The following is a 72,089-nucleotide window of genomic DNA, read 5'->3' as shown; positions in this document are numbered from 1 at the left end:
CAATACTTAATATAAAGAGCTTAAAACAGTGCTTCTTAATAAAATGCTCAATAATGGCCATATTTTATACTTAGTTTCTACTTTTCTCTCTTTATGGTTATGTGTTCTCAAGGGCATGACCGTCTCTAGCTCATCTTTGAGCCAGCACAGTACATACCAGTGCCTACTCATGGTAGTTCCTCAACAAAGATTTGTTCAGCAATGTAAATAGTGCCATTTGCTACTCACTGGCAATTGCTTCTAGATTTTCTTCAATGGAACAAATTGAAAAATATTTACCAGAGAGCTATCTGTTCATCGAATACATAGATAGATATGACACTGCTATTGGGAACTAAGATTGTCCTTTGGTACCAATTCATTATATTGGCTGAGTCAAAATAACCCCTTTATTTTTATTTTTTTTGGCTCTGTTATTTATATCTTATTTAACTTTTGATTTCTTTAGTATCAACTATGTTCTCTTTGTATTCTTGTCTCATTCCTTGTATTTGATGCCAGTACGTTTTTCCCCAAGAATGGCCTTGGTTCCTCCTAACTAGAATTTGGTGGAACAGCTCTTTTTTTTTGTCATATTTCCCTTAGTCCCAACACTCTACATCCTCTCAAATCCCTCAATCCTTGTTTTCCCAGTGAATTAACAAACTTGGGAGAGCCTTACCTTTCCATATCTCTCAAGGAGGGATACCCCAGCTTTGTTTATTTCCTAGAACTATCAGGGGAAACAAATGAATCAACATCTAAGAAAATGTACAGACTCTAAATTCAGAGTTATACCACTCCAGGGTATTATTTTAAAATTATGCTATTAAACATATTCCTTGGTGACATATCTTCTGCAGCACCTGACAATGCAGGCTATCCTTAGCAAGAAAAACACTTAAAAAGAAATGTAATTTTTTATCTTGCAATGAAATTCTCTGTTTAGTTTTGTCTCCTTTGTATGGGCAGACCTAGGCTTTAAAATTGGCATTAGTCAAGGCAGTAATGACAATTACAGAAACTGAGAAAAAAAATGGGATTAGATTAATAGGAGAGAGCTTAAACCTCTGAAGGAAAAACTTTGAAAGTGTACATGAAAATCCATCTTACTGGGTCACCATTACTCAAAGAAGGGCCTGTTGAAAATAAATTCACAGCTGTCCTGCTGACGTGGAGAGAAAGAAACCTTCAAAGTAAACCTTGAAGAAATGATTTTTAAAGTAGTAGAGTTGAGGCTTGACCCAGTAATAGATTTTGAAAGGGTGTTTGGTATCTCTGTGGTAAGTCGGGTTGTCCAACAGACAAGGCTCCACACCTGAATACAACCAGGCTAGAGGCACCTTAATAGTGATATTGATTGACTATAAACAAAGACAGGAGAAAGTAACCAGGATAGCAGAGAAAAATGTATTTGGGGGGAAAAGGTTATTATCCTCTTTCAGGATGACTAATACTAGAGCCATAGAAATTCATTTTACAACAAATATTTTTTGAGATCCTACAACATGCCAGGCACTGGATAAAAGACACATTTCTAACCCTCAAGGCATTTTCAGGCTTGTTTATGTGTTTTAGGGAGGTGGGTGGAAGGAGGGAAGAATCCATGGCTTATACACAAAAATCAAACCTGCCACTTTAGCATTATCAGTAACCCACACTCTACTGAATTGCTCTGAAAAAAAAAAATAACAAAAAACTTTGCCACACAGAATGTCTCTCATTTTGTTTCTGTCACAAAATAGCTGGGTAATTTAGAGCAGTCACTTCATTTTCCTGAGTCTTAATTTCTTCTTGGCCAAATACAGGGGACAATAGGGGGAGGAGAAAGACAGTCAACAAAAACTACTTTTAACTCTCCTTCTAATTCTAGAGTTTAAATTTGGTCAGCAATTGATATGCATCTGAAGGTTAGGATGTGATCTCTAATGATCTCTGTGAACAGAATACAAGCTCTCACTCCTTGTAAGAAACGATTTGTAGCAAACCTGTTGGTGGACTTACTGAGGACAGGTGGGGATTTTGCCGCAGGGCCATTTCCATGTCATCAGCACACCTACCACTAGTTTCAGGCTTCCTGTCTCTGAGACAGGCAGAAGCAGCTCAGCATCAGCCAGGGGGAATCGTGGTGCCGAGTGAACCCCTTTTCCTTTGCTCCCCTTGAAGGATGAAGATTTTCCAAAGACTAGGATCTAATTGATTATTTTGGAGTCATCCAAGGTGGAGTAACTCTACAGAATAGGATACTTACTGGTGGCTGAGGTTTCTTTTGATCCGTGTATAGAATTACCTTCCAGCCCTTGCAATGGTCTTTGGTCAATCTGCTAAAGCTAGACTAGCACCCCTTGTGCTCCCAAGCAGCACAAGGGGTGAACCGCAGCAATAAAAGTAGGGAAAAAACAAAAAACCTAGTTGGGTGGGACCACTGTCTTTAAAAGGCACCCTTGTACATCGCAGGTATTTAGGACTTCACAGTCACTCCAATTTAAAAATGTTTAAGCGCTTAATGTGAGGCAAGTAGCGTTCTAGGGCTGAAGTGATGGACAGGAAAATAAAGACAATTTGATCTTGCCACCTAAAGGGTGAGAGAGGCAGTACACACATGTGAAATCCAATAAAAAAAATAACTTTGGATAGCAGCAAGTACTCTTACAAATCACAGCTCCACACGTGACTCTGGCTTTGCTATGGCAATGACTTCTATGCGAGCTTCAACCACCTTCCTACAAGCACAGCTTGCTGGTGTCTCTCCTTGGGCCTGGTGCTTGCTCTAGAGCTCCTCAGCATGGCTGCCCCTGGTAGCCTGCCAGGCACTCACTCACAGAATCGCCACCCGGAACAATGGGTGATGGATGATAAATGTGCTTCCTATTTCATCTCCATAGGGGAAAGTTCTGAGCTGCATTTCATTAGGTACCTCAAGAGCTTCGACCAAATTGAAAAGTGCATTCTCATATGTGCTTTCCTTCCCTGTTTCACTCTCCTGTCCCTCACTCCTGCTTCTTGAGGTCATTCCCGAATAAACTGCCTTCATGCAAGCTTCTGTCTCATGTTCTGCTTTACGATGATAGCTCGGTTACTGTATTATACAAAATACTTGTGCTTCTTTTCTGCAGCTTTGTCTACTGGTGAACTCCTTAAAGCAGAGCAGAATATACTTGGGGTAGGGGTGGTACAGGGTGGAGGGTCCGGGTGGAAGAGAGGGGAGGTGTGGTGAGGGGTTGGAGGGAGAGATTTGAGGATTGTGCTGCAAGAATGAAATTTCTTTGAAGTCAGGTGGTTTATGTTAAAAATTCATGTGACTTTTGCCCTCTTCACAATATTTCCATGTATGTTTTAATGTAAAAATATTAACTTTACAACACATCCATAATAACTAAAGTCCTGCAACAGCTTATTGGTTGGCCTCACTGTTTCCAGCATTGCCACATCCAAACCGTGCTTCAAACACCCTAAAGTGCAAATTTGATCAAGTCATTCCTTGGCTTACAACTTTGAAAGGGAGAGACCATTTGATGAAGTCCTAATGAAGTTCAAACTCCTTAACATGATTTATAAGGTCTTGCATAATTTGGCCCATGCTTCCCTCCCCAGCCATTTGCTATCCTCTCCTTGACATTTATCATCCAGCCATAATGAATTTCGTTTAATCCCTTAAGCTCTCCATGCTCTCTTGCCTCCAGGCATTTGCTCATTCTGTTAAATCAGTCTGTAGTCCTCCCCAATGCTCTTCAACCTGCCCTTCCACCAGTTCTTCATTCCTCAGCTTCCTCCTAGAGAAAAGAGTCACCATCTTTGTTTGAGTTAGATGCTTGCCCTGCACTCCTGTTACATCCTAATCTTCCCCATCACAGCTCATGTTTCACCCTTTTGTTCTTGCCTATTAGTCTGGATCTCCCATGGAACAGAAGCCTAGAGCAAAGGTCACTTCATTTGTCCCCGTTGCCTAGTGCCTTGCACAGTCCTGGGAACAAAGCTAATGACTGTCAAGATAGGGTCCTTACAGTCACTGAGTTCAAATATTGTTCTTTATACCTGCTAGCTGTAGGACTGGGCAACTCTTATAAGCTCTTTTAGTCTTAGTTTCTTCATCTGTAAATTGTGGAAAATAATAATACCCTGATTATAGGATCATTAAGAATAAATGAGATAATTCATGCAATTTTGTACAATGACCCATAGAAAGCACTTAAATGACAGCTACTATTATTCTAATAATAATAATTACTATAATTATCAAGTATTCAATATATAAGTGTGAAATTACTGAATGAATGCAAAATAAAAGAGAAATATTTCATACCTTTCTCATTTGTTAATGAGCAATTTAGGTTTCATTGTCTATCGATTTCTTAGAAAACACAGCTCAACTGAAGAAGCTAATAAAGCATGTAAGAGTCAGCATCCAGGAAGTATTCCTTCACTGCTCCATTGTCACAAATGCACATACACGTGTGGATATGACTGGCATTAGTTTTTTCAGCCTTTTTATTACTAGGTAATCAGGAAAACAAAGAAGGGTGTGGTCAGCTAAATAATGCTCCGCTCCCCCAAAGTTTCCATGTCCTAATCCCTGGAATCTCTGACTACGTTATCTTACATGGTAAAAGGAACTTTACAGACGCGATTAAATTAGAAATCTTGAAATGGGGAGATTATCCTGTATTACAGTGGTCCCCAATCTTTTTGGCCTCAGGGACCAGTTTCGTGGAAGACAATTTTTCCATAGACTGGGCGGGTGGTGAGGTGCGGAGGGGGTGTGGGGGGGAATGGTTTCAGCATGACACAAGTGCATTACATTTCTTGTGCACTTTATTTCTATTATTATTACATTGTAATATATAATGCAATAATTATACAACTCACCATAATGCAGAATAAGTGGGAGCCCTGAGCTTGTCTTCACTTGCCACTCACTGATAGGGTTTTGATATGAGTCTGCAAGCAATTGATTTATTATGGTCTCTGTGCAGTCAAACCTCTCTGCTAATGAAAACCTGCATTTGCAGCCGCTCCCCAGGGCTAGCATCACCACCTCAGCTCTACCTCAGATCACCAGGCATTAGATTCTCATAAGGAGCACACAACCTAGATCACAGTAGGGTTCGTGCTCCTATGAGCACGAGAATCTAATGCCACCGCTGATCTGACAGGAGGCGGAGCTCAGGCGGTAATGTGAGCAATGGGGAGCGGCTGTAAATACAGATGGAGCTTCACTTGCTCACCCGCCACTCACCTCCTGCTGTGCGGCCCGGTTCCTAATGGGCCATGGACCGGTACCGGTCCAATGGCCCAGGGGTTGGGGAGCCCTGCTGTATTACATAGGTGGGCGGAATATAATCACAAGGGTCTGTTTAAGAGTCAGGCAGGAGGATCAAAGTCACGGAGAGAAGGTGATGTGATGATAGAAGCAGAGGGCAAAAAATTCACAAGAATGTGGGGCCAGAAGCTGGAAGAGGCAAGGAATAGATTTTCCCTTGGAGTCTCCAGAAGGAATCAGCGCTGCTGACACCTTGATTTTACCTCCATAAGATTTATTTTAGATTCTAAACACCAGAACTCTAAGAGAATAAATGTGTATTGCTTTAATCTACTAACGTTGTGGTGATTTGTTGTAGTAGCAACTGGAAGCAAATACAGATTTGAGATATACAGTATATTGACTACAAAGTGGTCTAGCACAGTATTTTTGGACTTCTGAGGATAGAGAGATTGACAAGCATAAATTTATACTGAAGGGATAATCTCTTATTATGTAAAGAGAACAGAAGACACTCTGGAAATATAATTCCATCTTTTGCTGGCTATATAAATCAGTGGGAAGTGTTACCCTTTTCTTATTCTAAACTCCAATATACATTTACATATAGTTGGATCTGTAATCATGCTGTTTTAAATACTGTGGTTTTAAAATATATTTTATTATAATGGTAGAACTAGTCTTAAATCATTATCTTTCTTCCGAAACTTTCCAGCTATTGTACATTTATGCTTCCAGGTTAATTTGGAAATACTCTTACCATCTTAAAATAATAGTGTTTTAATTTTCTTTTGGTTTTATTTGACTTTGGAGGATTTTTAGGAAGTATAAGCATTTTAATTTTATTGAGTCTTTTATTAACAACTAAAGTATATTTATACATTTATCCATTTTTTTTCCCCCAGCCACTGACGTCCTTCCTAGATTTCCCCCTGCTGTCCTTCCCTTTCCCAGATTACTATTATTAGTCACATGTGGATATTTTGAAAGCCCACATGTGCCCAATGTTATATTAAGTAGCTCTGTGGAGGTCTCAGAAGCATAAACCTAACAAAGTTGTGAATTTTACTCAATTTCTTATAAGGCTTACAAACGTTTCTTTTAAAACCATGTGGAAACACTGATTCATATTATTTATGTCATCAAATTTGCATGTGCATGGTATGATAAAAATAACTAGTGAAATCATGACTCATCAGGAATTAGGCAGTAAATTTTTCTGTATAGCAAGCTGTCTGGAAAGTGGAAAGGTTACCTCAATGGCGCTCAAAAATTTTTGGCACTGAACACACACATACCATACTCCCTTCAGCCATGTCTTAGTACATACAGTAACTGTGAACCACACATACTCAAAATTTTTATTGAGTTGTCTTTCTATTTAAAATGGATTTATGCTTATTGTGTGAAATGCTGAAAATAAGAAGGGAGGAAACATGAGACTCCCACTAATGAATAATTTTTCCTCTGTGTGCCTCAATAGAGCAATATCTTTTCTTCAAAATGGGTCTGCATATTTAACATTTGATTTATTTTCTAGGTATTTTCCTGTTGTTCTTATCAACAGTAAGATTTTCTTCTCTTGTCATTGCTATAGACTGAAATGTGTGTGTCCTCCCAAAATTCATATGTTGAAGTGCTACCTTCCAAGGTGATGGTGCTGGGGGTGGGGCCTTTGGGAGGTGATTAGGTTATGAGGGTGGGGCCCTCATGGATGAGATTAGTGCTCTTGAAAAAGAGATCCCAGAGAGCTCTCTCTGTTCCTTCTACCATGTGAACACACAGTGAGAAGATAGCCACTGGCTATGAATTAGGAAGTTGTTTCTTATCAGACACCAAATCTGCTGGCTCCCTGATCTTGGACTTCCCAGCCTCCAGAACTGTAAGAAACGAATTTCTGTTGTTTATAAGCCACCCAGTCTATGGTATGCTGTTATAGCTCCCCAAATGGACTAAGTCACATTGTCTTTTTCTGAGCTCTCCCAGTTTTCTTTTCATTTCATTTTGTTGTCAGAGGAGCTCATGTTTGATCTCTTCCTTTTCTACTTCGGTCTACTCGCAGAGTCTGTTCTCTTTCATTTCCATGAGGAATGCATTTGTTTGTCCATAATTTTCTTTTGCTCTCTGGGATAAATATTCTGCTAGAGTAAATTCCTCATTTTTCTCTTGTGTGCTGTATTCCTTTCTTTTTTGTCTTTTTTATTTCTAAGGAAATTTTGTCCTCAGTGGTTTCTTCCATTAAAAATGTAAGCTTATTAATTGATGATGGATTCAATTCAGAGCATTCTAATAACTCTCTTGATAGTGTATGGTTTTCCTCTTGACCCTTCCCTTAGGTTTCATGCTCCACTGCTATCCTTCCCTTAGAACAAATTTAAGAGATGGCCTGGGCCTTTTTTCCCCCAAATCTCTTGAGAACAGGAAGGTAGGGCAGAATAGCAGATCCTGGCAGCTAGAACTGGTAAAACAGATCCCCCCCACCCCCCGCAGAAGAGTAACTTAGTATAAAAACCCTTGTTCTGTGAGATCAGATTTTGGAAGGCACGTGGAGGTTTATTTTCACAGTTCCAACTACTGAGGCTATCATTATGCACACACCATTAGTGGGATCATGTTATCAACCCAACCAATTACAGAAGACCCTTGGCTCCTGCCTATTACCACATATCCTCTTATTGACAAAGTAATGATATTTTCAACTTTTATTAAAGATTTGTTTTTTCACCTGACCTACATTGTTTTTTCTCAAAAAATGTATCTGTGTTTATCACATATATGAAATTGAGTGAAGAACACAAAATTCTGCTGAGATGCAGATGCTGTGTGATAGCTGCTTTCACTAGTAAAGTGACTTTTATACAAACCAACATCTCCGTCTATGCCAATTTAATTTCTTGCCACAGCAAAATTATCAGTTGCTCTAGATCATGGACCTTGAGTATTCTACAAGGATAATCAAAGTTGTGAATCTGAATGCTGAAGTTCTACTATATTCACTGTAAATTTCCGGACTTTGAAATTGCATAAGCAGGTAAGGTGTTTCATGATAAGTCCTGTAATGAAAAGTTCAGACCATTTTGTAGATAGAAAAGAGTTCTGAAAGCAAATTGTATCATTTAAGGTAAAAAATCATCAGGTATGCAGAGATAGCTATCATATAAATATAACTTAGCCCTTCTGAGAAGCTCCTGGTCATGAAATAGACACCCCCCCTTTTTTTTCATATAATTGTGAGGAAAGTATCTGAAATATGGTTTAAGAGTCCAAACACTAAATAGAAATGGAGAAAGACAAGATGGGGGAAATTAGAAAAGACTTGAACTATGCAAATTTTTTTATGTTGGTACTTAAGTTTTCCTTTTCATAGGCCCAAGGAAACCACTCTTTCCTGACACCTCATCCACTCAGATCTACACATAGAACTAAAATAGGCTGGCAGAGTGCAAAGGTCATTGAAGGACAAAGCCTCCGGAATTCAGCTTACGGCACAGGACCACTACTTAACTGGTTTTCTGTGTCACTAACGAGTTTTGAAATCCCACACCTAAAGGAAATAAAAGGATTCCAAAAGGAAGCTTTCCTTTGTTCCCCTTGGAAATGATACTCCACTTATTTAAGAAGCTCGTGAAGTAGGTATGTGAGCAAAGTTACTACAAAGAAATAGTCAATGGGACAGGACCAGCAGACATTCAGTAATGCCCTTTGAGACATTCAGTAAGAAAACAAATTTAAAGATGACCATTTCTACTTCAGAGAGGCAACCAATTAGTTTTCAGTCCTGTAAAATATGGAGAAGTGTACCCCAAATTTTGATGTTATCTTATACTTTGTCCTGTGCTTACTGTAATCTCTCTCTCTCTTCACATGTAACCTCATTGCCATCACATACTGAAATAAAAATAGATCTCATTCAACACAAATAAAGAAATTTCCTAAAAATCTAAGAGAAACTGAGGGTGATAAGCTCTTGGACTTCTATTCCAAGCATCCTGTTACACTGCAGGAAACCTCATTGCTGGAGGAGAAATTATTACATATCAGCAAGTGCAATTGTATTTGGGTGGTAATATCCTTGACTAAGTAGATGGTTGCAGTTTTCTGATGTACCAACCTGACAGCTGCTTCTATGACCTTTAGTTTACTCAGTGCAGTCAACAGTAATGCTATTTCTTTGACTTCCAACATACCCCATGGCTGTGTGCACCACTGGCAGATCTGTACGGATATATGTCTTCCTTCATATCAGAATGAAAAGATGAATCTTAATGGAAAACACTTTCGAGTTGACATTTAAACAAGTAACTTGATTTGGGGGAGAGAAATAATTTTAATTTATTGTCATTTTGAATCTGTATCATCCTAGTGAAAATTGATAGCAAGGCAAGATAAAGCTCTTAAAAAATACCTATGTCTTGTATAGAGACTATGTATAAGAATGTCCTTGCTTTTAAGTTTAAAGGTATATTATTAAGATGGTTTATATATATATATATATATATATATATACATGTATATATGCACATGTTATATTCGTGCACCTATAGAATGCATACATATGAAGAAAAAATAGGAAGTATTAACAATTGTTAAGCCTAGGTACAGATATGCAGGCGTTACTTATATATTTATTTTAATTTTTGAATTCTCAACATTTTTTTATAATTAAAAATTTTAAATACTAATATCAATATTAAAATCTCAAGACACAAACAATTTGCATTAAGATTTTTTTCCCCCTTATGTAAGGCCATGGACTGGAAAATGAAAGATAAATGTTAAAAATCAGGAAAGCACCCAGCCAAACCAGTTTGCTTTTTGAAAGGGGCTGCAGCACGGCATGCGAAGAGTCAGGATCTTGAAACAGCAGTCAAGTACACATCCTTCCTTTCTTGCCTCCACGCTTCCTGATTCCGTCTGCTGCCTGCTTTTCTGCAGTCATAGCCAATAACATGCTTGGGATAGAATCGGAACTCTTTTCAACTGGAGTCTCCCATATGTTCATTATAGAAAATGTGTTTGCATTTTCACTGCAACACACCGCATATACTGACGCTGCCTGACTGTGAATTCATAGCTGGGAGAGAAGAGGGACTGGCAGATGAAGTGAAAGAAAGTTGCTGCGAAGTAGAATTCCAGCCCAAGAGAGTTTCAGAGTTTCACAGGACTTTGAAGTTCTTCTGCTTGGCATCGTTCTCATTACAGAATGCTTGGGTTGTTGTTATTCCCTCCCTGGGGCCCCTTTCCATTTAGACACAGCTATAATTTCATCAGTTATAGCAACACGTGAACTTTCTCAGCATGGGACCCTGTTTGTGATAAATGTGTCTAATTTCTGATTGGTTGAAGTCTGTCTTTAAAGTGGTTTTTTTTCCTGGCCACTGACAGTATTGATTCTTGTTTCATGAATGCCTGTGGATTCAGTGTCCCTGACATATTCTACTTTACCTCTGTATTATGTAGATGAATGAATGGATGGATGGATGGATGGGGAGAGAGAGATCGAGAGAGAGGTAACCATATTTTTGTCTTACTTTTGGCTGATCTTAGAACCTGCTATTACAGAACACACAGGAAAGGTCTAGAATACAAAAAAATGAGAAAACTTTGTTTAGTGAATCCACATTTCTATGCTGCTTCTGAGACAGCTGTTGGGAACTTTGCAGCACCTGTCTTCATAAAGTTCTTGACTTTCTAAAGGTTTCTAACTCCTATTAATCTTGACTATCATTGCAATATTATGACCAAATTTATTTTGTTATGAATTACCTGAGACTTTCAGTTGCCTGCTATATTAGTTCACTAGAGCTGCAATAAAGTATCACAAACCAGGTGGCTTAAAACAACAGAAATGTGTTTTCTCATGGTTCCATAGACTAGAAGGCTGAAATCAAGTTTTCAACAGGGCCATATTCCCTCCGAAGATTCTAGGGAAGACTCTTTCCTTGCTTCTTCTTAGTTTCTGGTGATTGCTGGAAAGCCTTGATATTCCTTGGCTGGTTGATGCATCATTCCAATTTCTGCTTCTGTCTTTACATGTCCATCTACCCTCTGTGTGTATTTCTGTGTCTTCACACAGCCTTCTTATAAGGACACCAGTCATTGGATCTAGTGCCCACGCTAATCCATTATGATTTGATCTTAACTAATTACAGCTGCCAAAACCTTATTTCCAAATAACGTCACATTTTGAGGTTCCTGGGGTGTGTGCGTGAATTTTGGGGAGACATTATTCAACCCCCTAAACCCACCAAGAAATAAATGTATCTTTCTAGTTGGTGGGTTTCTGTTTTGAAGAGTTCAGAGTAAATGTGTTTGTATGAGAGTTTTAAAAAATATATTTTTCCTCTTTTCAGTTAAGAAGATACTTTCTGGATTTCTTCATATCTCGTCCTTCTACAAATTGGGTTTCTAAATTTCATTTTGGTTGTGAAAGAAAGATTTAGAATGTTTCTGAGAATGGGCCCATTAATTTTGATTATTCATTACTTCAGAAATAAAATGTATGGACTGACTGAAGTGAGAGCTTAGAATTGAGGTGGCAAGTTTCACCCCTACACCCTCCTTTGTGAAGCTGGAAATCAAGGTACTACAGATTCGGGCTATTAATATTAGCTGACTCTATATCCTCATGTCTTTCTGCCCTTCTTATGTTGTTCCTACCAGTTGTGATGTACTTCCCCCATCATTATTTTCAAAATCCTACCCATTTTTCAAAGACTCAACTGGAAGGCTGCTTCTCTCCCCAGTTCTCTCTTCCCTGCTCAGTCTCCCCAGAGACTGAACTGATTTCTCCATCCTCTACTCCTCCTATCAAAGAACTCAGTCTCTGGCCAAAGTTTCACTGGGTCTATCTCCCAGCACCACTATTCTGTACCTGTATGACTTCAGAGAATTTACTTAGCCTTTCTTGGGCCTTGATAAACTGAGAATAATACTCTCTACTTCTATGTAAATTGCTTAAAATAACACTTGGCATAAAGTAAGAGGTCCATAAATGTTAGTCCTCCTTTATAATCATTTTCTTCTTTGTCCTGTGGTTATTTGTGAACAAACGTGCATGCTCCACTAGACAGGGAACTATTGGAAGCCAGGGGCTGTGCTTTATCTATCTTAGCATGCCATATGCCATCGAGTACATGCTTGTTATGTAGCTGTGCTCAGTACATTTTTGCAGATTTAGTAGAGAAAGGAACCCTTTTCAGATTCTGCCTGAATTCTTAACTAACATGACAAGTTTTTTCGTGTTCTCTAATGGAGTTCTGCACAGATCACGCACGAGATACACACGGCAAACATTTTGTATATTTTCTTTTTTCAGGTATGCATGGTAGAAAGCTTTTAAAATAATCGTAATGCCAATAAGTTTGTATTTATTAGACATTTAATATGTGCTAGGCACAGATATGTTATCTTAACTTCTTATCCTGACAAGAACCATGCAATGTATTTGCCATTATTCCTGGTTTACAGAAGATGAACTGGAGCTCGGAGAAACTAAACCAGCTACAATGCCAAAGGCCACAGTTAGAACAGGTAACAAGTCTGAGATTTGAACCCAGTTTAAGCTGACTCTAAAGTTCTTAAGCTTTGCCCTCTATTGTGTTGTCTCCTTCCTTCCCTCCCCTCCTTCCTTCCCTCTCTCCTCCCTTTCCTCCCTCCTTCCTTCCTTCCTTCCTCCCTTCCTTCTTTAACTACAACACTACAAAAAAACTTGAGAACTATCGGGAATTAGCTACTATACTTTCAACACCTCAACTCAATTGCTGTAAACATTTTGCATATGATCTTCTTCTCTTCTCCATTTGCCTATCTATCTTCCATCATTGATATCATAGTACACACATCACTTTGTGACTTGCTTTTTTCAACATCTCCAGCTTTTTCACTACATATTTGTCCTATGCCATCCACTAATTATCACCATTTTCCTTTTTCTTTGAGTGACAAATTAAACATGTGGTTAATCAAATAAAAATCTTGGTGTGTTGTGCATATTCACTGTTGTCTTGACCTAATTTAGAGGGCTTTTTTTTTTCTTCTTTCAGGGAAGAAGGAGAATTCAGAGTGAAATTCAGCAGAGCACAGCCATAGATGGAGACAAGATGACGTCTACGCTCAACCCAGAAGGGACAGTTTCCTGTCATTGTCTGAAGAATATTTTCACCTCTGAAACAATCCTGGATTTCACTCTCTACAGGAAAAGCAAAACAAAACAATCACATAGGAGAGAGAGAGAGAGAGCGAGAGAGAGAAAGAGAGAAGCTCTTCTGTGATGAGTAGAGGGGAGAGAAGAGTGATGAAAGTCAGGGGATAAGAAGAGAGTGGAACAGAGGGGAAGAAAGGGAGGGTTGGCGGGAGGTGGGATGAAAGGAGGAAGGGAGAAGGTGATGCTCTTGCGGTTCTCTATTTTCTTTTGAGTGGTACCTATCACTGAAGATCAACAAATGTTCTCTTTTGTCCCAAAGTGTGTTTGTGGTTCTATAGACACCATCTTACCCGCTCCCCACCCCCTCCTTAGGAACTTCCAGTTGACACCATTCTCTGTATGGATAATACGCCTTCCAGCAGAGCTACTGTCATATACTCAGCATCTATCTGGAGGTGCACCCAACACTGGCCCCTGCTCCTGGTGGGAACACTATCGAGCTGTGGTTTGTCATTCAACATTGCCACCTTTAACGTCTAATCCAAAGTTACAAGAAAACCATGACAGTCCCAGTACAAGGAAATAATGACAGTCAAGTTCCCACAGCCTACTACATATAGTTACCCACACATAAATTTTTAATGTAAATGTTTTAGTTTTGTGACATTTACGCATACTCACAATAATAAAGTTAGATAATGCAGAAAATGACAAAGCTCAGAGTAAAGAAATTTACAAATAATCTATTCTCTTGGAAATTATACACTTAATGCTAAGTGAACATCATTCTCAACACATGCCCATGTGATTCTAGAGAAAGGTGAATAAGAGGATAAACAGACAGACAATTTTGCAAAAAATGAGGTCATCCTTTACATAGTACTTAAGAGCATACATCAAATTTAATTTTATTTGAACATAACAGTAAAAAAGAAGAACATAACCAAATTAAAAGTGAAGTAATAGCAAAATTCTCAAAAATATTTCTTATCACTACATATATGAGTTCCAAACATATTTCTGTAAGGTGAAGAAAAGTGATTATGAAAAACATTGAGGATAAAGTCATTGTGAATATTTCAACTACGTATTTTTAGACAGAGCCAATTACTTCTTGCCATGAAAAATGAGGAGATTAGCACACATAATCTAATCACATATCTCTTCTCTCTACTCCTTCACTATTTGGTACCCTGTCCATATTTTCTTATTGTCAAGGTTTATTATAATCATTTCCTTTTCTGTAACAATAATACCCATGATTGTTTAGACCTTAAGTACTTTCACAACCATGATTTTTTTCCTCCGTAATTCTTTTTTCCTCTACAGCTTTATAGAAATATAATTCACATACCATACAATCCACCTATTTAAAGCATACAATTCAAGGATGTTTAGCATTTTCACAGAATTGTGCAACCATCACCATGATCCAATTTTAGAACACTTTTAGCACTCCCCCAGGAAACTTGTACAATCATGCCCCTCTCCTCTCCTACCCCTAGGCAACTACTAATACACTTTCAGTAGATTAGGAGGGAAGTGGGGAAGTGAGAAGGGAGTGGAGGTAGTCAATACAGAGTGTGTTATCTAGAGTTCCACCATGCATGTCTAGGACTTCATCCCACTGCAGAAAGTCTACGATCTAGTTTAAAATATATGCTCAGAGACAGCCCACCAGTGGGCTAAGAAGCTGGGGTATTCAGACACCACCTCTTTTCAGTTATCAGTTGAGGCTGCTCCTGAGCACTTAACTCTCTGGTATTTTTCCTAGAAGTCTGCAAGAGTAGATTTATGATTGCATTAAAATCACCTCAGTCATACCAAGGTAATTTGCAAGTAGATTTAGAATGTCCTAAGTTGAGGAAGTCTTTCTGAAAGTCAAAATACCTTTCCTTCTATGTCAATAAGGTTCAACAGAAATACAATACAAGCCACAAATATGAGCTACATATGTAATTTTAATTTTCTAGTAGCCACACTAAAAAAAGAAATAAAATAGGTGAAATTAATTTTAATAATATATTTTACTTAACCCGATATATTTAAAGTATTATAATTTCAACATGTAATCAATATAAAAATTATTAATCAGATATTTGATATTCTTTTTTTCAGATGAACCCTTAAGTATCAAGTGTGTAAGTGTAACCTACACAGCATCTCACTTCAGACTAGCCACCTTTTAATAACTATGTGTGGCTAGTGGTTATTTTATTGGACCACACAGCTCTTTGTAATAGACAATCTGAATTTTTAACCCTTGAAGTTACCCTAAAGATTATTCTTAACATAATTATTATACTTTAAAAGTGAAGTAAAAAATACTTAGAGAGGTTCAGCAACTAGTCCAGGGATATAAAGCAAGAAGACTTAAATCTGAGAGTCTGGGGTGATTATTACACAATTCTCTTCAACCCTGCAGTAGTACCATATTTGCTTCTCTTTTGTGGTAAATGCTGCTAATTGTCTACCAAACACCCATTCTCCTCTTCTTCTTAATAACTAAGCTATATTCTTGGGGGAGGAGAGGCAGTAATATGCTTAGCCATAAGCCTACACTTCTCAGCTTCCCTTATGTGGAAGGCTATTAATGAGACATAGTTCTGGACAGTTTAAGTTAAAAGCAGAAATATGAAGGCAATTTCAGGGCAAGTTTCACTTTTCTAAAATAACGCCTCATTTCTTGTTCTTTCTTGGTTTCTTTTTCTACCTGCCTGGAATGCAGATATGAGACTAGAGGTGAGGCCACCATGGCATGACACCGAGATGACCATGGGAAATGAAAGCCACACTCTACAGATGGTGGATAAGAAAGATCAGGATAAGAAGAGCGTCAATGACATAGAACTGGTGTGCCAGCCATAAACCGTGTGCTATCAAACTTTTTATTACCGAAGTATAAGCCCTTGTATGGTAAAGGGCTTCTGTACTTATATGCAGAATATAAGTACTTATATGTACTTATATTCTGCTGTACTCATATGCAGCAGAATGTCATTTGCGACTGATATTTTCACTTCAAACATCATTAAATTATTTCAAGAGTAATAGACTTTTTAAAACTTTTTAAATAGATTGTTTTTTAGAGCAGTTTTCGGTTCACAGCAAAACTGAGCAGAAGGTACACAGATACCCCACCTCCACACATGCACAGCTTCCCCCAATATCAATGTCCCCCACCAGCATGGTGTATTTGTTACAACTGATGAACCCACATTGATACATCATTATCACTTAAAGCCTGTAGTTTACATTAGGGTTCACTATTGATGTTGTACATTCTATGGGTTTGGATAAAAGTAGATTGCCATGTATCCACCAGTGTAGCATCACACAGAGTAGTTTTAAGTGTAACAGACATTTAAAGTAAAATTTTCAACTAAATACTGATAACTCTCCGTAGGCTAATAAGTTTTAGTAAATATGCCAAATACAGAAAGAAAAAATAAGAAAAAGATGTATTATTTTCCCTTTGTCCTGTACATAGTCCTGAAAAAGATTTAACCCTCTACATTGCTTATAGAATTTACTAGAACAAAATATGTTTACATCATAGCAGTAGTACACACTATGTTCATATATGTCAACACCTGTTAAAATGGAGAAAGAGCTCTCTTCTGGATTGATGATGTACTAGGAATTATGAGATCTTGGTTCTTTTCATGGTTCTGTCACAAACAAGCTGTCTTTGGGCCATTAAGGTAGACTCTCTGTAACTCAGTTTCCTCATCTGTAAAGCCAAAGATTAAGGTAGTGGAATCCTAAATTCCTTTGCAGCTTTAGCATTCTGCGAATCTGTAGAAGCACTTCTTCCAGGAGACAAGATTCACAGCCTGATTTCCCTCCATGTTTGGCCTCTAGGGCTGTGCGAGTTTAAATTGTTAGATTAAATTTTTGGCAGTGATAACTCTTAACCATCCGCCATTTGCAACTCTGACAGTATTCCTTCTGCTATGGAACCCACCCTTTTAGAAGACTCAACTTATTCAGTATTGCATAAAGCACTTTCACAAAATTTCAAGTGCAAAGGATTTCAAGGAAGTCAGATTTAGTACCTATTTTCTCTTTCAGAGGTTCTGGGAAATTATTTTTAGTTAGTAAAGAAAACAGGGACTATTCATACAATTTAACATATCCTGCGTGTGTATGTTTAAAAATATTAGTCTCATTTCTTTAGTTCTATTTACTATTAGGCATTATTGAAAATTCTACCTCTTTTCATTTGCTCTTAAAAACCCCCAATGAGTCTTTTTCCAATTCTGAAAACTCTTGGCTAAATACTGGTGCTATTTTCAACTTAGAGTAACTGGCAACCTCACATTTTGTAAAGTTCAAGAAGAGCAGAAACTCAGCTTCCGAATCTGCCACTCTGTCAGCCAGTTAGAATGAACAGAAAGCAGACAATGGAAGGCAAATTTCTGGAAGCCAAACCCTCCTTGCCTGTGAAGAGCAGGTTTGAATGGAGGCTAGGACGTGTTGAGGGCTGGAGGGGACGCAGTTCTAATCATTCTCTTCCATCCAGGTCATCAGTTAGACCTCTCATTAAAACTTCTATTATAAATAAAATAGTTTTTAAGTACTATTTATTTCAATACTGTTGCTATCAAAAAGCATGCATTCTTCCTCACAATATGCCTGCAAACCATGGTTTCAAGGAGACAGTGTTGCCTAATGGCTAAGAATGTCTAATGGTTAAGAATACAGGGATAGTAGAAAAACAGATCTGTCACATTGAAAAAGACTCTCACTCTTTACTAAGCCTTAGTTTTCTATTTTCCACTGTAAAGTGAGGATAATTAGAATCTCTACCTCATACAGAATGATGTGATGACTATATGATAGATGTAAAACATTCAGTTACTCTTGGCCATGGTCAATATTTAATAACTGGTAATGGTATGTTAGAATTATTATTATATTTATCATTATCAGTTGTAGTAGTAACAATATTTTATAGCATTAATATTTCTCAAAATAGTTTTCCTTAGTGATACCATTAAATACTTCCTCTCTGCTATTACATAACCTAGGTTGATTTCTCGAGACATTTCAATAAACTTAATTTTGATGTTTTGATTGTTTTTGTGAAATGGTCCATGCAGGATCCTGGAGAGTAACAATAAGTTGTAGTCATCATTATATGCTTAATGCATAAATGTTCATTGAACAAATCACTTTTGGGTGACAGGTAACAGAAATGATTTCTGGTGGCAATCATCTGCAATTTTATTCTGTTTCATAAAAAACTATCCGTTGGGCGCTTCCCTGGTGGCGCAGTGGTTGAGAGTCCACCTGCCGATGCAGGGGACACGGGTTCGTGCCCTGGTCCGGGAAGATCCCACGTGCCGCGGAGCGGCTGGGCCCGTGAGCCATGGCCGCTGAGCCTGCGCGTCCGGAGCCTGTGCTCCTCAATGGGAGAGGCCACAACAGTGAGAGGCCCGGGTACCGCAACAAACAAACAAACAAACAAACAAAACTATCCGTTGATCCTAAAGTAACAAGATGTTAAACGGGACTCTTTCACTGTCTTATAACTGAGTTAGAATTTCTCAGTGGAGAGTAACAGATGCCAAGTACCTCCTCATTCTAAAGAGAGCAACTCAAGACCTTAAAAACATCCTTGCAGTTCTTACAAAAGCTGGAAATCTGGTACTGTGACCATTACTGCAAGAGAGCAACTCAAGACCTTAAAAACATCCTTGCAGTTCTTACAAAAGCTGGAAATCTGGTACTGTGACCATTACTGCAAGCCTCTTTTCAGAGATACATACAGAGAATTTGAGGGAATGGTAAAGTCTTAAGTCAGAGAACTAGGGCACGAGTAGGGGAGGAGGGCTCACCCCTCCAAATTAGCCAAGGAAGAGGTATGCAAGAGAATTATTTGCAGAGATTGATGTTTGCAAGAAGGTTAAACTGTCCTCTCATTTCCTGATAGGTATCTCTTAAATGGTAGACTTTCTGTGCCTTCTTCTGCTTTATGTGAGAGAGAGAAAGAGAGAGAGTGGGAGAGAGAGAAATTGGAGATTAAGACTGCAGAGTGAAGTGAGACAGAAGGGGAGGGGCAGACTCCACTCCCACCTCTGATAAGATGTGAGAGTTGCCCATGGGCCATAGTGGCCCCTACAAAGTGGCCCACCTTAAGCCACCTTGCTGTTGCCCCACTCAGGAGAGCTCCAACAGTACAAACTGAGTGTAGGGAGTTTCTCAGGGACCTGGAGCTGAAGAGGGTATCTGAGGGTGTCAGCTGGAGAACATACTCACAATAGGGTCCTGTGAAGTGAGCAACCATTCTTAGGAACTCACACAGCTGCCCAGGGGAAGCCAACATTGGGAAATGGCACCAGGTAGTGAAATATTTTGGCTCTTTGCTTGAATCCTCCCTATCTAACTCCTAATTGGGGAGCAGGCAGAAAGAAGGAAGAGGCAGAGTATCCAAAGGGCATGGAAGAGAAAAGCCTTGAATTGGATACCAGATGGAAGTTTTAAGACTGGACTGCAGCTTTTTCATACTTGAGTATTAAAAATTTCAAGGTGAGACTGTTCTTATGTGACTAATTCCTTCTGGAACATGCTCAAGCTGTTATCAAGGGATGTGAAAGGAAAGTTCAAAAGATCAAGCATGAAGCCAGCGATGGAAGAAAAAATAGATCTCTTTCCTATGTACTGTATGTCATCAAGACTGTTCTTTGTAGCAACTACACTCAAAACCCTGGGCAGGGAGGAGGGAGAGAAGCGTGAAGTAGCGAGGTGGGTAGGCAGGTCAAGATTAACTATTAAATGCATCCCCTGTCATTACAAAGTGAGTTAGCAAAAGCAGGGATTCTGAAGCCGAACTGATGGTGCCAACCTCTCTTTCCACTGCACACTCACTGCACTATCTCCTGTAATAAGGGCTTCCGCTTAGATTGCTCTTTAAAATTAAAAAAGCACTTGGGTGAACCAGTGCCTTGCCAAGAATGTTTAGTCTGAACAAAATTCTGTTTAACGAGGTGTCAAAACAACCATTAAAGATGTTTCTAAGAGCATTATCTTAGCACAGCAGGGAGTCGGCATGATATAGAGAAAATACAGGATTGGGAATCTGGAGCTTTGCGTTCTGGTCACAGCTCAGTGAGAAGCATTGCAAAAGGAGTATGGCGTTTGGCATCGGATTGAGATCAAAATTCTGGCTCTGCTAGTTAGTAGCTGTGTGACCTAAGGCACAATTCTTAACCTCCTTAATCCTCAGTTTCTTCATGCATAAAATGGGAAAATGGCACCTACTTTATAGGTTTGCTGAGAGGAATAATGAGATAATATCAAGGCCTAGGAAAATGACTGGAACTGAACCCAATAAAGGTCCAATAAGGTGTGAGTTAAATCAAATCTTCATCAGTACATTTTCTGCTCTGCTGAGCTAAGAGAACACCTGTGATGATGAAACACAACAATATATATGAGAAAAAAACTTTCTAAAGTGAAAGCTATTTGAAAATATTTGTCTTGCTCTCTTTCTGGGAGACAGCTCTCTCTGAACTACAAGAGCACAGAGTGAAGACCAGATGAGGAAATTCTTTCTCTTTTTTTTTAGAAAACAAATTCTAATACCTCAGAAGCAATTTGCTCTATATTTCATAGGCTATAGTTACTTTTATTAGCATTCATATATATATCATTTCTTCTCAATTATAAAAGACATACATATTCTTTATAGAAAAGTGTGGGAAATATTACAAAGTATTTCCTTTCAGTTTTTTCTAAATAAGAATATTTTTAAGAATGGGGTTTATATGTATATACAGCTCTGCATCCTGCTTTTTTAAAGTTTTCACTATGCAACAGGACTTTCCGACTAATCATTTGAAACTTGGTTGAATATCTGGGTCAGTAAACAATAAAAAGAGAAACTGTAATTCATTAACAAGACATACAGAATGTAAAGATAGTTCCTTAAAGGTGTTTATTTTGTTGAAATACACATACAGAAGAAAATATAAAATGTTAAGTGTACAGTTTATAGAAATGTAAGAAACCAAACAGCTGTATAACTACCTGACAGGTTTAGGAATAAAATATCTCTAGTAGTAACCTCTATAAAAAAAAAAAAAAAAAAAAAAGGAGCGAGACTCAAAATGTTTGACAATACTTATGGCATGTCATTTGTCATTAGTTACTGACAACAGTCTTCTCGTGCCAGAGGACAGAGGCACCAGGATATGAGCCATCTCCCTGCCACTTTTTCTGATTTTGATTTTGCTGACAGTATTCTTTGCTATGTCATTTATTAAACTTTATATTTAATTGAATTTTAAAATCTTTTGTTATTATCTTTTTTTTTTTTTTTACAGTTAGCTAGAAATGCTTTCTCCACAGCTAGGTTGCTAGGTTATAAAGGAATTCATCAATTTTCTTGTAGTACTCATATGATTTCATTCTCTACATTTAGAGCTCTGATTGATTAGCAGTGCATTCTGGTATATGGTGTGAGGTATGGATCTAGTTTTCTTTTTCTCTCAATAATTTGGGATGACACTTTCATTATAAATTAAATAGACTGGATCCATTTCTATATCCTCTTTCATGTTCATTGTTGTGTTTGTCTATTCATGAACCAATACCACACTGTTATGATTACAGGGGCTTTATAACTTGTTTTAATATCTGATAAAGATAGTCTCCCTTATTGTTCTTTTTGAGGGCTTTTCCAAGTACCTTTTCAAGTTTATTTTCCATGTAAACTTTATAGTCATGTTCTCTAACTCCAAAATAAAACCAAACAAGGCAAAGTAATACTGTTTGTGTTTTATTGCAATTGCATTATATTTGTATGTTAACTTGGGGAGAACTACCATCTTTATAATGGCAAGATGCCCACCAAGAACAAGTCTTTCTCTTTATTCAAGGCTAGTTTTGTGTCCTTCAAAGAATTTTGAAGTTTATTTCTTATAGATTTTGTCTATTTCATGTTAACTTGATTACTAAGAATTCTGTAACTATTACATAATGGAGTTTTTCTTTTATTATATCCTCTAAACAGTCATAGTTTATTCATAGTAAGGTTTTTTATTTTAAATTTTACAGTATACTACTTAGTGATTTGTTTATTGTTTCTTTTTATCATTTATTCTCATGGATTTTCCAAGTATACTGTCATCTCATGTACAAATAGAGATAGTTTTAGTTCTTTTCCAATTCTCACACCTCTAATTTTTTACATAGTAGTATACATAGTCAGTATTCTTGCCCTTTTCTTGACTTTAGGAAAATATTTCTAGTGTTTCCCTGTTAAATTAGATAGTGGCTTTAGAATTGATAAATTTAACTTACCCGCTTCTCCCCCCTCACAAATCTGTAGAACAATCTAAGTTACACGAATATATATAAACATTTTAAATAAAATATTAACAAATGGAATCCAACAGCACATTGAACATGTGTCTTTTTCATGGAGGTATAGTTCAAATACAGAAAATCCTATATTCCCCATATTTACAGCTCAAACAGATAGCTCATATAATTAGCTCTAGATGTTGATAAAAAGTTCAACAAAATTTAACTATAATTCCTGATGAAAAAAAACTCAATAAAAAATGGAATTTGTGAATACTATTATAACATGATTAATCTACCTATATCTCTAAGTATATTCATTGACAGATATAGACAGAGAAATAGAATTTAGCTCTAAATGGGGAAATACTAGTTTTCAATGGGCACATTTCCTTGAAGTCAGGAACTATTATTTAACACTGTGTTAGAAGTATAACCAATGCAATCAGATGAGAGTTATAATGTTATTTAAGCCTGCACAGCTTAGAGTTACAGTAATATGCACAATTATGACTGTGTGTCTTCTGACTGCTCCACTGACCAGCTTTCCCCTATCTTTCTCCCACTCCTTGGGCCTCCCTATTCCCTGAGACAGAACAGTATTGAAATTAGGCCAACTAATAACCCAAAAATGGCCTCTAAGTGTTCAAGTGAAAAGGCTCTCACGTTAATGGAAAAGCTAGAAACGATTAAGCTTAGTGAGGAAGGCAGGTCAAAAGCCAAGACAGGCTGAAAGCTAGGCCTCTTGTGCCAGTTAGCCAAGTTGTGAATGCAAAGGAAAAGTTCTTGGAGGAAATTAAAAGTGCTACTCCAGTGAACACACAGATGATAAGAAAGTGAAACAGCCTTACTGCTGATGTGAAGAAAGTTTCAGTGGTCTAGATGGGAGATCAAATCAGCCACAACATTTCCTTCAGCCAAAGCCTAATCCAGAGCAAGGCCCTAACTCTCTTGAATTCTATGAAGGCTGAGGGAGGTGAGGAAGCTGCAGAAGAAAAGTCTGAAGCTGGCAGAGGTTGGTTCATGAGGCGTAAGGAAAGAAGCCACTTCCATAACATAAAAGTACAAGATGAAGCAGCACATGTTGATGTAGAAGCTGTGGCAAGTTGTCCAGAAGATCTAGCTGAGATAATTAATGAGGGTGGTACACTAAACAACAGATTGTCAATGTAGACAAAACAGCCTTCTTTTGGAAGAAGATGCCACCTAGGACTTTCATAACTAGAGAGGAGAAGTCAGTGCCTGGCTTCAAAGCTTCAAAGGACAGGCTGAATCTCTTGTTAGGGGCTAATGCAGCTGGTGCCTTGAAGTTGAAGCCAATGCTCATTTACCATTCCCAAAATCCTAAGGTCCTTAAGAATTATGTTAAATCTACTCTGCCTGTGCTCTAGAAATGAAACAAAAAAGCCTGGACGACAGAACATCTATTTATAACATTGTTTACTTAATGTTTTAAGCCCAACATGGGGACCTGCTGCTCAGAAAAAAAAGATTTCTTTCAAAATATTACTGCCCATTGACAATGCACCTGGTCACCCAAGAGCTCTGATGGAGATGTACAAAGAGATTAATCCTGTTTTCATGCCTGTTAACACAACGTCCATCCTCCAGCCCATGAATCAAGGAGTAATTTTGACTTTCAAGTCTTATTATTTAAGAAATTCATTTCATAAGGCTATAGCTGCCATAGAGAGTGATTGCTCTGATGGATCTGGGCAAAGTCAATTGAAAACCTTCTGGAAAGGATTCACCATTCTACATGCCATTAAGGACATTCATGATTCATGGGAAGAGGTCCAAATATCAACAGGAATTTGGAAGAAGTTGATCCCAACCCTCATGGATGACTTTGAGGGGTGAAAGGCTTCAGTGTAAGAGAAAACTACAGATGTGGTAGAATAAGCAAGAGAACTAGAATTAGAAGTGGAGCCTGAAGATGTGACTGAATTGATGCAGTCTCATGATAAAACTTGAATGGATGAGGAGTTGCTTCTAATGGATAAGCAAAGAAAGTGGTTTCTTGGGATGAAATCTATACCTGGTGAAGTTGCTGTGAAGATTGTTGAAATGACAACAAAGGATTTAGAATATAACATAAACTTAGTTGATAAAGCAGTGGCAGGGTTTGAGAGGATTAACTCCAACTTGGAAAGAAGTTCTACTGTGGGTAAAGGGCTATCAAACAGCATTGCATGCTACAGGGAAATTGTTGATGAAAGGAAGAGTCAATAGATGCGGCAAACTTCATTGTTGTCTTATTTTAAGAAATTGTCACAGCCACCCCAGCCTTCATCATTTACCACCCTGATGAATCAGCAGGCATCAACACTGAGGCAAGACCGTCCACCAGCAAAAAAGACTATGACTCGCTGAAGGCTCAGATGATGGTTAGCATTTTTTAGCAATTAAGTATTTTTTAAATTAAGGTATATACATTGTTTTTCAAGACATAATGCTATTGCACACTTAAAAGACTACAGACTAGTGTCAATATAACTTTTATATGCATTGGGAAACCAAAAAATTAATGTGACTCATTTTATTTTTGTGATAGTTGCTTTATTGTGGTGGTCTGGAAAGAAACCTGAAAATCTCCAGTATGTCTGTACTCCTTTCTTCTTTCTGATTTCTCCCTTTTGGAATCAAAACATCCATCCTGTGCCTAACCCACCACTGTATTTTGGAAGCACATAACTTATATGGTTTCACACGTTCATAGCTAGAGAATAATTTGCCTTAGGATGAATCATACCTTGAATCTCACCCATATCTGATTTAAATCATATTTAGATGAGACTTTGGATTTTAGATTTTAGTGTTGATGCTGGAACAAGTTAAGACCTTTGGAGATGTTATGATGTAATGAATATATTTTTCATGTGAGAAGGATTTTAGGGGACCAGAGGTGGAATGCTATGGACTAAATCCCTGCTTCTCCCCAAAATTCATATGTTGAAACCTAACCCCTACTACAATGGCATTAGGAGGTGGAGTCTTTGAGAGGTGATTAGTTTATGAGTGGGGGGGCCCTCATGAATAAGATTAGTGTCCTTATAAAAGAGACCCTAGAGAGCTCCTTTGCCCCTTCTGCCATGTGAGGACACAGTGAAAAGACGGCTCTCTATGAACGAGAAAGCAGGCCTTCACTAGACACTGAATCTGATGGCACCTTGTTCTTGGACTTCTTAGCCTCTAGAAATGTGAGAAATAAATTTCTGATTTTATAAGCAACCCAGTCTACGTTATTGTCATAGCAGCTAATAAACTAAGACAATGTCCATATGTCACATATCTCTTACATCTGGAAACAAAGACTTCCAGACCTGATCACTGAATATGTAGGTCTAGGATGCTACCCTGGAAGCTCTGTTTTTACTATGTGTTTCAATGTGCAGACATGGCTTCAAAACCCTGATTTTACAAAGCTTTGTTTGTTCGTTTCCCACCTTGTTTCAGAATGGATTTAAGAACACATTAAAATATAGCAAGATCAATTTAAAGTAAATGTTTAAAAGGGAGAAACTTAAAACTAAGAAAGTGAAATGTTGGTAGAGATGAAGCTGATACAAAGGTCCACACCAGTGGACTAGAAGGGCTCTTGCAGACAGAGGGTGGGACACAAAGCCAATATTGGGATATTCTGTGGAGTAAATTACGTGTCTCTCTCTCTCTCTCCAACTTGTGGTATCTGCATATGCATGAAGTGGTTTAAAATAAACAACAAGAGCTACTGTAGGTACAGAGGTGGCATAAAGGTTTATCACAGCCTGAGAAGTGCATGTGCAAAAGCCTGGAATAAATCCCCAAACCTAGGTTATTCAGCAGGAGTCTGGGGTCTAGATGGTGGGCATAGCATCTTAGATTTTTATGTATTTAATGATTTAGCATGGATCAGCAGGATCAACTATTTCATCTCCAGCATCTGTATCTATGAAGTTTTATTTATTATCTATGTCCTACAGCTACTATACAGAATTTAAGGAAGGTTAAATGACAGCAAACACACAGACAGAGGTTTGTGTATGTACACCCTTACAACACAACAGTTAACATACAGATAGAAAAAAAAAATCAGAAATCATATAAAGTAGGGAAAAGCAGAGAAATCTACAAGATAACTTGTTATACAGTTTTGACTACAATTGATTATTACATTTAGATTTTCATTGACTAGCCAATAAAGTGAAAAGGGAAACATAACAGAGATTGTTCTTCTCTGATAAAAAGAATCTTCATTCTCTTTAGGAAAGGGATTTTTTCTCTGCTATTAAATTCTAAGTTATCAAATAGAGCTAGCAATGAATAGCACTGAGTCATAATTCTACAGCCTTTACCAGGACATAGGCTTCTGTCTCACTGGTTTATAGTCAGGTCCTTAGCTAGTTCCTTACATATGTTTCTCCTTACTTAGATTAAGAGCTCTGTGAGAATCAGACTATGTCTGTTCATCTTCTTAATGTTGCAGTTTTCTGGAGACAGTAGGAGCTCGTAGATGTTCATCAAATGAATGAGTGAATAATAAATGATTAAGTGAAGAAACAGTAGTTTGAATGTCTAACCAAATGCATTTCTCAGCTGTTACCCAAAGAACTAGGCTTGGGGTAGTTATTTAACAGTTCCTTTATTTAACAAGTATTTACTGAGCATCTACTATATGCCAGGCACTATTTTTAGTACTGGGATATAGAGCGTAAACAAAAGAAGTTTTAAAAAAATTCCTTCATTCATAGTATTTATATTCTAAGGTGAGTTGGGGAATAAATAATAAATTAAGTATTTAATATGTTAGATGACAAGAAGTGCTTTGGGGAAAATTAACTGACAATGAAGAAAAGAGGAATAAGGGGTTCTGATCTGTGTGTGTGTGTGTGTGTGTGTGTGAGGGAGGGAGGGAGGGAGAGAGAGAGAGAGAGAGAGAGAGAGAGAGAGAGAGAGAGAGAGAGAGAGGGAGAGAGAATAGAATATAGAATCCAGGAGCAAAGGCATTACTTGTACCTCCTGGCTTCTTATGGAGACTGATCTAAATAGGAATAAAAAACACAATGAGTTAGCTATAATTGTTCCAAGGCAGGTAATAGTATCGAATGAAAGAGGTTTAACTTACACCCAGAAATGAGGATTATGGGTATTTGCCTCACTTTGCTGCAAAGAGAGATTTGAGGTATATCCAAATCAAACCAAGCTGGTTAAGTGCACACATTTTGGGGAGTGGGCTAGGGAAAGTGACTGGGGAGAAAGCTAGGAGGAGGAAGAAATTCTTGGGCACACTGGGACTCCCTGTAGTGTTGCAACAGTAATATTTTTCAGGAAAGAACTTGAGAATTAATTTCCAGTTGGAAATCTAAGTGTAATTTAGGTAGGCAAAAAGTAATTTCCTGGGTTGGATTTGAGCCAGGGCATTGGAATTAACACCTCATCTCTTGCAAAAATTGCCAGGGGATCTTTAATAATCACAAGCAAGCATGACCTCAGATTTACAGCTCTAGGGTAGGCTGTTATCTTCAGAGGGCAGCTCCACTTAGCACTCTGAACAAACTCCAGGTGATGAATGACACCTAAATGCCACTTACTGATTTACACGTGCTCCATGCTCCCAACAGCCCCTGTGTTTTTCCTAGCGAGCTCCTGTGCCTAAGGACCACCAAGATGACTTTGCTCTGTCAACTAGTACAAGATCAGATCAAGTGCACCAAAGGACCTGTGCAGCCAAGAAACCAAAAAAAAAAAAAAAAAAAGGAGCAAGCAAGAGATTCTTGCCATGGTAACTGTTATCTTTAGGCAGGGAAATATATCAAAATGTATACTGCAGAAATAATACAGATGGTGAACGCTGAATGAAGTTTTCACCTCTACAACTCCCAAACCGTGTAAAATCCAGCAAGTCACTTTACCTCTTGGAACCTCAGCTTCCTTGTCCATATAATCCTGGAACAAAATTTAAACAGCTGACTTGTCCCCCAAAACCACCACCTGATTTATCAGCTGATGGTCTCTCTAACTTGAACATCTGTTCCTATCCCCCTCTCTCCCATGATCCCAGTCATACCAGCCTTCTTTCATTTCTGCAAATGAGCCGGACTTGTTTGGAATCAGGGCCTTGGCACTTGCTTTTCTTTCTATGTGAAACCTTCCGCCACAGAGTTTTACATGGCTGACTTCTCATCATTTAAATATTACCTTCTTAGAAGCTTTATCTCATCACACAATCCAATATAGCTCCTTGCTCTGCTAATTGTTTTCTTATAGCATCCCATTTTATTAACTTTACTTTCCCAAATTATCTTTTTATGTAATTGTTTATTTGTTTAATGTCCATCCACAACCCTTCCCTTTATAGAATCAGAATTTCCACAAGGAAAAGAGTCTTGGATATCACTCTCACCAGTTTATTCCCAGCATTTAGGACAACAACTTGTGGAGAGCAGACTCAACAAATAAGAATAGGTAGAGGAGACTGGACTCAGTGATTGCCTTGGGCCATCCCAGCTCCAGCAGTCTGGGTGCCCACACATTTCTAGTGAGGACAGCTCTCAGCTCCAGGCAATATCATAAACTAAAGAAGTTGTTTTTAGTGTCTTCCCTCACCTGTCCCCACTCCCTACCTATTCTAGATTTAAATCTCTTTCTCCCAGGGGCAGTGTTCTCAGTTACAATCACATAGAGAGGAAGATTGTGGGGTAAGGGTCGCATGAGATGAAATTAATGGAAACACCTAAAACAGTGCCCACCTCATAATAAGCACTCAATGTTTTCCCCATTTCTCCCTACCTAGCAATGGTGACATCTGATATAAATATTAAGTAAAATGTAGAGTAGTTGAATATGTCTTAATAAACTAAAAGTGAAAATTTTAACTTTGATAAACTTTCAAAATATTGAATAGTTGATTTTCAAATGCCATACATTTCTCATAGGATGGGAAAGACAGGGATTGAGGAAGAATGAGTGTGGCTGAGATTAAGCATAGGGCATAAGGGCTGTAGGGTATTAACTGACTAGGGGTGAGGGTGGGGTAAGACCCATGAAATCCAAGGCAAGAATGTGACTGATCACAATGGTGGGAAAGGTGGCAGAGACAGAATGGGAGTATGGCAGAAAAGCAGGTGAGTGATTCTTGCCAGCCAGATGAAGCAGTCATCTGAAAAAGTCTCAAAGGGGCAGCCCAGAGGGCCAGATTTGGCAACAACTGTTTTTTGTGTGGCTCATATGGGCTCAGCTAAAAAACAAAAACTGAATACCTCTAGTCAAGACACATCATTTAATCAAGATCTCCTCCACCACCTTTTCACTGACTTCCATTGCTATGGTAAGCAAGCAAGAAGCAAAAATCTTACAGTTGGGAATCTCTGAAAGCTGGAGATGTTAAAGCAGTAAGGCAAGACCGAAAATGGTACAATACAACATTTTTTTTGCATTTGCATTCATGAGATATTAATGACATTTCTGGAGCAATGCTGTCTTTTTAAAGAGTTGGCTTTGAATATCTAGACTTATCTCTATTCTGTCTAATGTAATGTCTACATTTTCCTCCTTTCTCCTAAGAAGGCACTAATAGCAGGTGGATTCTAACAGATTTGATGTGAAATCACAAGAGACAGAGAATAGGAAAGAGGACAATTATGTCTTTGACTGCACCAAGACAACTTCTTCAGAGAACTTCCACACACCAGTTTTATCAGTCAGAGACCATCCAAGAAAACAAAGCTTATCACACCAAGTAATTCACTAGCAATCATTTAAGATGGTCTATTGGTTACTAGAGGTAAGAAGAACTGGAAGATCAACCAAGACAAGATGAGGCAATACAGAGATTAGTAACTGCAGGAAGTTGCCACCACCTTGAGGACTGGAGAGAGGAAACAATGTACCTGGAGCCCAGGAGCCTGAGCCACTATGGACATGGAACCATGGTAGAACTGTGGGGTAGGCTGGAAGGAAGGTCAGACAAAGGTGGGTAGTGCCACAGCCATTGCTGAATATATGCCTGAAGCAGACAGAAAAAGGAAAAAATCTTTCTGTCTTCCAGCCTCCATCCAGTACTTCCCATTGCCCTAAAGGAGCCAGAAACTAGTTGGTAACAGGGACTGGGAAGCAGTTTGCAGGGGGTAAATTCCTATGATACAGTGGAAGAACAGGAAATGGATCTGAGAGCTACCAGGTCCCAAACGGCACAGAAGAGGGCTGAAACACTAGCTCCAGTCCGCCAAAGCAGAGTCTGCCCACAGTTGACTGTTCCATCACCCCTCAGGTGCTCCCTTTTCTGTTTATTTGTTTTCATTTATAAGATGTTCTTTATGGGTATGCTGTCAGCACGATATTGCCATCTCACTTTAAAAGTTCCCTTCTCACATAAGTGAAACCATTCAAGTCCTTTCTACCTAGATGGGTGGTTTCTTTCAATGCCAATTTAAAATTATTTTCATAAATATATATGCATTTAAAACCAGGGAGAAAAGAAAAGGAACAAATTTGACGAGAGAGTGGAGTGCTAACTCAAACCAGAAATCCATTATGGTGTACTTTGCAAATACTGTAGGTAATTAAAGACTTTTAAGGGCAACTACAGTATTATTTACTTGACAGTGGAACTCTTACATGCTATTATGTAAATACACATTGAGCACATTTTAAAAGTGCATGCTATTTACTATTCATAAGTGTTGTTAATATGTATTTCATTTAACCCTAAGGAGCCATTTCAGTCTCTTGTGTGAATTTACATTTATGAATGTTTTTATAAAATTCATATTATTTACCCAATAGGCAGCTCTGCCATAAGAAATGCTAGAGCTGATTACCAATTTAACTTCACATGAGTTTCCAGGCAATTGTTCCTTAGGTCTGCCTGCATAGTTGGGCATCCCTAAATAGCCCTTCCTTTCAAAATCCTGCAAGTTAAGACCCATGAGCTGTTCACCTGAAGGAATTTTCCACTCTGTTTTGTTGGTTCTGGGGATTTTAGTATCACATAAAAAGAGTCCAGGATATATATCTCATCTTAGAAAATAAAATAAAGATTTCAGCTCTGAAGATAGCAGTCTATAAATTACATGTGTGTAATCACCTTCTTTGCTCTGTGTACTGAAGTCAACATCTACAAAATAAAGATGAGTAGGCTCTAAAATGAGATAATGAAAAAGTGGATTTCCTTTTTCCCTTCCTCCCTCCCTCTCTTCCTTACTTCCTCCCTCCTTCCCTTTCCTTCCTTACTTCCTCCCTTCCTTCTTTCCCTCCTTCCTTCCTATCAGGATGGAATACTTCCTGCCCCAGTAATTTTCACTAAGACACAAATACGATCCACCACCACCCCCAACACACACACGCATACCATGTGCAGAATTTACAAAGGGAATAAATATTCTCTGCCAATACATACACCATATGCAGAATTTACAAATGGAATCTGTTCCATGACTCCTGCACCCCTCAGCCAGATCAGAGACATAAACAGGGATCGGAAAAAAAATTAGAGAGAACAGACTGGTGAAATGATTTCTTTGGAGAGAGTCTCTCCAAGCTGCAAGTCCCCATTCCTTCTTTTCGGGGGAGGAGTGAGTGGGTGAGAGTGCCACTTCCTAATCCAAAGCCTGGAGGGACACACTAAAAACTCTGAAATTTGTTGATATGGGGGAAACAGAGACTTGGTGCTATTCTTATGACCAATAAAGCTAACAAAGATTGAGAGCCCAGATCGGACTCCCACCCAGAAAACCAGGAGAGCAAGAGAAAGCCTGCTGAACTGTTTTGATGGCAGATCTAGGATGTTGCTGTGTTGAGATTGTCCTGCAGTTCTGGAATTTGTCAGGACAAACACATATTCCATATTCTTTGGTAGTATAGTCTACTGACCAGATGCAAGACATAGTGCAGAGAGAGAGCAGATATCAGGTTGTCTTGGGTTCTATTCAAGAGGCTAGAGGTCTGAAACTGGATGCCTGGGGCCAAGGGAGAATTCACAAGCAAGCACTCAGACTACAAGTGCATCTGGCAAAGGTCAAGAATGACAGAGATCTCTAGTGACAAGAACCACTGAGGAAATTGTGACCGTGTCCCACACACGAACCAACATTAGCTATCTGCTAGGTCCAGGGAGCCAGGAGCCACCTAGCTGAGTAAACACCCATCCTCTCGTCTCTCTTCCTTCCTCCTCTTTTGATCCTGGTAGAAAGTGAATAGTAGCCAAGACATGGAGATTACATGACAGGGCAAAAAGTATTGAATAGAAGTTCAAATTCTTTGTGGTAGATTGCAAAATTGGCCATAATCCTCTCCCTTGAGATGCAGTATTACAAACTGTTTCAACAAAAGGTGGAATCTATTCCTCCACACCTTCCAGGTTGACTTGCTTTGGCCAAGTCTGGAAGATGCTTAAAGCATTTGCACATCTGGGGCTTTCCCTCTCTTGCTGGCCTTGGAAATCCTGTGACCACCACCCTGTGAATGAGCCTGGACCCGCCTGTTGGAGGATGAGAAATATGTATCCCAGTGCCCCAGCCAACAACCAAATATGTATGTAAGGTTACTGATTGCCAGCTGACTGCTGACCCATGAATGAGTTATGAATGGGTTCAGCTCAGACCAATAAAAGAACCACATCACTGAACCTCGTCCAAACTGCCGATCCACAGACTTCTGAACAAATAATGATTATTGTTTCAAGTCACTAGTTTCTTATGCAGCAGGAAGTCACTGACAGCCTCTCTGTCTCAGGCAGAGTTTTTAGTCTGAAGCAGGCCGAAACTGGGAAAGAGGAGATTCAAAATGTCTGTGTGTCTAAAAATGCAAATTTCTGAATTGAGACTGTGTTTATGACTTAATGTGACTGTAGAAGCATCTAATATCTAAGACTCATTGGCCTGCATTTCATCTATGGACAAGGGAAACTCACTCCCAGTGAATAAAGTTTAAAGACATGGTAAAACATAAATTTTGCATTGCATTTGGATCAAAATCCACATGTCAGTCTTGTTTAGCATATTGATTACATATTAATAAACATGCCCAGTGTAACATATTCAGCATGACCTCAGAACTAAGCACATGGCAATTCAGAACTTCCTTAAACTCAATAACTTCATTATTTGTTTACTGTTTACCATATGGACTCAAATGTGGATTTTTTCAAAGATATCGGAAAATTAGAATGGACTATAGAATGTTAGACATTTAGGCTTTATAGGTTATTTTCTGAGTATTTGGTAACAAGAGAAATGCCTTTATCAATAGCTTTGAGTGTAATATTAGATTAAGTCATGTGAAATTGCCACTTTTATAAATCAACAATGTAGAGATATTAGAAATTTTGTATAGTTCAGTCTAATATAATATTGACAACATACAGGTTGGTGAACACAAGAAAGAGTACAAAAGAAAGAGAGATAAGTGAAATTTGGCAGACGTTGATTTGAGATCGGTAATCTAACATTTTCCCAATATTTCTCCACCTCTACCCTCTTACACTTCCTAGAGTTTGGAAAAGAAATTTACCTTTCCAGCCACAGTCAGGTATAGTCATATGACATTTTTCTGACATATACAACACAAGCTAGGGCTTCTGGAAAGACATTTGTTCTCTTAATAAAAGGGGCGGATGAGGCTGGTACCATGCTGTCCCTTCTCTCTCCTTCCTGTCTTGGATTTGATGCTGTAGCTGTCAGCTGTCTAAAAGGTTAAACATGCTGATCAGGAGCATAGAAAGAAGCTGGGTCCATGATCACATCATAGTGCCATCATACCTGCCCTGGGCTTTCTACCTCCAGAATTTGGTTAAGTGAGAAAAAGCAGCCTGCGTTTGCTTAAGCCATGCCTGTTGAGTTTTCTGTCACATACAGTTGAAAACAAAAACAAGAACAAAAACACATTACAAAAAAAACCCAACAACAACAAGAAAAAAACACTGAAAAAAGATTTTCAGTTAAAAAATCCTATCAATGAGAGTTAGGAAAAGTGCTTTTTGTAGCAACCATTTATTAGAGTTTATTTTAAATATGTCACATTTCTCTGTGTTAGTGAATACAGAAAGCATGGTTTGACCTTTTTAAAATGATATTTCAACCATAATTTAGTGCCACAGGCTCATCTTTCTGAACACCAAAAATCACTAGTAGGTTAAATATTATGAAATAGCTGTAGGTCACCTGGTTTTGACCAGCATAACTGATGACTTCATTAGGGTCAACATAATACACAGCCCTGTCACTGTAAGTGTAAGAAGTTCCTGAGATTTGGCAACAGCTGTGTGGATCCCATGACATACTCTGGGGGTGACAATTTTACATTTTATTTATTTATTTGTCTGTTTGCTTATTGAATAAACTAACATTTTGAAATTTTCTTGTTTTCCTGAAATTTTGCTTTTATACATGAAGGGAAAAATCCAACAAAACTTCCAATTAATTATGGTTTGGGATTCACGGTACCCAATATAGTGCACACAAACACTCATTCCATTATTGATTAAAATCTGATATTTGGAGATGGGTTTATGTCATACACACATAGTCATACACACATACATATATCATGTATATCTTATAAAGATTCTCTTTAGACCAAATTATTTTAATTTTCAGGCCACACGAAAATTTCTTCAAAATAAGAATTTTAAAGCCAAATATTCTAAGCTTATTAAATGCTAGTAACAGTGACACCACCTTTGAAAAGATATTTAGTAGAACTGTATTGGTTATTTATTAATTTGAATCAAAAATAATAAATATTATTAAAGTTTTTTCTTTTAACAATACACTCAGTTTTGAAAGCTGTCTGGAATGTCAAACATAATGCATTTTGCATTAGTTCTACATAAATTTTCATTGAATTCAAACTTTTAAATAAATCTTCCAATATCTAATGCGTCATATTATCAAAGCACAAAAAAACCCATTATATGATTATAAGAAGAACCTCAGAACTCAATGTCTTCAAATTTAATGGACTCCCAGTGCTTTTTTTCCCCCTGCAAAGACTGTTTTTAAGACATTTCACAGTATTTTATACATTATAAATGGATTCCATTCTTGGCTTAGTAATTCACCTAATGGACAATGGATACAAAAAGCTGTAACTCCAGGGACATTAAATTGGTTCTAAACTCTGAAAATTACAGCTTTTACAAAAAGAAGAAAATACTAAAAACATGTCTAATGCAACACTGCATCTAATTTTCCACTATCTCCAGATTGTATCTAAAAGCTCCTAAACTTCTTAATGACACAATATGTTAAAATTGCGTTCCTGTATATTTAGATCTCAGAAAGATCTCATCCATTTTATAACCCCAAGGAGGGCTTACCAGCAAGAAGGGAGTGTGCGTGTTGGGGGACAGAAGGAGGAACAAGTGTGAGGTGCTACATCGATCCCAGAGACTGTGAATTCTCCTGCTGGGGAAGGAAACTAGCACCCGTGTATCGCATCCTTTCATGCACCAAGGCAATTACAAAGCCAAATTCCCTTTTTAAGCACTGATCATTGGTATTTCAGTAAAGGAATAGTAGGGGAACAGAGGAAAATGCTTTTCTAGACACACCCAGTGATCAACTCTAAGAGCAGCCTCTAATTTGATAATACTATTATTTAGATCCTCATCCACTCAGGGAACACGAGCAATTCCCCCTGAAACTAAACAATACATTCTGGCAGTGGGGGTAGAAAAGTTCTTCCATTGAACTGTAAAAACAAAAGGCCTCACATTTTGTGAATTTGCACGTGACTATAATAAAATATGACCTGCAACTGAATGCAAAGAGTCTGTGAATTGGCACAGATTTTAAAAATGCATAGCATGGGGTTGGTTGGCTACATTCTTCTATGAACTATTCTAATTTCAAAAAGGACACCTCCCTACTCCCCTTCCTCTCCCTTTTGAAGAAACAAGTGATGCAGAATATGATCACTGTAATATAAATCCCTGCATTTAATCTATTTATCTTCTTCTCTACCTTATTCTGAGATTAGGAAGTTTGTTTCTCCAAGTAATTATTTTTTGGTGAATTTTTCCCACATCATCATAGTTAGAATAAGCACAGTATGGAAAGATAGCCATCTTATGTGTTCCTCTGATATCTTGGGCATTTTACTTTATTGATTATTTGTGTTTGACAAGAGTGCTGTTTCGTTTTAGTTTTCACTCACTCCTTTTCAACTGCTGATGGATCTATGACTAGGTTTCCACATCTTTTAGAGAATTTGTGTTTCTTTTAAATTAGCACCAAACCCACCTGGGTAAATAAAAACTTCTCTTTGCCTAACACACTTTATTACTCCGTATCAGACCTATTATAACAGAACTTTACCTTGTCTGGGCTTTTTGGCTGTCTTGACTTCAGTACTTCAACCTCCTTGTAATATGTTAATAGTTTATTAATCTTTTTTTGCCATGCTGAAGGAAAAAAAAATTGTGTCAAGCTTTAATTCTCAGTTTCTCTCTTAATTTGTACTTATTCTTTCCATAAAGGCCGCACATCACCTTGCAGTTCTCAAGGAGAGCACTTGATTTTAATGAGAAATTACATATTTTTGTGAGAGGCTTAGTTACTCTGTTCTTCCCTTGATTTGGTCTGAGAGATCTTCACAAGTGAATTCTTCCTCTTCTTCCTTAAAACTTTCTGGATCTCTTTCCTCAACAGTCACACACACCACACCTTCATATTATGTGAGGTAACTGTGGTAAGCATTTCCCACCATTTTTATAAAGAATATTTGTGTGAAAATAGGTCTTAGTTTCTCTGCATTCTCTCTGTGCCCTTTGTCCCCATCCTTCATCACCTATCATCTAATGTTCTCCTGGGTTCTCTTGAATCTAAACATCTGAAATAATTTGACTGTCTCTCACCACCATCCAACAATGCCACAAAAATCCTGGGAATCCTAGCCCCTAAATATCTCTAGAATCTGTTCCCTTTGCTCTCTTCCCTATTACTTTATGCACCTATAATGATAAACTATATGTATTGCAAAAGATAACATCGTAAGGCTGCTCTATTTAATTCTACATTATTTTATTTTATTGCACCAGATCATTCCATCATTACAACAGCTCTGTAAAGTAGCTACTGTTACTCTTCTCCTCCACAGATGACAAAATTAAGGCACATGTAAGTTAGGTAATTGTTAGAGGTCCCCAAACCAAGGGCAGATTCAGTGTGTGAACCTAGGTGGATCGATTCCAGAGCCTATGCAACATGGCTTTCTTCTTGATTGGATTATTGCAAGATGCTCCAAAGCGTTCTTCCAAACTCCAGTGTCACCTGCATCCCTGTCATCTTCCACAAAGGCACTAAGCTGACTTTCTGAAATATAATTCTGAACACATCGTCCCTCTGCTTAAAAAGTACTTCAAAATACACATCCATTGAATTAAAAAGTAAAATATAGTGTGAAAATAAAAAAGTACTTCAGCAGCTCCCCAGTGCTCAACCTTTCTGAAATCTGACCTAACCTCTCCCCCAACCCCACTTATCCCACCTGGATGCTCCAGTTTCTGAAAGCATCACCCTTTCTTGAAGCCATGCCCTTCCACATCTTTCCACCTAGAGTTGTTCTCTGCTTGCCGTTGTCTTCTCTGAACTAACCACCTTGGGCACTCCAGATCATCATGTACACTCCTTGTGAATGCCTGGTCATGAATGTCACCTCTTCTATGGAGACTTCCTGAAGTCTATGAAGACTTCACCTCTTCTATCGAGACTTCCTGAAACAGACTGTCAGAAATCATTCCCTCCCCTGGGTTGTCTGAGAATTCCTTCTTAACTCTATTGGAGCACATTTGTGATCTCTTTCTCTTGATTTTGAACCTGTCAGGGGATAGGATCACATCTTTATCATTCTGTCTCTACAGTGCCTACTATATAATGTGGGTGCCCAATAAATATTTGTAAACTAATGCCCCCATCCCTACCTTTTTAATAGCATTATTTTATTCCTTGGATAAAAATCATATGCTTGAAGACATTACCCAGGGATCTTGAATAGAAATGTGAACTTTCAGACAGAATTCACACCTTGAGGGATGCTATTTGATCATTTTTTCCCCTTGGGTCCCTTAGAGTTCTTGTCACTGAATGTCCTGATAACCCTCTAGACACCAGCCCTGCAGCACAGCAGTTTTCAAAGTATGTTCCAGGGACGAGCTGGGGTCCCTGAGACACAGAGGTCTGTATGGTCAAAACTATTTTCACAGTAATACTAGGAACTTATTTGCCTTTTCACTCTTATTCTCTCATGAGTGTCCAGTGGAGTTTTCTAGAGGCTACCTGACATGATATTGTCAATCCGTGGCTAACGGAATGTGTTTGAGTATGCTTGTTTTTTTAAATTTTACTTTATGTTTTGTTTTTGTGTGTGTATGCTTGTGTTTTTAAAATTTCAGTTTCCATTTCTAATTCAGTAAATATTGATAGATATGCTCCCACATAAAGAAAATCTCTTTGGGCTCTTCAATAATGTTTAAGATTATCAAATGGTCCTAAGACCAAAAAGTTTGAGAACTGCTGCTCTAGCAGTATGCTGGCCTACAATGAATCCTTGTGTGTGATAAAGAATGGCATATAGAATGGATTCAAAATTCTAAAGCTTGCACGTATACTCTCATTGTATATTTTTAGTTTTGTAGTATATCCTGAAATACATTTTTATCATACTTCAACAACGTTGCCAAAAATCTACTTTCTAGAAAGTGATGTTGGTTGTTGACCCTAGATGTTGGGCTTTTATAGGAAATTACAAACTACCTGATGATTAGTTCTAGTACCTGCTGACGTATCAAAGTTAAATTGTCTTTTCTACAAGTATAAGGTTTCTCCCTTATAAAAAATAAGGATGCATGCACATTTTCTTTATTCGGGCTCTTAAATAATTCAGTAATAATATCCATAGGTAGTATTTTAAACAAAGAAAAAACTTACTAATTCCTAAACTAGTCTCTGAAATATGCAGTATCTGTTCATGCAACAGGGTAAACTTCAGAATTTCCAAAGTTTTCTTTCATTTAGTCTAAATACACAAACCTTTCTCAAGGTTATAGCCATTTCAACCAGCTTCCCTACATTCTACAGTTATGCACATTTTAAAGTGAAATATTGCGTCCTTGTATTCTTATGGTTCTTAAATGCAGTAATAAGGAATATGTGAAAAAAGTCTATTCTAGGATGAAACTTTATGCTTTCTTTCTAATAATCCAGATTTAAAATTTATGATTTTTCTTATGTAATTTCTTCTTTCACTAAGGCATATACACAAAAAGAAGTGCTAAGAAAGATTTCTACTTATTTCTGCTTTCTAAAAATATCATGCATATATTCATCTTGGCTAATCTTTCTGTATGTGGTTTCAAATAGATTACTTTATAACATTTTGACTAGAATGAAAATCCTTTACGAATTTTCACTGATATTAAGTCATATGGGACATAAAATGCTTACAAAGGAGTGTTTGTTTCTTTTCAAAGTCACGCATTATAAAACTTAGCTTACATCAAAAGATGATGTGACAGAATTCCACAAAAGTAAAGAATAATTAGAAAACTTAAATATTTTGTATCTTCTGGGATTTGGGGGTGCCATCAAAACACTGTGTATTGATTCTAGCACAAAAGTAAGAAAATTATTTTCCTCCCACCGCTATCATTCTCATGGAAATTTCTAGCTTTTGAAGATGCAGCTTAGATAGATAGTGTAAGGGAAAAAAATCTAAAAATCTGATCATGAAACCATGTTGAGATAAGTCTTGTCAAGTCTGAACTTTCCAGGATTACACTTAATTCTAAGCTCATTGCCATGATATAATCTTTCACACATGGCTGCCCTTTAGGGCTCTGCCCAACCCCATATAGACACCCTGTTGTTTCTCACATTTTCTTGTAATTTGAAGGATAAATGGTGCCAGCTGGCTCCTGTTTAACTCAAGGCAGGATGATATTCAGCTCTTCAAGAACTTGGTACACACCTCAGAAAACTTGCCAGAAGAAAAGAGGAGTGATTGGTGTGTGTATTCCATTGGGGAGGGAAGAAGTAGAGAGGGAGAAATACCTGAATTGAGTTGCTGTAGTAACATTTTTTGGGGAATTTAATAGCCAGATTAGCAAGAATGCTCATAAATCATAAGTGAAGCATATGGAGATGTACTGAAGTTCAATACATAAATGTGAAAAAACCAAATATACAATATACTTGGGAAATTTTTTACATCAATTTTACTCGATTAAATCACTTGGTTTTCTCAGTTGGACAGATCAGTTGGGGAAAGAGGTGGTAGAGGGCTATAATTACAGTAAATCTTTCTTTTTTTTTTTTTTTTTGTGGTACGCGGGCCTCTCACTGCTGCGGCCTCTCCCGCTGTGGAGCACAGGCTCCAGACATGCAGGCTCAGCAGCCAAGGCTCACGGGCCCAGCCGCTCCGCGGCATGTGGGATCCTCCCGGACCGAACCCATGTCCCCTGCATCGGCAGGTGGACTCTCAACCACTGTGCCACCAGTGAAGCCCTACAGTAAATCTTTAAATTACTTTTCTTATAGGAAAATCTCTGTTGAAATAAATATCAACAAATAATAGCTGATACTTCTTGAGGGCTTAATACATGCCAGGCACTATTCTGAGGGGTTCATATGGAGTAACTAGTGTAAATTTCACAAACACCTGATGCCCTGAGTAACTATCATTATCCCCATTTCACAAATGACATGAAGAAATTGAGGCAAAGAGAGTTTTAGCTCTTTCCCAGAGAGCACAGAAAACAAGTGGTAGTGTTGGGATTTGAACCCAGGAAGTCCTATTCCTTTAGTTACTTACTATTGCCTCAAGACCACATACAGTGCCAAAATCAAATTTCTTTTGCAACTCCTTCATGATGCTTTATGTTTTTTAATTTAACAAGTTTGAATGCTGACTACTTTTAAGTATTTGTCGTTATTCTTCTTTTCATCACCCAGATAGTCTTCCTTCCTGTGTTGAAAAAATCAAGAGAAAAAGCCCTGTAACAAATTCCATGGAAAACTCAAAGACTAACTTGCACATAATTGTAGCCAGGAATCCATTTTTGTAGTGAGCAGATCATAGCTTAGCAATCAACACTGAAAAATATGTGTTCCACTGTGTCCTCATTCACATCTATTATAAAAATTCACATTTAAAAAGTAAAGTTGAGGGCTTCCCTGGTGGCGCAGTGGTTGAGAGTCTGCCTGCCGATGCAGGGGACGCGGGTTCGTGCCCCGGTCCAGGAAGATCCCACATGCTGCGGAGCGGCTGGGCCCGTGAGCCATGGCTGCTGAGCCTGCGCATCTGGAGCCTGTGCTCCGCAACCGGAGAGGCCATAACAGTGAGAGGCCTGCGTATCGCAAAAAAAAAAAAAAAAAAAAAAAAGTAAAGTTGACTTTAATTTCTTCTAATTATAAAAATATTGCATGTATATTGTGAAACTCATAGAAAATACTGAACTGGGATGGAGAGATCCCATTCTGAAAAATCAACCTCTATTACCTTTTTTCTGTCCCTTCAAAGAAATGAATGCAAATCAGGACTGGTCAACAGTAAGGTGAGGAGTGAGCTCACTGTTACTGGAAGTGGAGTTTGAGAGAACAGGGAGATCACTTAGACCAATTTGTAGGTTACATGGTATCCAAGTGGTGGTGGTCAACTAGATCCCGGGAGAGTTGGGGGAGTCCTGACTTACAGTGTTTGCCAATTTCCATGGTGTAAATACTCCCACCATGGCTGATTTCAAGCTATCAATATCACTGAATGTGGAGTTAGACTAGAGGCACACATCAGCTCTAGAAAAAAAGTACAAGACCCAGTACAACACTGAGAGCGTTCTCTAAGATTTGTGCTAACTGTAACAGTCTAGGACATTTTTAGCCAAGGTGTTATAGCTCACATCTCCATGATGAAGTCAGTTTCCTTCTCTCCTTGCCAGGACCGCTGCATTCGCCTCCCAGTTGGCTCACCAATATATCTGGTCTTCTTCCTACTTGCCCATCACAAGGCAGCCAGGGTGACCTTTTGACCTTTTTTTTTTTTTTTTTTGGCGGTACGCGGGCCTCTCACTGTTGTGGCCTCTCCCGTTGCGGAGCACAGGCTCCAGACGCACAGGCTCAGCGGCCATGGCTCAACGGGCCCAGCCGCTCCGCAGCACGTGGGATCTTCCTAGACCGGGGCATGAACCCGTGTCCCCTGCATCGGCAGGCGGACTCTCAACCACTGAGCCACCAGGGAAGCCCCAGGGTGACCTTCTAAAGACACAGATCTGAGCATGCCATTTTTTCTGCTTAAACAGATATAAAGTTTTCTGTACTGGGCTGAATAGTGGCCCCCAACTGTGTTCTGCTTCTAGTTATCACAGGCTATGAATGTTGCCCTACATGGCAAAAAGAACTTTGCAAATGAATGTGAGCAATTAAGTAAGGACCTTGAGTTGGGTAGATTGTCCTGGATTATTATCTGGATGGGTCTGATGTAATCACAGTGGTCCTTGTAAGAGAGGTTCATGAGAGTTTAGGGTCAGAGCAGAAGGTGATGTAATGGGAGAAGCAGAGATTGGTGTGAGACTGGAGTGATGCATTTTGAAGATGGAAAAAGGGACACAGGCCAAGGAATATAGGTGGCCACTGGAACCTAATAATGCAAGGAAACAGATTCTCCCCAAGAGGCTCCAGAAAGAACCAGACCTGCCAACACCTTGACTTTAGCCCAAGAAAACTAACTTTGGACTTCTGACCTCCAGAACTATAAGAGAACCAATTTATGTTGTTTCAAGCCACTAAGTTTGTGGTAATATTTTACAACAGAAATAGGAAACTAACAGTGTCCCTTCCTATGGGGTAAAGACAGAATCCCTTCAAAAAGCCTATGTCCCCTCTATAATCTCACTTCTACCTACTCTCACATGTTCACTCATCACGTGTTCTGATTTTTTCTGCTCCAGCCCCACTGGTTTTCTTTCATTCCACTATATTTTCCATACCTTGGCTGTCACAAAAACTTTTCCTGTGCTGTTACTCCTGCCTTGAATGCTCTTTCATTTTTTCTAGTTAATTCTTAATCTATGTCAATTCAAGCATCACTTCCTCAGAAAGACTTTTTCTCTACCGAGTGGATCAAATTTCCCTATACAGATAATAGATGCACACAGACACAGAGAAGAGTATTTCTCTCTTTCACAGTATTTGTGAAATTGGAATTTTACATGTGTTTGTATGATTTTTTAAAAATTAATTGCCTTCACCTGTACTGGGTATGGTCCATGTTAATTTTTAACTTACCTTTGTATCCTAGGGGCCTGCCCCATAAGTAACACTTAATAAATATTTAGTATATGACTGAATACTTCCCAGCTCATTCCTCTCTAGCAATTGTGATCTATATATTCTTTGTTCTTGTATCATGCATCCAACCAACATTTACCAAGAATCGACTTTACACAAAGACCTGATCTCACATATTCATGCAATTTCTCTAACAATAACAATAATAGAGAAATAGTAATAACTGCTAAATTTAACTGAGAATTTTACTATGTGTCAAGCACTGTAATAAGTGCTTTAGATATACAAGCTCATCTTACCCTTGTAAGATGAGTGTATTATAATTATCATTTTCAGATCAGGAAAAAAAATAGGCCTTACAGCATTTATGTAACTTCCAATAGACCATATGGCTAGAACTAGATTTAGTATGTAGATCTGGCTGGCTAAACCTTTATTTCTCAGCACAATATTATCGTTTGTACTTTCAAGGCCCCATACTTGTATACAGGAATTATTTATGTATTTATGCTTATTTATTAATGTATTCTCTTAGCCCATTCTTGTTCCCTCTGCTCCACTCTCTCTCTCTTTTTCCTCAGCACTGTTTTTAAGAATTATCCATGTTGCTGGAATACATGTAGTTCATTGACTCTAACTGCTGCCACATTTTACTCAACAACTAATTTTTAAAAATTTTCCTGAATGAGGTAGAGTTGATGTACAATATAAGTTTCAGAGGTACAACATAGTAATTCACAATTTTTAAAGATTATACTCCATTTATAGTTATTATAAAGTATTGGCTATATTCCCTGTGCTGTACAATGTATCTTGTGGCTTATTTTATACATAGTAGTTTGTATCTCTTAATCTTCTACCCCTATCTTGTCCCTTCCCTCTTCCCTCTCCCCACTTGTAACCACTGGTTTGTTCTCTATATCTGTGAGTCTGTGTCTTTTTTGTTATATTGACTAGTTTGTTGTATTTTTTAGATTCCACATATAAGTGATATCCTATAATATTTGTCTTTCTCTGTCTGACTCATTTCACTAAATAATACCCTCTAAGTCCATTCATGTTGTTGCAAATGGCAAAATTTCATTCTTTTTTATGGCTGAGTAGTATTCCATTGTACATATATACCACATCTTCTTTATCCATTTATCTGTTGATGGAAACTTAGGTTGCTTCCATATCTTGGTAACTGTAAATAATGCTGCTGTGAACACTGGGGTTCACGTATCTTTTTGAATTAGTGTTTTCATTTTTTTTTGGGGGGGGGTAAATACCCAGAAGTTGAATTGCTGGGTCATATGGTAGTTCTACTTTTAGTTTTCAACAATATATTTTTATCATAATCTTACTCACAATGCCAGAGAGGGCTAATTCTTCTCCAATATCCATTACTCCTTCTGCCTTTAGTAATAGTGGACAGCTGAGAATATGTCCAACTAGAAACTACATTTCCCAGAGTTCCTTGAAGCTAGATGTGGCCAAGTAAACTATGCTCTGAATAATTACATATGAGTATTATTAATGTGTCAGACTTCTGGGTTGTCCTTCTACGTGGAAGTGATACACCTTCCACTTTTCCTTTCCCTTCTTCCCACTGGCTGGAACCAGAGCAATCATTTTAGACAGCAAGGCAGAAGCATGTGTTGGGATGGCAGAGAGTCAAAATTGAAGGGACGTTTGCCACAGACACCACAGAGCCGCCATATTAGCCTTGGACTACTGAAACTCAGATGGCAATACATACATTATGTCTTGTTTAAGCCACTATTAGTTTGGCTTTTCTCAGTGCAGTTGTACTGGCATTCAAACCAATACATTTATCCATTCCTCTGTTGAGAGACATTGAGTTTGCTCTAACTCCCCACCACCACACTAACAATGCTGTATAATGTCTTCACACATGTTCCTTATGAATCTCTGTGAAACTTTATCTAAGCTACGTACCCAAGAGTAGGAGTTATGGGCCATGACTTATAAGAATACTTAATTTGATTTAAAACTGCCAGATCACTTTACCGAATGGTATTTTGTTCTTAATCATTAGTCTATGTTTTCTTCTTCTAAAACATTCCCTCAACTCAATTTTTAAGTTGTATTTCACTGTACAACTTTAGTCATCCCAACCCTTACTTGGTTTAAGTTCTATCAAGGGGTAGCAAAAGAGGATGGTATAAAGTTGGTGGGAACACATGGAGATGTGATAATTTTCTAAATTAATTTGGTTGGCAGGGAAATGTTCCTCAGAAGCCTGGACTTCAGGTTTACATCTTATAATGAAAGAATATATAAAATGAATATGCTCTTTATGTATCAGAACAGATTAATTTTATAATCCTTTATAATTTTATAACCTGACTTTATGCTCAGAAACTAATATCTTTTTGATTATCTCAGGTTGTTAAAAACTATGCCTAGTTACCAGCAAGAAGATTTTACTCTAGGAACCATCATGGCACGATGAAGATTTGTGGCCTTGAGGTTAGACTGACCAGCTACCCCTGCCTTTACCACCAAGTGGATGAATGAACTTAACCAGTCTCTTCCCATCATTAGCCTTTCTCGCCCCTATTCATAAGAGAGGCAGACTAAAAAGATCTCTAAGCACTTTTGCATGCATGCTTCCCATTAAAAAGTAAAATGACATAAGTGCTCACTAAATCCCAAACACCATGCTAAGTGCCAGGATTAATGTGATGCAGTCTCTCCCTTCAATGATCTTATCATCTAGGGATCAATGTAGTAAAATGAACAGGTAATTCAACACTGCAGTGTGTCAGATGCCTGTTGTGCCCCCCTCAGTATCTTTTCAGCCTCACTTCTGATTCTAGCCATGGCAGGAAATATAGTTCCATGTGGACCTATCGGTGAGGTCACAGAATATGTGGATCACTGTGTTTCATGTGAATGCTCACTGCAGATCATCCACAGCAGAGATGGCTCATTCTCAAGAGTCACCTTACATAATATCACCTTAAAGTAAGGGATCCGCTTTATGGCAAAGAAGGTGAGATATGGGGTACATGATCACAGGATCCACTAGTTCTGCTGTATACTACATCATAAGAAGGAGCTAATCTATAGTATGATGGTGACTAAAGTGCCTACTTGAGGGAAACAGTCTGCAGTGTTGGTTCTGTCTTCCAGATGCAGCACTGCACAGGGCCAATAGCCAACATCTTGCCTCTTGGCCCCCAAGGCTAGACTACATGAATCCAGGAGTCAAGGGGTAGAGGTTGCCTATTTCACCATTGCTCTCAGTGACCCACTGAGGAATTACTGCTTCTTGTCCTCACACCTTAAGATCTTCTCAATTAGTCACCATGGTTCCCAGGGAAGGAATGTTTCCATCAGAAGTCACAATAAGGATTCCATTGAACCTGAATTGGCAACTACCACCTGGTCATTTCAAGGAACTCACGCTGGTAGAGAAACTGCCAAAAACCAATATAACAACAATAACAACAACAACAACAGAAGTTACTCTTGGATGTAATGTTACATACAGAGAATGTCATGAGAAGCTCAGAGTTGGTGCTACAAAATAGGAGCTGACAGAAGCTGTCCGGAGCTCTTCACTGGGGTATGTCTTGTTTCCATTCCTGGTGGTAGCAATGAGAAAATAATTGTAACCAGCAGAGCCAAACAATGGCAAAGAATTTAAAGGCTCATACCCTTCAGGAATGAAGAGCTGGCTCACTGTACCAGGCAAACAACTCAACAACTACCTGAAATGAGGGAATCTAGAATGGATAGTTAAGGAGGGAGACAGTTGAATTATCACTGATGGGCTTGAGACCATTTACACCTATAGAAACTGGGACTTTTCCCACTAATCCTTGCGTGTTAAGTATTTGTAGAGATTGGAGGGGCCACCACCTTGAAGACTAACAGACAGATTTGATTTAATGTAGGCATGAATGGGTATGAAAACTGTAAAGGTTGGACTATATCAAACACCTCTTTATCCTGACTCCTCAGTTTGGCCTCACCTCTGCTTTCAACCACGGCTTCACTGAACAGTTCCGTGTGAATCTCAATTCACAACACAATGACAGCATCTTACAATTACTTGGTAGGCAGGCATGTGCAGCCTGGAAGGGCAGAGGGGCTACCTCAAATAATACAGAGCAGAAGCTAATGTATACCTGCTTTTCCCTTTCAATCCTTAAGTGGAAAATCTAAAAGACATTGCGTAACCTCAGAAAATGCAGGCCAAAATTGGGCCCCAGATGCTCACTGTGGTGATCAATATGATGATGCATGCTTATATTGACTTTTTCTCCTTTCCTGTTCCACTCTCTTCAACCCCTCACTCCAACTTCCTGGGTTCACCTCCAGCACAGAAGTTCATGGCTCAGGCTCTTCATCTGGAGAAAACCCAAGCTAAGTGATGAAAATATATATAATGAAGAGCCCCAAAGCTCTTGTCACTATCTTGGTAATTGTTTATCACCTGTGTGCCCCTACTAGAATGGAAGTTTCCTGCAAGCATATTTAATGACTATTTCCCTAGTACCTAGCATTGTGTCCCCATATAAACATAGAAGGTGCTTAAAACATATTAGCTGAATGAATGAATGACTTCTTAGTGTGGCAACAACAACACTTTAGGGAAGAAATACCTCAACATTTTATCAAGCAGATGAAACTTTAGATGGTCTGACATGAAAAAAAGGTTATGAGTCTTGATCCTCCTAGATGTGGCCATGGAAGTAGCCAGAGCCAGTACATACGAACCGAAAAGGGCTAGATGTATAAGGCCAAGGGGTTGCTGAGATATGAATTGTATGGAGGATCATTAAAGACTGGATGAGACAACAAATACCTCTGGGAATATCTGTGTGGACTGGACCAGATGCCCCAAGGCTTGGTAAAAAGTCAGTACTTAGAATTTAGACCCACATTCACCAGAACTGGCTGATTTCTTTGGGAAAAGTACACTTTCCTTTGCCCCAAATGTCTCATCTATTAAATGGGAAGTGAGGAAGATTAGAAAAAGATTAGACTAGCTCTTAGAAAGGTATCTGGAACAGGATAATGATATGTAAGGGTTTGTTAAGTGAAATAAAATATATTTCATACATCTACGCTTTGGACTTATATTTGACCCATTTTATGTGTAATTATTTTTAAAAGGCAATCTAAATTTTATTAGGCACTGCAATGAAAGGACTACTTTAACTCCTACTTTGCTTCATTCTATTGAAGCAAATAATTATTACAGTTAAAAAGTTTGCAACATAGTCAAAAGTGAGCTATTAATCTAATTATCTCACTTGTACAACCAACATCTTAAACCTACTAGCATTTAGGAAACAAAGCATATTTCTGGTAGGTTTGCACTGGAAAGCTAATTGGTTACACTTAACTTTCTCAGGGGATGTTTCCTCCCCTTCAAGGGCCTAGCATCTCCAAGTTTTCATCAGAGGTGTTAATGCTGGAAGCTAGAGAGAAGAGGATAAACGCCTTGCTAGTCTGATCATGAAGCAGGCCTCTGCACTTCATGCCTGCAGTGTCACACACACAGAGCTGCAGAAAGGAGTTCTGATCACTGAGCCATGCGCTGGCTGCTTCAGACTGAGCCTTGCTAGAAGGAGAAAGTCATGCTGTGAGGGAATTTTCATGTCATTAGTGGCCTGGGTTATGTCTCAGATGGAGGTGATCAAATAGATCTTTTTAGGACTGTGTGATAGCCTCCAACATCTTGGCCTCATGCTTAAAGACTCTTTTTCTTTTTTTTAAACAATAAATATGATTTGACTCGACCATAAAGCTTCACACCAGTACTTCCCCAGGGCCATTCAATACTTATAAAAAGCTTGTGTAGGAAACTTCCTGTAATAAAATTGTGGAAAGTTCTGGTTTTACAAATGAAAAGAGGCAACTCCTATCTCTCCCCATATGGGAGGCTCATCTCCTTTGAGCCCCACTTCAAAGCCCACAAAGATCTGCCATTATCCTTTGTATTGAGGCAAATTTCTTTTTGCTCCAAATCCTTGGATCGCTATTGTCTTGGAATGAATGAACTTTTTTTTTTCTCATTATGACCTTTTTATACCCAGCTCCTGTATACCTTTGCAGCCTTGTCTCACCAACCCTGAGACCATGCCTCTCCCCACCCTTCCAGCATTTCTAACCTGCTTGAGGGTTGTCTAAAGTTGGCACAGCATGACCCTTCTCCCTTCTGTGCCTTTTCACATAATGCTCCCTCTTCCTGGAATGTTCTTCCCTCTCATCTCCCATGCTGAGCTCATTCCTATTTATCACTCTGACTCAGGAAGACGGGTCAGTTAGGAAAAGCCCCCCAACTCCTACCTGACTTCTGAAGGGTAAGTCTGTGTGTTCAGGTCTCTCACCTTCCAGACAACACATTAACTCTCTCAGAACAAAAGGGTGAATTTGCTCCAAGCAGAACATGTCCTCTTTGTTTAATTTCATATGTAGTTGTGCAAACCAAGAGTTTAGAGGTAGATGAGCATTAGCTCCTCTAACACACATTCTAAACACCCAAACAGCTATTTTCTTTTCTACTGGCTCCTAAACAGACACATCACCAAGGCTGATATTCAGCAGGTATGCACTGATATTGAACTACGTCATTCCAGTTGGTAAAAGCAACCATCCTGACCCTCATTGTCATCCCCCACCACTGCCTTGGCTACCGTGATATCTCACCTTGGATACTTTCAATAACTCTCCTTTAGCTAAAGGGTTAAAGCCTGGACCCGTGGGGTCCTCCAGAACCCAGCCCCAGGGCTCCTGCAGGTGTCCATTCCAATTGGTTGGTGCCAAAACTTTTGCTAAGATATTTTAAATATCACTCCTGCAGATCACCAAATGTATCCAAGTTCTGAAGGAGCAACTGCAGGACAGGTATAATGCACAAACGTAAGCCTGAATGTGACTGAAAATCAAATTTGCAGTTAGAAAAATATTCAGTATAGCATCGTGTCATGAGCCAAAGGGATCCAACAGTCATGTTCAAACTACCAAGGAAAGGCAGATAGGATTGGGAAAATGAATGTTTCAAATTCGACATGTGAAATGATTTAATTGAAATTATCAAATAGGATAAATACTTTTCATCACCAGAAACTTCTTTTTACTACAGCAGTTCACGTATGTAGGTGTTAAAGCACATTTTCGTTTAGTATTTAATAACTTGTGAAATGCATATTGAGCTTTTGTGAATTTAGATGCATCTGGCATATGCAGGGGATAATAATTACGGAAAATTTACAATTGGGGCAGCCCCATCATGGTACTTATTGGCCTAAGTAAGGATGGTGATGAAAATAGAAGAGGTGGGGGCAAGATGAGACACACAAAGCTTGACAACTTCAAGCCATATAATAATGCTTCCAACTATTGGAGATGTTTAATAGGTAATGTTGCTTCTATTGTTGTTATTTATGAGAAATAAAAATAAATACATAGAAAATATACCAGAAATGAACAAAATGCAACAATAACACATACACACAGAGACATAAGTTGATAAACAACGTTCTAGGACTCACGTTTATTTAAATGGAATCTACACTGGCACTAGTAGCAGGGCAATTAGGGCAGTATGTGAAAGGAATTATCTCAGAACACCATTTTCTGAGAGTGGGAACTCAGGAACAGGAAGGAGAGGGTCTAGTGAAGAGAAGGTATGAATTTCAGAGCCCAGTGGATGTGTCAATTTTATGAAGAGTTGTTGAGATCCTACTATGTGCCAGGTTCCCCGTTTAGCAGTGAGGGATACCAAGATGCATGCAGCATGGGCCCGTCCTTAAAGAAACCACAATTCAGTAGAACAGACAAAGAAATACAAACCCTTTTAATCTGGTTCAAGCTGTAATGAGTGAGGCAATAAAGAGCGATGAGGATACATAAAAGTGAGTCATTAATTCTGCCCAAAAAACACTAGGCAAAAGGAACATTTTGAGTATAGATGGGGACAAATGAGAAGGGGTCTGACTAAGCAGAAAAGGCAATATGTGATTCAGAGATATAAAATCATTTACTTGGAGTAATGGTGAACTAACCAGTCACATATAAAATCTATACAAGACAGGAAAGGTTTAAAGAAAGGTTTTTTGTTTGTTTTTGTTTTGTGTTTTTCCCACACCAAGAGAAACAAACCAAGGTGAATTTCAGAATATTTCCACAATATTTTAGAATAACCAGTGGTCTCTTTGGTCATAGTCCCTATTGCAGTAGCATTTGCATGGTGTAACCATCTCCAGAGCATTCTCCTGCCTTCAGAAGTACACAGTGGGAACTGGTATCTATAGCACCAGGGCTTGACAGGCAAAGAGTGGGATAAAGAAAGGGGAGACACGCAGCCTCTTCATGGGGAAGAAATCAGCATAGGAGAGAGAAGTTGAGAGACTTGAGAGGGAGCTGGGTTCTGGCACCACAGAAAGACTATACTGTCTAATACAGTAGCCACTGACCAGTTACTTAAATTTAAATTTAGATCAATTAAAGTTGAAAGCAATTAAAAAGTTAGTTTCTCAGTCTACTAATCACATTTCGGGAGCTCAACAGCCACAGTGGCTCGTGGCTACCACACTGACTGATGCAGATATAGAACATTTCCATCATCCCAAAACATTCTATTGGACAGGGCTGGCTTCAAACTACAAGTAAAAGAGAAGAGAGTGTTAAAGAGATAAGCAATGATAAAAATAAAAACAAAACAGAACCGAGACAGAAATCTTGAAAAACAGTACTAAGATTATCAGATCTTGAGGTTGGACAGGACACTGGCTGAGGACCTTTTTCTCCTCTTATAAACTATTGTCAAAGGATGGATGAGACAAAGGCTAATTAAAGAGTCAGAAACATGTGACATTCCTGGCCATGTTGAACCAGTGCCATAACAGAGGGTGGACAAATCACGAAAGCAGTTAGGAATGTGGCTGTTTTCATTTCCTTCCCACCTGAATAAGCTCTGTTTCCTAGCTGTGGGGTCCCGATCAGATCACTTAAACTCTAGGAATTCACTTTTTCATTCATAAACTTGTGCTAATAACCTCACTTCAAACAACAGTTTAATGATCAAATAAGATAATGCCCATGAAACTTCATTATAACCTGCATTGTTCTATGTAAAAGTTATTATAACTACTCATTCTGATGCACTTTAGTTATTCTTTGGCATCTTTATTAACTTTATCTCTCTTGTTAGATTATAAAGGAATTTGAAGGGTAAAATGCAATATAAGTAACAAAGCCCTATGCAAAATTTTGATTTTCACTTTTTGACATCTTAGTTACTTTTAAAAATGTTTTCTAACTAGTTCTCTTTCCTTAGATTATAAAGTGCTTGAGTGTGGCTCCTCATTTCTGAAAAGGCCAGGTCAATAATTTTCAGAATATTCATTAAAGTTATTTAATTTTTATTTTAATAATTTAGTGATCCACTTAGTCAAACACTTCAGGGGTACTGCAGATTGGGTTCCTCAGGAAGCAACCTTGAGGTTGGATATTAGGAAGCAGGTTATTTATTAGGAAGTTCTTGTGGGATGCACACCTGTAGAAGGAAGGGAGAGGAAGCATGAATGGACAAGAGGGTGAGGCTTAGCATATGACAGCCCAGCTGATTAGCAAACCCCAGAGAACAGGAATGATTCTTCAGATTGGAGGTTAGGAGGTCTCAATGTCCCTGTGTTGATCAGTGTTTGGTTGTAGGCTCTCCCTTGGTGAAGTGTGACCTTGGGTGAAGCAGTTGTTTGCTACCAAGGCAATGACCAAAGAGGGCTGGCAGCCAAGGGCCAGCTTCTGGAAGCAGTCCCAGCTGCCGGAGGGAATAGTGCTTCCTCCTGAAGGGTGATCTGGGTGGTACCCTGGAGCATTCTCCCTAAAGGAGGAACAGAGGGAAGGAAATACGTAAAGAAGGAAGAGAAACTGCATTCGGAGATGTTAGAGGAAAATCAGAAGTAACAGTTGTGAGGGATATGAAGGAAAGTGAAAGCTCTAAGAAGAGTGAGTGGCCAAAGGCATTAGATTACACAGAGGTCACTAAGGCAAGGATTGGAAAGTGCCAATTAGATTTGACATGAATGGTTGATTTTAGCAAAAGCAGGTGCAATAGAAAAGGGAGAATGGGAACTAGAGGGTATCAGATAGAGGAGGAGATGCAAGATGCTCATTTTTTTCAATAAAATGAACAGTGAGGAGAGAAATGGGATGATAATTAGAGGTATTCATAACTCTAAAGGAGGCTTTATTTTATTGTTGTTTTCTAGGAAAGCATATTTTTATTGGCTAGAGAGCCATTTTCAATAGATAAGTTGAGGGTAAGGTGTGGAGGTTGCAGGTGGCAGTGGGGAATAAGGAAAAATTGATGGAAAAGGTACCTTAGGAGGACATAGAATCTAAGACACAGATCAATCTCATTGTCTGACATGGGATTCTAGAAGTCAGAATGACTGTGGAGGGAGAGGAATCTGCAGGGGTCCCTTGGCAGGGAAGCAAACTGGGGGTGGTCCCTGCCTGATGATGTCTGCATCCTCTGAGAATAAGGAGGTGGGGTTATCAACTCCAATAGATTGTGAAGTGGTGGAGTTGGCTGACCAATTGATTAATTGATTGAACATTAGCAGGATACATTTTTAAAAATCTTCTTCAACGAAGCTTCATTCAATCAACTTGATGTCTTGGTACAAATTAAAAATGATTCTTGTAGTGATTGACTCTGGAAGCTCAACTGGTTCACCAAGAGAAGAAGCATACCTCAGAGCATTGGAGCAGAAAAGAACATGCCAAATGGGTCTCGCTAAGATAGGCAAATAGTCTGTTGAGAATGACTGATCAGCTATTATTGGCCATTTTCACACCAGACCCAGAAAACTGCCTCTGAATCTCCTTTTGCCCTAGGATCACTATCACTTGTCAAAACAGAAAAAAATACATGGGTCGACTCTGCTGATGTCCACTATTTTATACATACAGACACAGCCAGCTACTTATTTGCATAGGGCCTCAGTATGTGACCAAAAATGCCTTTTTAGAATGGACTGAAAGCACACTCTAGGTGGACTTCAGCATTCTCCTAAATCATATGTGTGCCTATAGTTGACCAGGTTTTCCAATTCCGCATCGATCCACCGCTCATTCTCAAATTTACAGGCAATTGTTTGATTTCTCCATTTAAGGAAGGAAGGAAGGGAAGGAGGAAAATAAAGGTAGGGAGGGAAGAAGGAGGGAGGAAAGGAAAGCAGACAAGCCACCGTTCAAGATAATATAACACTACAGATGAGCATTAACACAGCCCTTCTCCTTTCCACTGTCATCCACGCTCCCGCCATCTCCACCGCCACCTCCCCACGCCTGTCCGCTCAGCCACCAAGCCACACAGTGCTAACGTGCACTTAGGGAGACGTAGTTTTACAACTTCTGGCAACGATCATTTGTATGCCTTCCCTTTTTAGTCATTTAAAATCCTTAGATTTCCCCCCATTTTCTGATGGCATTAAAGTAACAGATTGAACAGTAAAATGAATAAAAATGTCAAAACATTTTTTAAAGTTAAAATTTCAGACCTTTCCATATTGTATTAATAGATGACTCAAAATATTACTTTGAAATTTGCCCAGAATTTTAAATAAAAATGAATGATTCTTTTAAAAAATGTGATAAATGGAAAAGATAAAACAATTCTTAATTGTTATTCGCAATTATTCTTCCTCTCTATCATCCAAAGACAAGCTGCTTAAAATACAGCCGTAGATTTTGAAACAGTTATATTTAATTCAGGAACTTACTTGATACATACAACAGTGAATAATTTTTTTCAAGGAATCAATGTTGGTTATTTGATTTTAACCAAATGCATATACTTTAGATTTCTCTATTACAGATACATTTGCTTCCACTTAGATAAATATGCCTGTTCTCTTATCTCACCCATACTGTCATTGAGAGCAAGGAAAAGGCAAAGAAATGTGAAAACCACTCCTAAGATTCTGTTCCTTTTCGACTTGAAATGTACTACTGGACTTTCTGGTATAAGTCTAATGCTTGGTGTTTTCTTTCAGACTAAGGCAATCTCCTAGGAAGAACTTTCTTCTTTTTGGAAACCAAAATGAAAGCTATCCTTGCTACTTAATTCTATTATTTATTGTATAGCTCAAAACCTTGTGTCACCATGAATCACTTGCATTTTTATTTTTGAACTTCTAAGGCAATCCAAGCTGTGACTACTTTGTACTGGGTTTGAAAAGTTTGATGGTTGTACTGCAAAAATCACTGTAAGGCAGGTATATTAACCAAAGCAGCAGAGAAAGAGAGGAAGATGAGCATGGATGATTTGCAAAATCGGGGGAAGCCAACTAAATGAACACAATGACACCTGCCTTTTAAAATCTTTGGATTAGGAGAACTTCTTAAGAACTACAGTTTTAGTCTTCATGAATTTTAGGTTTTATGCAGAAATGCTGAACAAGGCCATGCTGTGGACTGAATGCTTGTGTCCCCGCAAAAGTCATATGATAAAGCCTTAATCCCCAAGGGATTAGGAAGTTGGGCCTTTGGGGGGTAATTAGGTTTAGATGAAGTCTTAGGTTGGGGTCCTCATGATGGGATTAGTGTCCTTATACGATGACTCTCTCTCTCTCTTTCAACCCTTCTCTCTCCACCATGTGAGGACACATCAAGGAGGCAGTTGTCTCCAAGCCAGGAAGAGGGTCCTCACCAGAACCTGACCCATGCTGGCACCCTGACCTCAGACTCCCCAGCCTCTGGAAATGTGAGAAATAAATATCTTATTTAAGGCACACAGTCTGAGGTTTTTTTTTTTTTTTTTAATAGCAGCCCAAAGTGACTAAGACCAGCCACCACTGACTAAGAACAAACTTCATTACTTTGACATATAATAAAAGTCTTTATGTTATACATATAGTGACACCTTTAATGACAGGAGATCTAACAGTTTTCCTGTCCCCTGCGTTCTTTCCTCCAGTTCTCATTGGTGCTAATTCTTTACTATAAATGCGTTTCATTCACTTCCACGTGACCTAATCTTACTCACCAATTAAGTCCAACTAAAGTGTCTTCTCTAAAGAAACTTTCCTATATCCCTTTCCGTCCCACAGTCTATCTAGTCCCTTATCTGTGCCCCTCACAATGTACTTAGTCATTCAAAATGCATTTATGAAGTGGCAACGATAGTGTGGTAGGTATCCACTAAGATGGCTCCCATGATCCTCACCTCTAGCGCAATCCCCTACCCTCAACTGAAGGCTATACCTTGTGGCTTGTTTCTAACAAATGGAATAAGGTGAAAGTGACGGGTGTCATTCATGAGACTAGATCCAAAAAAAGATGTGGCTTTCATCTTGCCATCTTGCTCACTCTCCCTGGCTCTCTGACTCGCTTGCTCTAAGGGGAGCCAGCTGCCATGAGCTGCTTGTGGAGACTCCCAGGGGTCAAGGAACTCAGTCCCATAACCTGTGAGGAACTGAATCTCTCCAATAATAATGAAAGATGCATCTAGATCCCTGCCTCATAAAAATTGTGAGATAATATACCTTTGTTCTTTTAATGCATCATATTTTGGGGTAATTTGCTATACAGCAACAGATAAAAACACAGAGCTAAGCATACTAATAGAAAATCATCACTTTTTTTTTTTTTTTTTACTATTGTCATTTTTTATTCATATATGTCTTTTGCTTGCTGCTAGATTGTAGGCATCTACACGACTCTTCTTTGATGAAATAAAAAGTATAAACATGAGAGTATTCATAATGTTCATAAAAATACCCTCCTTCACCCAGCCCACCAAAGAGACCCTGAAGCTGACAACTCAATTTTCTCCCTTCTCACCTCCTCCTCCAACCACCTTTTTTCCACCTCCACCACCCCAAAGTATCTATTTTACTAGAAAGAGTCAAAGATTTTGTAATGCTACACCAAGGAAGAGCAAGAGGGAGGGACTTGTGACGCTGGAAGAGGAAGGGAAAGGACTTAAGCAAAAATGCTAAAGAGCTGGAGGAAGGGAAGAAAGGCGAGAATGTAAGTCAACTAGCTGGGAACACAGAGGGGGAGTTTTGTTCGTACTTGACAAGGAAGATGTGCTTAAAGAGAACAAAGAGAATATAATAAATAGCAATAACAACAGCAGTTTAGACCGTTATCCTACATCTAAACAACGGACTTTGTTCAACAGCCTCAGTTGCTTACTCATCTAACACACAGGTACTTATTCAGTGCACTCAGCTCTCATGGAGCTTATGTTCTGGTCGGGAGACTGAAAACAAATCAATAAAATATTGATTTATGATACAATCATATAGACATATTTAATTGATTCTTTTTTTATTGCTTGCTGCAACCAACATACTTCTTTTACATAATAGAAGATACTGTTTGAATGAAGAAATTAAAATCTACATTTGCATGTTTTAGTAGCACCCTTTATTTGTTATTCTATAAAAAATCTCATGCTATATGTATTAGCTTCCTAGGGCTGCCATAACAAAGTACCACAGATCAGGTGGCTTAAACAACAGTTACTGTCTCACAGTCTGGAGGCTAGAAGTCCAAATGAAGATGTTGGCAGATTTGTTTTTTCCTGAGGCTTCACTCCCTGATGTGTAGACAGCCATCTTCTACCTGTGTCTTCACATGGTCTTCCCTCTTTGAAAATTAAAACATTTTCAAAGGTCCCTAAAAGTACTGTGGGCCCTTATCACTGTGCCTACTGCTCATAATTGAGCCTGGATACCTAAAGGAATGATTTTTTTTAACTTTTAATTTTATATTGGAGTATAGCTGATTAACAGTGTTGTGATAGTTTCAGGTGCACAGCAAAGCGACTCAGCCATACATATACATGTGATTTTTTACTTGAATTTTGAAGGATGAATAGTTGTCTAGAGCAGTACTTCTCAATATGTAAATCACATAAAGTCTTGTTAAACTGCAGAATAGTAAGAATCTAGAGCTATGTTGTCCAATATAGTAGCTACTAGCCACTTAAATTTTTATTTAAGTAAATTGAACTAAAATAAAATTTAAATTCTGTTCTTCAGTTGCACTAAACAGATTTCAAGTACTCAACAGGCATGTGTAGTTACTGTCTACCTTATTAGACAGTGTAGATATAGAACATTTCTGTAAGTTCAGAAAGTTCTTTTGGACAGAACTGATCTAGAGAGATCACATAGATTGAAGGTTATCAGCCAAGTACAGGAAGGTGTTTTTGTAAAGTAAAGCAACATCACAGGCTTAAATAAAATAAAGTCATCTCAAGTCAATTTATTTTTCTATTTCTAGTTGAACCACTGCCATGAATGTGCTTCTTATTACTACTAATAAATATTCAGTCTTAGAATAAGGTTGCCCATACATGTGCTCTCAGATGCCCTCTGGATGGAAGTTTAATCTAAACCATTAGACTTCAAGCTTCTGTTTAAGGTAGCATGGATTCAGAGCGAGATAAATGAAACCAACGGCAACCCATGTGTGTACATGCATGCATCTGTGTGTGTTTAAAGATTGATGGCTTCCTCTTTTGAACTCTGTTTTAAGAAAGCCAAATGTCCTTTCTGATGGAAGTGAAATGAATGGTCCCTGTCAGCAGTCCTTGTGACTTCTCTTGCTTGTTTACCACATTTGTCCCACAGATGTGCTATGCTGATGAAGTATTTTTCACTGAAGTTTATAAAGGGAATCAGAACCTAAGAGGAAAGTACATTTCATGTAGTCAACATAACAGGACTTATATAGAACATTCGTCCCTCTAATTGCTCATGCTCTAGGTTTTCATCTAAGGCCAGGACCTACCCATATAGAAATTTTAGTGTACAACTCCTGGGAAGTACAGTGAACAACAAAACTAAACCTTAAGTGTTGCTAGGACCTCATATTAGGTTGGACATCTTCCTGTGTTGCTGACTGTCTTTGTGTTAAACATCCCATAGAGATGAGCTATTAATTTTATTTTTCTCATATGGCTCATTAAATCCAGCACAAATAATGAGACCCAAAGGTTCTGTGTTTTACATAGTGTCAAATGAATCTCATCACTTTACAGTCCCTCAAATTTGAAGACTTTGAGTCAGGATTAGTCCTGCTGTGAGAAAAGAAATTTTTAAAAATAAAATCCAAAAGAATATGATAGCACACTTTGGCTGAAGGACAGGTGCGAGCACAAAGAACACACTCTCTCCTTCCAGCTTAAAGTTCATCTGGCTGGGAACTACTTCTGCAGCTTCTCCAATTTACCACTAAAATACCTATGAAGAAACAGAACAAGATGAAAATTCACACCTTCCAAAAATAAAGACTCATAGAAAACCTATTACTTAAGTCTGGAATTGCCAATTGCTACTCAGCTCTAGGTGCTGGATTAAGAAAAATATACTTATAGCTTTACAAGCAGTGTTTTATGAAACAGAAAATAAATAGGGTAAGAAGTCATTTCACCTCTCCTCACTGTGTGCTCCGAGCCAAATATCAAAACCTGGTAGACATTCCTCCAGTTTCAGAGGCAGACAGAAGACTCTACCACCCACCATTAATCCTTACATCCATTCCAGTACTGAAATTGTACAAAGTAACAGAGAAGCTATGTGTGTTTGGTTGGGGGAACCCTGGGAGCTTAGGAGTTACATCAGTAGCTATTCTGACCTCAAGTATTAGGACTTGCAAATGCAGAAGTACATGCATTTCTTTGTATGTTACCAGTTTAATGGGTTACAGAACCAGATACAAGGATAAGAGAAAAATCCTACCTCATCCTTATGGCATTTTATAAGGTGAATACCTACTAGACATTGATAATTACAGTGCAAGCTCTACATAGCTAGCATTGTTTAGGCCAATATTAAAAAGAGAATGTGCTTTGGCCCAAACTAGAAACTATGCTCCACACATAGGAACAAAAGTAATTAATAGGAACAAAAATAATTAATAGAAACTCCCTGAGATAGCACAGACATTGGATACTACAAAAATACTTTAAAGCAACTGTAATAAATATAATCAAGAGTAAAAGGATACTATGGCCAAAGAATAAAATTAAACCATGAAAATGTGTCTTACCAGATACAGAATATCAATAAAAAGACAGAAATTTTAAAAGAAAATAACCAGAAATTTTGTAGTTGCTATCTACAATAAATAAAATGAAAATTTCACTAAAGTTGCTCTACAGTAGATTTGAGAAAGCAGAAGAATCAGTGAACTTGAAGATAGGTCTTTGAGATTATCCAGTCAGGGAAGCAAAAAACAAAACCAAAAATAACAAAACAAAAAACAACAAAAAAAGGAAAATGAAAAGATTGGAGGGTGGTGCAGAGAGAGAGAGAGAATATTTGAAAACATAATGGCCAAAAGCTTCTCAAATTTGATGAAAAATTTTAATCTACACATTCCAGAAGCTTCAAAAATTCCAAGTAGGATAAACTCAAAGAGATCCACACCAAGGCACATCATAATTAAACTGTCAAAAAATAAAGATGAAGAGAGAACCTGAAAGCAGCAAGAGAGAAGCATCCTCTTATATACAAGGAAGCATCAATAAGACCAACAACTGATTTCTCATCAGACCATTAGAGACACAAGCCAGTGGGATGGCATGTTTAAATACTAAAAAAAAAAAAAACTAAACAAAAACACCTATCAACTAAAAATTCTATAGCCCGTGAAAACATCTTCAAAAGTAAATAAGAAATTAATACATTTTCTTTTAAACAAAAACTGAAAATTTGTTGCTAGTAGACCTGCCCTACAAGAAATGCTAAAGGGAATCATTTAGGCTGAAATGAAAGGACAATAGGCAGTAACTCAAATATTCAAAATGAAATAAAGATAACTACAGAGGTAAATATGAGTCATTATTTAAATATTTTTGTTTGTACCTCCTTTTTTTCTATGTGATTAAAGAAACAACTGCATAAAACAATATTAAATCTGTATTAATGAGTTCTTTAATGTAATCTGTGACTATAACAACATAAAGGGGGTGCTAGGGCCACAGTGGAGCAAAATTTATGTATACTATGATAATTAAGTTGTTACTAATCTGAATTAGATACTTGTAAATGAACATGTTCACTGTAATCAAGACAACCCTAAAAAATAACTCAACAATACACAGTAAAAGAAATCAGACTGAATTAAAATAATGCACAATAACTATCTAACCAAAGAAGGAAGTAATGGAAGAAGTGAGGAGCAAAAAATATATGATACATAGAAAAAAATAGTAAAATGGCAAACTTAAGTTCTTCCTTATCAGTAATCACATTAACAATAATGTGATTAACAATAAATAAATATTCCAATTAACAGGTAGAGTGACAGAATGAATTTTTTAAAAAGTACATGATCTAATTATAAACACATGTCTATAAGAGGCTCACTTTTAAACCAAAGAGATAAATTATTTGAAGAAAAAGAATTGAAAAATATCTTCCATGCAGATAGTGAGAAAAAACAGTTGAAATGTCTATGCTAATATCAGACAAAATAGACTTTAAGACAAACATTGATTTGAGAGACAAAGATTATATAAAAGGGTCAGTCCATCAAGAAGATAAACAGCAATTATAAACACATGTGAACGTGACAACAGAGCCAAAAATATACGAAGCAAAAACTGCTAGAACTGAAGGAAGAAAGAGCCAGTTTCTTTTTTTCAAAATTACAGTCAGACATTTCAATAACCCACTTTCAATAATGAACAGACCAACTAGACAAAGATCAACAAAGAAATACAAGACTTGAACAACACTATATCACCTTTACCTAACAGACCTAAAACACTTCTCACAACAACAGCAAAATACATATTCTTCTCAAGTGCACTAGAACATTCTCCAAAACAGATCATATGTTGGGCCACAAAATAAATCCTATAAATTTAAAAATACTATAATCATACAAAGTATGTTCTCCAACTACAATGGAATGAAAGCAGACATCAATAACAACAGGAAATTTTGGAAATACACAAATATACATATATTAAACAACCCAATGGGAGAATGTCTTAAATAACCAATGGAATAAAGAAGACATCACAAGGAAAACTAGAAATATTTTGAGATGAATGAATGACAGCAAAATATACCAAAATTTATGGGATGTAGATAAAGCAGTACTCAGAGAGAAATTACAGATCTCAATTCTACATTAAAAAAGAAGAATAATCTGAAGTCAATACTTTATCTTCCACCTTAAAAAACTAGAAAAAGAACAAATTTAACCCAAAACAAGGAGAATGAAGGAAATAGTAAACTGTAGAGCATAGATAAATAAACTAGAGAATAAAAAAGCAATAGAGAGGGTTAAAAAAAAAAAAAAAAGCAAAAGTCAGTTCTTTGAAAAGATCACCAAAATTGACAAAACTTTAGCTAGACGAGGAGACTAAAATCAGTAACATCAGGAACTAAAGTGGAGACATTTATTATTGTCCTTACAGAAATTAAAAGATTATAAGGAAATAGTATTGTACTAGATAACCTGGATGAAATGAACAAATGAACAAATTTTTCAAAATCTCAACTAAAGTGACTCAAGAAGAAAAAGAAAATCTAAACAGACCAACAAAAACTAAAGAAATGAATCATTAATCAGAAAACTTCACAAATATCATATGATATCACTTATATGCATAATCTAAAAGAAAATGATACAAATGAACTTATTTACAAAACAGAAACAGACTTAGAGAATGAACTTATGGTTACCAGGAGTGGAGGGTAGGGGAGAGTGATAGATTGGGAGTTTGGGATTGACATGTACACACTGCTATATTTAAAACAGATAACCAAAAAGAACCTACTGTGAACAAACAAACAAAAACCAAACCAAACCAAAACAAAAAACTTCTGACAAACAAAAGCTCAGAACAAGATGGCTTCACTGGTGAGTTCTATCAAACATTTAAAGAATAATTAATGCCAATTCCTCCCAAACTCTTCCAAAAAACACAAGAGGAGGGAATACCTCCTAACTCATTCTATGGGGCCATTATTATCAAAGCAGACAAAGACAGCACAAGGAAAGAAAAGTACAGACCACTATTTTTCATGAATATACACATGAAAATTATCAGCATAACACTAGCAAACTAAATACCTCAGTATATTAAAGGGATTAAACACCATGACCAAGTGAGATTTATCTCAGCAATGCAAGAATAGTTCAACATACAAAAATCAATATAATATACCATATTAATTGAATGAAGAGAAAAAACCCACATGATCACCTCAATCGATACAAAAAAATAATTTGACAAAATACAACACTTTCATGATAAAAACAATGAACAAACTAGGAAAAAAAGAGAACTTTCTCAACTTGATAAAGAGCATATATGAAAAATCTACGCCAGTATCATAGTTAATGGTGAAAAACTGGAAGCTTTCCCTGTAAGATCAGGATCAAGACAAGGATGTCCACTCTCATCTCTTCAGCACTGTATTGGAAGTTCACACCAGGGCAAGTAAGAAAGAAAAAGATACAAAAATGCATCTAGTTTGGACAGGAAGAAGTAAAACTATCTATTATGAATAGATGGTTAAGAATAAATGATCTATTAGGAATCATGCAAATGGCATAATCTTTGTATATAGAAAAGCCCAAAGAATCCACTTAAAAAACCATTAGAACTAATACACTAAATCATCAAAGTTGCAGAAGTAAAACAGCATCAAAATATTAAAATATTTAGGAGTAAATTTAGTCAAAGATGTGTAAGATATGTAGAAAACTATAAAACATTGTTAATAGAAACTGAAGAATACCTAAATATGGAAGTACCATGTTCATTGATTAGAAGACTTAATATTGTTAACATGGCAATACTCCTTAAATTTACCTTCATATTCAATGTAATTTCTATCAAACTTAACTTCCTTTTTTATTTCCAGAAAAGAAAAAGTTGATCCTAAAATGGATATAGAATTGCAAGGGCACATGATAGCCAAACAACCTTGAAAAAGAAATACAAAGCTGCAGGACTCACAGGTTCCTATTTTAAAGCTCAATACAAAGCTACAGTCATCAAAATAGTGTGGTACTGGCATAAAGACAAACATAACAGTCAATGAAATACAATCAAGAATCCAGAAATAAACTCATACATCAATGATCAACTGATTTTTGACAAGGCTGCCAAGACTATTCACTGAGGAAAGAATAGTCTTTTTAACAAATGCTGCTGGAACGAGATATCCACATGCAAAAGAATGAACTTTGACCCTAACCTCACATCATATACAAAGATTAACTCAAAATAGATCAGAGACCTAAATGTAAGCACTAAAACTAGAAAACCCTTAGAATGAAATATAGGTGCAGGTCTTTGTGACTTTGACTTAGCTAATTGTTTCTTAAATATAACACCAAAAGCACAAGGAACAAAAGATAGATATATTGAACTTTGTCAAAATTAAAAAACTTTTGTGCTTCAAAGAACACTATGAATAAAGTAAAAAGACAATCCATAGAATGGGAGAAAATCTTTGCAAATCATATATCCAATAAGGTTCTAGTATCTAGAATATATAAAGAACTCTTACAATTCAACAACAAAAAGATAGTTAATAAATGGACAAAGGACTTAAACAGACATTTTACCAAAGCCAATAAATGGCTAATAAGCACATTGAAAAGATTCTGAACACCACTGGTCATTAGAGAAATGCAAATGAAGACCACAATGAGATATTACTTCACACCTGTGAGGACAGCTATACTTTAAACAAACAAAATTTTAAAACTCAGACTATTGCAAGTATCGGTAACAATGGCGAGAAATTGTAAAAGAATGAAATTAGAACACTCCCTAACACCATACACAAAAATAAACTCAAAAATGGATTAAAGACCTAAATGTAAGGCCGACACTGTAAAACTCTTAGAGGAAAACATAGGCAGAACACTCTATGACATAAATCACAGCAAGATCCTTTTTGACCCACCTCCTAGAGAAATGGAAATAAAAACAAAAATAGACAAATGGGACCTAATGAAATTTAAAAGCTTTTGCAGAGCAAAGGAAACCATAAACAAGACAAAAAGACAACCCTAGGGCTTCCCTGGTGGCGCAGTGGTTGAGAGTCCACCTGCCGATGCAGGGGACACAGGTTCATGCCCCGGTCCGGGAGGGTCCCACATGCCGCAGAGCGGCTGGGCCCGTGAGCCGTGGCCGCTGGGCCTGCGCGTCCGGAGCTTGTGCTCCGCAACGGGAGAGGCCACAGCGGTGAGAGGCCGCGTACCGCAAAAAAAAAAAAAAGACAACCCTTAGAATGGGAGAAAATATTTGCAAATGAAGCAACTGACAAAGGAATAACCTCCAAAATATACAAGCAGCTCATGCAGCTCAATATCAAAAAACAAACAACCCAATCCAAAAATGGGCAGTAGACCTAAACAGACATTTCTCCAAAGAAGATATACAGATTGCCAACAAACACATGAAAGGATGCTCAACATCACTAATCATTAGAGAAATGCAAATCAAAACTACAATGAGGTATCACCTCACACTGGTCAGAATGGCCATCATCAGAAAATCTAGAAACACTAAATGTTGGAGAGGGTGTGGAGAAAAGGGAACCCTCTTGCACTGTTGGTGGGAATGTGAATTGGTGCAGCCGCTATGGAGAACAGTATGGAGGTTCCTTAAAAAACTAAAAATAGAACCACCATATGACCCAGCAATCCCACTACTGGGCATATACCCTGAGAAAACCATAATTCAAAAAGAGTCATGTACCACAGTGCTCACTGCAGCTCTATTTACAATAGCCAGGACATGGAAGCAACCTAAGTGTCCATCGACAGATGAATGGATAAAGAAGATGTGGCACATATATACAATGGAATAACTCAGCCATAAAAAGAAATGAAATTAAGTTATTTGTAGTGAGGTGGATGGACCTAGAGACTGTCATACAGAGTGAAGTAAGTCAGAAAGAGAAAAACAAACACCGTATGCTAACACATATATATGGAATCTAAAAAAAAGAAAAAAAAAAGTTCTGAAGAACCTGAGGGCAGGACAGGAATAAAGACGCAGACGTAGAGAATGGGCTTGAGGACACGGGGAGGGGGAAGGGTAAGCTGGAAGTGAGAGTGGCATGGACATATATACACTACCAAATGTAAAACAGATAGCTAGTGGGAAGCAGCCGCATAGCACAGGGAGGTCAGCTCGGTGCTTTGTGTCCACCTAGAGGGGTGGGATAGGGAGGGTGGGAGGGAGATGCAAGAGGGAGGAGATATGGGGATATATGTATACGTATAGCTGATTCACTTTGTTATACAGCAGAAACTAACACATACCATTGTAAAGCAAGTATACTCCAATAAAGATCTTAAAAGAAAAAAAAAGAATGTGGAGAAATTATGTTACTGGCGGGAATGTAAAGTGGTACATCCACTGTGGGAAACATTCTGGCCTTTCCTCAAAAAGCCAACTACAGAGTTACCATACGACCCAACAATTGCACTTGTCCAAATAAATAGAAGCAGAAAGTAAATTAGTGATTGCCAGCTGCTGGGGTGGGGGAAGATGGAGCGTGAGTGCTTAATGGATATGGGATATCTTTTTAGGGTGATGAACATGTTCTGGAATTAAATGGTGGTGATGATTGTACCACACTGTGACTATAATAAAAACTACTGAAGTGTACACTTTAAAATGGTGACTTCCATGATATGTGAATTACCTCAATAAAATAAAGGAAAAATAATAGGAAATAAAAATTAACAGTGTTTCTATTTAAAAATGAATAAGAAAAACACATTCCATTAAAAATGTAGCAAAAAATTCACAGAAACAACCCGAAGAAGAAGTGAGTATCTATTTAGGCATGTTATCTTTTAAGGTATATGGAAGTAGGGAAACCACTGTCAACTCTTCCTTCAAACTCACCTAAATTTCTAGTCTGTGCCTCTTCCCACTCTCCCAGGAATAAAATTTGTAATGATTTTCCCAAGCAATATTCTCAAGAAATTTCCTGGGGTTTCTCCAACACTGAGTCAATACTGAGGGAAGTAGAAATATTCCCAGAATAATAGTACTCTAAACATCCCTTCTTCTCAGAACTGATAAAAATTTCAGACACTTGGGAATATGGAGGATACAATTCAGGAAGATAAATTGGGGGATATTCCTGGGTGGTTAAAACAGCAATGGCAGGAAATGGTGGCTCTGACCAGACATATCCTTATTGGGGGTGAAAGGCTGTTGTTTACCCAGCTGTGATCTCAATTCTGTCCTTGGCCCCAGCTGTTCCCTTTCAGTCATAACAAATTAATACTCTTTAGAGGCAAGTTTAAACATGTCACCTACAAATTGTCTCTGAATATATCAAGAGGAATATAGTTTTTAGTTCTACTGAAATCTCCCTAAATGTCATATTTTCCATCATATAATTGTATACTTTTATTGACAGAAAAGATGCTGGGTTAGGAAGAACCTGCTGTTTTATTGATTTTACAGCATTTTTTCATAACTAAATTCACAGGGTGATTTGCTTTCACTCAACAACATGAGGCTTTGAAAATTTTTTTGTTTGGCTGAGCTGGACGCTATCCACTAGGAATAATCTCCATCCTAGAATTAGTGAACTTCAGATATATTTGTTTATCTGTTTGTCTGGTAAAATTTATGTGCTAAGAAGTTCTCTCCTGAGATTATCAGGCAACAAGTGGGACTTAGATGGGACGGAAAAAGACTTTTTGATATTAGAAACAACAAGCTGTGAAGGAAGATTAAATGTCAAGTCTGATAAAGGTAACTATTTTTCCTCTCAAGGTAATTTTAATTTTCCTATCTGACACATAAATATTATAAAGAATTATAAAGTATAGTAAACATGCTGTAAAATATTTTCAAATATAGTATCTCACTTAATCATGACCCTTTTTTAAAACAAGAAATGTAAAGCTCAAGAACTTTATGTAATTTATCCAACATCATACAGGTAGTAAGTGACAGAAGTACATAGAACTTAAATCTCACCTTTGAAATAAGCCCAGAATGCCTTAGAAAGTGGTTTGTTTTAAAGGGAAATTACCATTTCATATATTTAAATGGCTCAAATCTGAGCTTTCTTGGCTGAGACACAGTATAGACCAATAATATATGTTATCTCATTTCTATAAGTCTCAGTGTGGAAAGACATACAATAAACGTATAAAATTCTGCATAAAATATCATGGCAGAGATGAATAAATGTTTTAATTATAATAGTTGATTTTACCTTCTTACTGGGCCATATCCAAATCTCATCCTTTTTAGAGATTAAAGGTGGTGATATCCATACATTTAGGAAAGAATATTGCAAATATTATTTTGAGTTTTAACTCAAGAGGAAAATGAGTACATATTAATTTATGCCATACTAATGACTAAAACCACTGCTATTCTTCTTGGATGTTTTAACTATGGTAGTAGGGTAAATTTAGCCAAATGTTTGCATATGATAATAGTACTATTCATCTATGAAGTCATGGAATAGCATTATTTATTATACATAGGTCCATTCATGTTCAGGTACTGTCTTTCACATGGTCATCATAATCTACTGATCGAATTTTAAATCAATAATCCCTGGATATATTTCTGCCCATGTGCACTCATAAAGTATGACTTAAAAATGCTGGACAACCAAAGGCAAGACCTGACATAGATATGCTTGAATGCTTGTGAAATGCTTTCTAAATTATGGACAATACTTTTATGAAATCCTGAAATAAAACATCTATCTTTCAAATAGTGCATGAAGAAAACCCATACCCATTGAATGAAAGCCAACCAATAAATTCCTACAATTTCATCTTCTCTATTTTTTCTCTTTCCATCAGTCCAAAGATGATTATGAAGAACTTTTCCCCATTTCTATTACTAAAAAATCTATTTACAAATATGCTATGGTTTTAAATAATTTTAATAATTCAAGTATATGCAGATTGCACTCAAAATTTGAAACAAGACTATGAACAAGAGAGAGCCTAGGGCAATAGTGTAGGAAGGAAAATTGAAAAACACAGACAGAATGACATCTGACACATTCACTAAAAAAGCATATGGAGCAAGAGAAAGATATCTTTTGGATGTCAGTAAAAAGAGATACTTTCAGAATGATAAAGATGAACAGATACTACCTGCTGTGAGAATAATGAAAGATTCAAATGCAGTGATTTCAGTCCTATGGGATTTATAATAGCGTCGTAAATAATACTAAAAATGTATTTAACTTGTGGGACTTTGAGGGCTTGAAACCAGATAACAAAAAGCTGAGAGAAAGCTAAAGAAAAGTTATCACAATCAGGTTGAAAAGAATATATACCAAATCACTTTGTGCTTTCAATTTTTTCTTTATAAATCCTTGCTTCATTTGGTACAATGAATAAATGCATTTTTATAGTAAATGTGCTTATCTACATTTTGCTAGATCATACTAAAATACTGGCATTTTATTCCCCCATGATATTTAGTTTTCATGGCACATTCAATTCAGTAAATTCACTCAAAACAGTTTTGGGGATATCAATTGTGTGCAAGACTCTTTGCTAAATACTGAAGGAGGTATAAATTTACAAAATCCTTGTTTTTATTAACCACATTTTTAAGAGTGAAAATGAAACATGTACCTAAATATTCTCAGAACAAAATAGCACAAGATAAGAACCACTATAGCTGTTACTGAGGATAATAAGTGAAGGAGTAAACCTTACTTGGCGATCAGGGGAGGCATTAAGATGATGATATTTGAGGTAACTTGAGAAGAAATTGGTTAAGTAGAAGGTTGGAAAAGACAGGGAGTAAAGAGTTAGGGAAAAGAATAAGCAAGGCCACAAATGGCAGAGGCACCCTGCTCATATCCCTTGGGCATCCTACTTCAGTGGCCAACTTCCAACCACTAATGTCTTTATCCATTTGCTTGACTGCTTTCTCTGAAGGGGTAGAATGCCACTCTTCCCATAGATATGACTGGCCAAAATGAGGGAAAGTAATACCTCCTGTATTTGGTATATAAATGCCCAGCTCCCCTGCCTCTGATGATGCTGTACTGCCTCTCAGAGTTTTCCCAGTGGAATTTAAGCTCTAGTTACCTGCAACAGAAGAGAATCTGTAACACTTGATTCATAACCTGTTATTGGCTGCCTTCTTTTCTCTGTCTCACTTTTCCATTCTCCTACTAATACTTCCTGCACCTCCCAAACAAACTTGAATCCTTGCCCCAAGACTGTTTTGGTGGAATCTAAACTAAGAAAATATGAATGTTCAAGAATGGGGAAATAAATTTCGAAGGTTGGGGAGCATGGTCCATGTTGGGACACTGAAGAAGATAAAACTGGAATGATGGGTTGCATCCATTGGTCCATGATTTAAGCATTGAATCTGCCATATTACTAGACAAAGATATCAGACATTAATTAAGGGTAGTGCACAGGGATAAAAGCAAAGTCAAGATGGAAAAATAAGATACTTCTTCTACTTCAATTCATAAGAATGGAAACAGCATCTCTCTCCATATACCAATTAATGTTTTGCCATTGATGAATTCTTACCAGTCGAGCGATCAAAGGTGTGTGTGTAGGAGTGAAAGGGGGTTTGGCATGAAAGTCTTAGATGATGCTTTTTTTGGTTTCATTTGGATTATTGGTACCTCTTTTGTAAAGAGAACTAATATATGAAACCTTTTTTTCATTGTTTTATGGAGATATGCTTTACACAGCTCTTTGAACATGGCAGATCCGTATAAATACATTCTTAAATCATCTTTTTAAATGGTTAACTTTTCTTTCTAAGGTCTACCACAATGTACTTTTATTTCTTGAAACCATCTTTTAAACAACCTGGTATCTCCCAACTAGCTAAAATACAAAAAGATAGATACACATTTCCTGTTACGATTACTGCCCTTAAGCCCTTGAGCAAATGTCTTCCCCTTTTGTTAGACTTATATGTTCAAACTGAATTAAGTTTTTCCCAAAGGTTTGAATGTATCTTAGTGTTTAATAAACACTAAATAAACATCTATTAGCTCCTCATAATATTAAAGAATACTATCAAATAATCTGTAGACATTTTCCAAAATGATGGAGGAGACCATAGATGATACCTCAGCCCTCAGTGGAGACTGGTTTCTTCATGAACCCCTTTTCC

The sequence above is a fragment of the Hyperoodon ampullatus genome, assembly GCF_949752795.1.
Source record: "Hyperoodon ampullatus genome assembly, chromosome: 6".
In the NCBI taxonomy this organism is placed as follows: domain Eukaryota; kingdom Metazoa; phylum Chordata; class Mammalia; order Artiodactyla; family Ziphiidae; genus Hyperoodon; species Hyperoodon ampullatus.
The sequence above is the reverse complement of the archived record's forward strand: the minus strand, read 5'-3'. Positions refer to the sequence as shown.